Source organism: Drosophila rhopaloa, unplaced genomic scaffold (assembly GCF_018152115.1).
Source record: "Drosophila rhopaloa isolate 14029-0021.01 unplaced genomic scaffold, ASM1815211v1 contig_167, whole genome shotgun sequence".
NCBI classification, from domain to species: domain Eukaryota; kingdom Metazoa; phylum Arthropoda; class Insecta; order Diptera; family Drosophilidae; genus Drosophila; species Drosophila rhopaloa.
Genome location: NW_025335047.1, coordinates 32578 through 104666, shown reverse-complemented (window position 1 = coordinate 104666; position 72089 = coordinate 32578). Strand labels below are relative to the sequence as shown.

The following is a 72089-nucleotide window of genomic DNA, read 5'->3' as shown; positions in this document are numbered from 1 at the left end:
CTTTCTAGCAGGCAAAGAACTAGTCAACTGAAACAACCTGTGGAACATTTACACCAACCACTCCTGGAATCGTTAAATAAGAAACAACAAATTAAAGCAATTTGATCCGATCGCTTCTATGGCGGCTGTGAAGTAAAATTATTTACCACGTAAAAAAAAAAATTATAATACCCTCTGCAGGAAAATAAACGTTATTTTTTTATCTTTTTTATCTTTTTTTATCTTTTTTAGTCAAGTACCAGGAATAAATTAAAATGTCAAAATGAAAACAATTTCTATCAGTTCTTAAAATGCGAACTTGAAGACTGAACACAAATGCATTTTCCATTTTTCTGTATTTTAATGAACTGAATTAGCATAAAATACGAATGACAGATACTTTCCTTTTCCCCTTATCCATTACCCTGGAATGGGCCACTTAATTTGTCAAAAATAATGACAAGGTTTCAGCAGGCACTTTTGGGAGTTGAACAAAAAAACATCATCCAAAAAAGGTCAGCCAGAACTAGCTGCTTACTTTGAAGTTTTCGATGCTACTAGCCCATACTCATACACAATATTCGCCAGATATGGGTCATTTTTAATTTGAACTGAGTAGCCGAAGGGGTGTGTGAGCGGACTGGGAAATAACTTAAAAGTCATGATGGGTATTTAACGTACAACCCTTCCTGCAAGCACACGCACTACACATACGAGCTCGGTTGGGTCGACAAACCCTTATCAAAATATTTATATGACTTCACATATGCTAAACGCAGAAACTGTTTGAAAAGAACTCCCGTACTGCCCACTCTCGTATGTATGAAAAAATGCTTAATGGCCTGTAATCTGCTTAAAACTTGGACACGAGTTCAATTTGCCAAATGGGAGCTACCAACCGAACAGAAAGAAGGCAAGGGCCAGGGAAATTTGTAAGCTGCCCATCATATTATTCGGTTACATTGTGTGGAATGCCTGTTTTTTTAGTTCCTTTTTTTTAATGTATGATCTCTGCACGATGAAAAAGGGCTGAGCTTTTATATAATTTGACTTTTAATTAATGCCCACACACACATCCATCTCAATGTGTTTCGGTTCATCAAGAAATGCTTTTTCCCAGTCGCACTTCATATATTTGAAACAAAAAATTAAACCAGCCCAGAAAAAAGTAGCAAAAGGGTTTGCATCCTGACTCGGACCCAAAATTCAATTTGCGTTCTTTGTGCTTCGTTCCTGGGCGTGTGCCTTCCCCTGTTTCACAGAATGATTTCTTTCAGAAATTGAATATTTCATAAGCTTACTAACCTGGTTTAGAGGTGGAAACGTGGAAAAAGGGTTGAGGTGGGACCAAATTAATTACGTCCTCTTCAGCAATGAAATTCGAAAAACAAAATGGGAAACTGAGAAATAATTTCTTACACTAGATAGAGAATTTACAAGGAATGAGCTGTAGTTAACATAAGTTCTTATTTAATTCATTCGCTTGGAATTCGCTTTGATTAACTTTGCGTAAGTGCAAAATTCGTTCAATAAAATTATCTATAAATTATTTTAAAAGCTCAAAACCACGAATATTTTGTATAATATATTTACTGATAAATTAGATCAACTCCAAAGCGCAAACCGTATCCGTGCTACTTATTTTTGCCTGTTAAAAAATTGAACACAGTAATCCAAACCCATGTAATCAAAACCAAGCAACAGCAAGCAGCGGAATTAATTAGAGGTTCACACACATCGGTCAAAGGAGGGAATAGACAGTTAAAGGGCGTTGTGGCGAGTTACCACATTGCAGACATAATAACTTCAATGCGATCGGGGTACAACTGTTGAGGGCCACCGAAGTACATTCATTACTTAGCCACAAACGCTACCGCACCAGTTGCCAATATAGAGAATACGTCGACATTGATGGAATCTGTGGGTTCAGGCATTGCAGAGGAGTTGCAGTTAAGAAACTCGGGAATCTTAGAAAAATAATCCGGATAATAGTGTTTGCACAAGAAAGTGAAAGAAGCAACCGAATTATGAAACATGATAAATCTAATACTTAGCAGGAGCATAATTCGCTTAATTTAATATGATTTAATTCATGAAGAACGTTAGAGTCTTATCACAAATGTTATATGTTTAAGGTATAATCTTATGCATTACGCCCTTGCTACCCCCCTGCAATTAGAAACTTTCCCAAAAGTATTCATTAAATTTCAGGTCAATAATCGGGTTTTTATTGTTATAAAAATTAGATGACTATATATATCTGCCATAAAAAGCATATACGCATAGAAATAAAAAAATATATAATATTATATTCTTATAACAGCTGCAAGGGAATGTAAACTTTCTTCAATACTACAGAAGACAAGATTTCTCTTGTATTTATTAGAAAAAATATTTTCAAAGTTTAATATTGAAACGAAAACAGAGAACATGTTAGTCCACAGAAATTAAAGCGAAAACAAATTTTTGCAAATCTTGGCCAAGGACTTGACCAGCAGCAATATAAGAACCAACTAAATTAAAACATAATTTCGAAACCAAAGCATTCGTAACGCCGTTCCTCCTGCCGCACTTCTCGAACTTCAATAAGCCTAAGCGACAAAAATTCAAACAAGAAAGGAAAGCAAACTTCGGGCGGAGCCGAAGTTGATATACCCTTGCAGAATATTCTGTAAATTATATTCTCCAAAATTATTTATATGATGCATTCTTAATACTCATAAAAAATCCCAACTTCCCAACTTTAAAAACACCAAAATTATGGCATTTCCAATCGTTCAGTTATATGGCAGCTACAAGATATAGTCGGCCGATCCTTATGAAATTTGGTAGGTCGGATTGATTGGCGAAAAATTAAACCCATAGATAATCCCAACTTTCTAACTTTACAAACACCAAAGTTATGGCATTTCCGATCAATCAGTTATATTGCGGCTATAGGATATAGTCGCCCAATCCTTATGAAATTTAGTAGGTCAGACTGATTGGCCAAAAATAAAACCCATAGAAAATTACAACTTCCTAACTTCAAAAACACCAAAGTTATGGCATTTCCGATCGTTCAGTTATATGACAGCTATACGATATAGTGGCCCGATCCGGCTCGTTCCGACTTATATACTACCTGCAATAGAAAGACAACTTTTGGGAAAGTTTCAAGCAGATAGCTTTAAAACTGAGGGACTAGTTTGCGTAGAAACGGACGGACGGACAGACGGACGGACAGACGGACAGACGGGCATGGCTAGATCGACTCTCCTGGTGATGCTGATCAAGAATATATATACTTTATAGGGTCGGAAATGTCTCCTTCACTGCGTTGCAAACTTTTGACTGAAATTATAATACCCTCTGCAAGGGTATAAAAATATATAACAAACCAAACAACCATTTTTTCTTGTTTGGTGGCATGCAAATCAACCGACACACACACAAAACAACGTGAGTATTGCTAAAGCAAAAATTTAACAAGAAGTGAGGCATATAGTATGGTCGGTGAGGAACAGTAAACCAGAGGAAAGAAAACCAAAGCCTGCAGAATGCTGGTAGCAATATTTCTAATCTAATTTCAGCAAAGTTGGGGGAGAAAAAAATTAAAAGAAAATACTCGCAAACAAAGCGGGCGAGCCAAATGCAAAATGAGAAAAAGAAAATGAAAAAGGTAAATACCCAGGGAAAGAATGACGAAAACACAACAATGCAGCAGAGGCACAAGCCACAAATGTTGGAAAACTTTAAAGACGTGCGCAGAACGGGAAAAAGACAGGACCCAGGATTGGAAGGAGAAAGTCGAATGTCGCTAAATGAAATTAGAAACGCATAAAAGAATAAAAAAAGATGCCAAGGGAGGTTAAATTTATGAAAAACACTGAAAACAGAGAAATTTAAGCACCTTAAAGCATATAAATTCGCAATTTGTATTTATATTATAAGCCTTTACTTTATATACAAATTTTTTTAAATTGATATTAAATTCCAAATTCCTTATCCTTAATCCTGGACTTCGTGTCTGCGTATATACTATTGATAATGTGGTATGTTTTTAAATACACATAATTTTTTTCCTTTTATACCCAATTTGAAATTTGAATAGTGATTTTTTAATATAATAATAATACTTTTTTTAGTAGACCGAATGGAAATTCTCATTACACTTTTTTCTGACTGCTGGGATAAGCTAAGGGAGGCAAATGTTGACATGAGGCATTTGACTGCCCTGCAGGCTTTGATTCAAACGAAACGAGCTAAAGAATCTTGCTCTGGAAAAGGTGTAATAAGAAATTCCCGCCCTTGCAAAACAAAAAGAAATGCACAGCAACATAAAATAATAAACATAATTTACCTGCCTTTGTCGTCGCATTTTATTATTAACAGGCAAATGCGTTGAATTTCATTAAAAGTTATGTTTTGCTCCGGCATTGTTTGCCCTGCTGCACGCACAATCAAAGTTCTTAACGTCTGCTAGATGCCCTTAGGCGACAGAAACTGAAATTAGCAACGGAGCCCTGGCCAAGGATAAATCTCTGTGGTGTGGGCGGAGGAGGCGGTAAGCGGAGTTCGTAAGCCATTTAGCTGCACTGACGTTTGCCGCCGGGGTGCCATGGGAACGGAACCAATCAAACCGAACTAAACCATGCCAAGAGGCTACCGACGGCTAACAAAGCCAACTAAATTAAATGCTAATCTGTTTTCCGCTGACTCACTGTTCCCCTTATCCCCTCTTCCCCTCGCCCTCCCCCTCTCACCTGCTGCCCCACCCACCTGAGCAGCCGCACTTGCAGCTCCACTGAAATCCTTTGACGCTTTGCATGGCCACAAAGCCGGGCAACATGTTTGACAGGTGACAGCTGTATAGCGCAGCAGGAGGCTGCTGTGGGCGGTGGAGTGGGTGTGGCAGCGGGTGGCACCATCGGTGTTCAATGCAATAAAAGCAGCATTTCTTGACTTTGAATTATCTTAAAAATTGCACTCTCATTTCTCTATAAGCCTCTTAATAGAACGTCATTTATTTATTTTATTTTACCCTTGCAGAAGGTATTATACAATTGGTCAGAAGTGTGTAACGCAGTGAAGGAGAAAGAATTTATATTCTTGATCTGCATGACTAGACGAGTTGATATAGCCATGTCCGTCGGTCCGTCTGTTTCTATACCGTTTACAAGCTCAGTTTCAAAGCTAGAGATTTAAAACGTTTGCAATCATATTTTTTTATGTAACTTCGGCGATCGGACGTCTATATCCCATATCTGCTGTAGGAATAATCAGGTTGCTCATATCCTAACTCGGAATTAAAGTTACATGCCTTTTAAAGTTTGTTCCACAAAGATTATTTATTAATTTTTTGATAAGCATTTTTTTTAAATATTAATTATAAATTGCTGATTTTCTCTTAGCAGGCCTATATCCGTCCGAGATATTTTGACAGTGAGACCGCCCCAAATTAGCCAACGTAATAAGCGAATATTTGTATTTATTTTTTAAGCGAATATTTGTATTTATTTTTTAAAAATCTGCAAGCTATTTTTCAGCCAAGATTTATTTCTACACTCGGGCCACCTTGGGCCCCAAACAAAGTATAAAATTAAAATTAAAAATTCAATAAATCCTTCACGCACCCTTACGTACATACGCACTTGGAATTTTCAACGAAACTTAAGCATTAAAATGCAACAATTTGTTTTACTTGTTGGCACTCACAGGACCATCCCCACTTAAATCGACTCGAAACTGAAGCTCACCCAGGATGCAGTAGTGGTACGAGAGACCGGTAGCAGTGGAGCTACTGTGGAGGGAATCAAAAAACATTTTACGAGCGCATTTCAACTGTAACAAATGTCCCAGGGACATTGACAGAGGGGCGGTGTGGGAGTCGCCGGTGCTGGCCAACTCAAAAGCTGACCTCATGCACGGCATCCAAAGCCAACAACAATCGAAGGCGAAACCTACGCGGGGGAATGGATTGGGAGGATTGATAGGGGAAAACGCTGGCAGAGAGTTTGGCTGACACTGCACAACCAAAAATACCAAAATGTATCTGCTTCGGGATTTATTTTTAGAGCCGAGTTTCAAGGGTCGGTTGCAACTTTAATTGAAATCTTGGGCTCGACTCTAGCTAAAGTACACAAATTACTGGTTAAAGACAAGGAGACAACTTAAAAGCTAGCTTATTTTAAAACCTTAATATAGAAATCAATTAGTTGAATATATTTAAATGTAACTAACAATAAAGTAAGAACCCGAAATTGGCACTATTTACTTAATTTGACTAACTTCATATTTTGACTAATAATTATGTAAAGCTCTAATGTCTTGTTTATCGACTATATCCCAGCAATGAATTATGTTTTCAAAAATTTTGTTCTGTAGACATTTTTAATAAGACAAAAAACAATGCATTTACAAAAATATTTCTATATTTTGGAAAAAAAAATGAGGATAAGGATAAATATTGAAAATTGTATTTTAGACTTAGGCATTGATTTATTTTTGAGTGCATTAAAGGAGATTGTAATGGCGGAAGAGGGGGTGGTCTGTCGCTGAATTTTGTTGAGTATTTGGGTACACCGGGGCATCCCGCACTGAGCTACACTAACACAATGGACGAGCAGCGCGACAGGGACGAGCGGTGCCTGTGTGCGTGTCTGTATATTTAGTATGGCTCTGGGTGCAATTACCAATGAACGTAACAGGTGATCAATTGTTATAAAACTCCCAGGGTGCTTTTGCTTTTCATTATTTCCATTTCACCGACGGTGACTCGTTGCATGTGTGTGTGAATGGGTGGGTTACCTCAGGCCTTTGAGTCCCCGTCGAGGTTTGTGTCCTGTGTGAGGAGCCCTGCAATTTTAGTGTCGTCGCCAAAGCGTGGAATTATGTACATGACGCGTATACTTGATTTCGCTATTTCCGTTTTTGCCGATTCCCCTTTCTTTGGGCATGTCCATCGAGCAGGCGATTAAGCGTGACCAATGGCTCCGCTACTTAGCTACACTGAATGTTTATGGAACTGCACTCCTCACGGCAAAAAGTAAGGGCTAACATTTAATCACGCCAAAGCTTGAAGCAAAAAAAGAGGTCCACAATAAAAAGAGGAAGTCAAGTCCCCACTTGGCTCTTGTGTGCCAATGCTGACAGCTGCATAAATTGCAAGCCATCGGCAGGACATCGAGTTGCTGTTCGTGGAAGAAAAATAGGAGCAGGGACTAGCGCTTGGGCACCCTACCTTATCGCATCTGTTAGTCACGGAAGATTGACTACTGAAAGGGGCCCTAGTTGCCGGCATTCAATCCGATCTATAACCAGTAAAATACTTGAATTCCGTTTTTATATTAACTGACAATTAGTTTTACCTTTTATTTAGTTTAATGGAAGATTTCTTTAATACAAGAAAGAAACACTAAAACTAGTAATAAAGGAATGTTAACTTAAAAAGAAAATGACAAATGTATATATAAATAACTTTCGGGTTATGGGCTAAAATCCGAAAAAAAGTTTCCAGATAAAATTGAAAGTAAAGGCAAATTTATAATCCATATTTTCTGTGTAGAAGTCCCTACTCGTTGCTGCATTAACTGAAATTGTGAAAAGAGTACACACAAATTCCAGATTTGGCTGGTGGTCAGCAAACCAAACTCTATGGTACTCAACTAAACACATTATACGCATTACACATAAGTGGAAGGTAGACATACCGCTAATTGAATTACAGTCACTTCAAAGTTTTAAACAGCTGCAATGAAAAGCTGCGGCACAAGTTCGATTCCATCAATTTTCCGCCCTGCCCAGCCACTTAAGAGGCAGCACAATAACTACGCTTTAAAACGCTAGCACATCTAATTACTTCAAACAGGTAAGCAGCCAGGTGTTTTCGGGAGTGGCTCTTCCAGGAACCCAACTCATTAGCAGGACGAGTTGGCCAACAAAAACAACCCACCCGCCGAAATCAGTCAGAAGGGATATGTCAGGCCAGATCTCCCCAAGAGAGAGTACGAGTGCGAGTGTGCGGCTGCACTAATGTGTCATGTTAAATTAACACTTTAATTTATTCCGCGTTTGCCAAGCTGCAAAGTGCATATTTAATCAGTTTGTATTTGCGTTTCCTTCGTCCCACGTTTTTTGGGCTGCGGCTACGGACGAGGGGCGGGTTGAAAAGTGGTGGGGGCGAGCGGGGTGGCAATGGGCGATGACTGTCTGCCTAACGCTTTGTATTTGTATGTACAACCGAGACCTTAACACCACCATGCCGTCGCTACTGAGAGCTTTTTTGTAAGCCAGTTTAATTCATGCTTGTATTTTTAATTGCTGCGTTTAACACACAAAGAGAATTTTAAAATATGCAAACACATTGCCAAATAATAGAAAGTAATAACCGAACACCAGAACAAATGCTCCGTTAATTGTACTAGCGATTGTGTGCTATTCACACAAAACATGCCATAATTTAAATATTAGTTGCATATTAGCAGCACATGATCCTTTAAAACTATGTATTGTTATAAGTAAGGAGGATAGTTCAACATTTTAGAGACCTAACCTCTTAAATGAAAACGATTATTTGATATTTTCAAAAAGTTTGACTAATAAAATTGTAATATATTTTTCATTTAGCAGTTAATTTATTTGTTTTCTTATTAATCCAACATTTTGAACTGTTAACAGCTGAAATTGGTTGATCATTTTAAATGTGTAATAGTTCAGTGCAGTAAAATACCTTAAGGCCAACTAGTTTATAGCATACTTTTGCGGGCAAATTTTGTTAATTAAAATGCAAACAGCCCTACTGCAGTTAAGAGTAGATTGTTGTCATAATACTCCAGCCGTGTTGTCAGTGTATCACCGGCTTTTATTTCCACCAATAATTTTTCCTCTGTCCCTTCTGTGTGTTAGTGCAACATGTCTCCATAGTCCATTCAAGTGGACAATGCAGTCCATTTAAAGACCGCGCCGACCAAAAGGCAATCCATGTGCGGGGTCAAAAAGGACAGAATGTCACAGCCATTATGGTCAAAAAGGCAGTCGCTGTGAGCTGGCGGCAGCAGCCTTTCAGCAAGCAACCTAATTCAATAGCTGTACTATATATTTAACCTTTCGGTCTCCTTAAAGCGAAAGCAGCACGTTACACATGTTCCCTGTCCTTACATTTATAAGCCTTCCTTAATTCAGCTCCTTGTCTTGCACGGCGGATAAGGGAATTATAACCAGGAAAAGAGAAAGTAGGACCTGAACAAGCAGCCATAAAGACTGCTCAAACCAAAGACTCAAGTAAGTGGAGGGTGATTTGGTGAGGGCATATGTAAAGAGAAAATCGTATTTGTGTGTGTACAAAAATAGTCTTTTTAGTTCTCAACGAAGGAGTACTAATCACAATTTTATCACAATTTTGAAAACTTTTTAACTAAAGTTTAAATTTTCTCATTGCTTTGGTCCCATCGACCCAACGCACCTTTCGTTTAGTCTTGTTTCATTCTCTAAGCAACACACCCACGGCTCGGCGGCAGCAATTCGGTTGTAAAAACACAGCTGCGTCAGCTGAGACCGGCCCCGAAACGAAGAGAGGCAAATTTCAGTTTCAGGTCGGGACTTTTCACATTTCTTGCGCCCCCCAAACCCTAAACCACAAATCAACCTCCAAGCACTTTGGGCCATCAAACTGGACCTAACCGGTCCCACGTCCTGCAAGGGATGGCGGACGACTGGGGTCGAGCCTAACCCACCAACTTTCAATTAAGTCGCACACACTCTACAGAGCAGGCATTGGCGATGGCGATGGCAATCACCTGAGGTGGCTACGAAGTAATTTACGCAGTTGAATTAATTTTGCCGTCGAAAAGAGTTGTGGTGTAGTCCTAGTCCGAAAAACGGAATATCCCCGTTTTTCAACCTTGCATATCAATCACAAATATCGCCGAGAAACCTCTCCACAACCTTAATTAGAAAGTAAATCGTGGCCATTAATTAAATGTTTGAATAAACTTTTCCATTTTATTCTTTTTCGCATTTCAAGGTTATTAATCAAAGCCGCTTGCAGCTGAGATTGCTTTTGGGTGGAGACAAGTATATTAAACACCTTAAGCAAGTGGAGAACTAGAAGCAAGGGTTGTGAGCATCATTTACTAGCAATCAGTACGCCTCAACGCCTGTCACATTGAAGCCCAGTCATAACTCAATTCGGTGTGCAATTTCATGCACCTGCGACAGCACGTAGTGGCACAACAACAATATAATATTAGCTCCGGCACCCACTTAACGGCATTGTAATGCTTTCTGCATAGTCAAGTTGCCCTCGGTAGACGCAATTTTCTAATCCACAAGCTGACTACTTTACAAAAAAATAAAAAAACGCTTCGACTATGAGATACCTCATCGACCTTGTTTTTAATAATAAGAAAAACACCTCTTGAAGAGGTGAAAACTAAAAAATTCTATAAAATATTTATAAATTCTAAGCGCTTTAGTTTTCTTAATTTCTGCTGAACCATTCAACTCCTAAGAAGATTTAATATCATTTAAAGGGAACAACAATACATTTTGAACGGTAAAAAGGAGCAATATTTCAGACCATCATAGCAGATTGTCAGTATATGATTATGGTACGCTAGAAAGGATTAACCCATTTTAAAACAAAGAAATGAGATAAGCTGGAATTATCAAGAAAGTTATCGTAACTTTTTCGACAATTTTAATTTATAACTATTTAGACTAGAAAATTCGGTTCTCCTTTGATTTGTAAAATATGCTCGACACTGAAATAAAAAGAATCCCTTCTTATATTACTCATTTTCTATACAAATAATTAGATTATTATTAGATGGGCTCCGATTGCGGCGCATGGTTTTAGGCCGCTTTCCTTCGCTCACAAACCAATTGCCATAAATTCTTACGCATGATTTCGCTCGATTTGATTTTAATTTTATATGCTCACATACATAGCATTCAATATTGAATTGGTTGGGTCATTTTTCTTATTTCCTGTGTGGCAGATAATTGAAATGGATATATTTGATTGCTATCTCTGTGGGAGCTCCACTTGAGCGTGCGTCTTTTGTGAGCTATGACTTTTTATGACGAAGCAACAATATGTTTTAATGGAAAATTGTATGCTTTTCCATAAAAAGAGATAGAATTCTGCCCAGCAAATAAAAGTGGGCCTCCCACTCACGCTAAAATAATACCAAATATTTATGCAGTTCAACAAACACCCTCTAAGCAGTATTGCGATTAATATGTTATATAATACTTGTAATTTTCAAATAATTAAGCGCCCTCAAAATTGTTATTAAAACTATGCTTAAAACCAATACCAGGAGGATGTATGTATGTATGCCTTAGACTCGTTAACCGAAAATTCACATATTTAATTGAGCCTTGCCAAAAATTTAAAATTTAATCATGCGCAGTGCTTTGGAGAATTTTAGGTGGGCCTGCACCATGTGCTAGTAGGTTGTAAACTTAATATCTGCACGGAATTATGCATTCAGAGATGTGATATCACATTATCAACAAATTAGCCTTGTTTTAACTGAGTATTCGCTCACATTTGCACTGCAAGAATACATACAAAATAACATATATATTACTTTTAATAATATTATGAATAATTTCTAGGCACTAGCTTCTTTTCCATAGAAAAATAAAGTGGTATTATGTTGTGATTGTAAGCCAACCATTGTAATTGTGATTGTAATTGTAAGCCAACCATTTTTATATTCCCTAAGTTGATTTAATTTACACATACTATAAAAAATGCTTTCAAAGTCGTCTTTTAAAAATAATTTTTCTGATTCTAAATATATTTCTTGCCCACTTTAATCATAAGTAACGTTAAAAATATGTTGTAAAATTCTTATGTTTTTGGTGTGAAAGAAAGTAAATTAGATTGTATATGACACCTCAACCGGAATTCTCTTTAGGACTATATGCCATTAGCTCTAATGTACAGTAACTCCACTGATTGGACTTTATCGTGGTTTATTAATAATGAAAATTTTAAGCTGCACAAAAGTGCAGCAGAAGCTGAAAGCAGGCTCTCACGTACGATAATTAACATAATTGGGGCAGTTAAGACTGGTACGCATTTGTTGGCAATTTATCGGCTCTTGCCCACTTACACAATTGGTGTTAAAAATAATGCATTTAACTCGTAGCCTCTATGAGTGTAGCTCAAAAAATGAGCATGTGAAAAATGGCGAAGCTTAAATGCTAACGGGACTGCCGGACCATGGCCATCGACGACAATTACAATTGTGGGCGCACAAATGGCGCGCAATTGCACTTGGCCATGTGCCAGGATCCGGGCAAATGGCCGGCATTAAAATTTAGAAAATCCTTTCCCCTATGTAAATGGCCAGCCCACGTAGCTCTGGCCAACTGGCCACAGCGTAACAGGTTAAACGCTGTTCCACGTTAATTGCGTCGCTTAATTGCACTACATCTGCAACTGTTGCATGTGTATGTTGGAATTTTTATGCAATAACAATAAGACTACATAACAATGAAGGCAACTTTTTTTGTTCTCCCCCTGACTCTTTAGTTTTTTGAAAAATTACTAGACACAGTGAGAACAGCAAAGACCCATTTGCACTGGCTGCCACAAAATGCGGCCAAATGAACAGCACACAGTCACGGAATTGCTCTGTAATAGTTTGCCGGCCATATGCCTCCTGGTAACTTCGTTTTCCGTTGCACTAGCCAAAAAACGAAAATATTTCAGCACATGTTTTTTTGTTCAGCCTTTAAACCGAGAAATATGATTGTGAACTATCGAATAGTGTAGAATGCCCTAACTCTAAATAAATTTCATCTGATTAACTATACCTTAAAAATTGCTTTTGCTTTGTAGTTTAAGCCTCTGGACATTTTCCGCCAGTGCACCATTTCGGCATATTCACAATAGCTACTCTAATTGCCATACATTTTCGGTTTTTCAATGGTTAGGCCAGGGACAAAACCTCCCGAACCGGATCACGGCCATATAGTGTCTTGTTTGTGGCCACTGGTCAGGGACGTCAGAGGGGCCGGAGCTGCCATCACATTCTCAATGCACACTTCCCGACATTGTTTCTGAGGGGCGGGGGCTATGAGTTGTGTGCTCAATTGTGCATGCAGAAAACGAACGTTTAAGTTAATTTTTGGCTACGCAAATTGCACAACTTTGTCAAGTGATTAATTTCAGTGACAATTTCTGTGGCTGTGGTCCCGACACATACGTTCGGAGCCAGCACTGCCCTTGCATTTATCCTTGGGCTTTTTATAGTAGTTGAAACAGTGTTGTGGTCGCCTTACGGTTTGGCTGAATAAAAATGGCACAGTAAAAATGACAGAAATGGGAACATAAATGTATGGCTAAGCTATCAATTAGAAAAAGGTTCTTTAAGGTTTATTACATTGATTTTAAAAGTATAGACAAAAATATTATTAAGGTATAAATAGTTGTTTGAATTTAAATAAAATTGACCTTCGCTAAAAAGGTAAGTTGTATTAAAAACACTATTGGATAGGTTACAATACCTTTTAAGCGTAAGGCTCTTGAACCGCAAAATCTTTTATTTTTGTAAAATTTCACTAGTTTTCAAAAACAATCAGAGCTAATTAAATATTCCCCAGGTTAAGAGGACCCCACAAGCTTATACCTGCAGCCGACTGAAACCAAAAGGCAAAATTGCATTTTGGTGCAATGGTCCACCGCCCCTCCACTCACACACTACATTAGGAAGGTTCGCTTGCCGACGATGTCCAGGGGGCTGACATTTTGTCTAATTTAAATTAATATTATGCCAAGCTGCAGCAGTGGCCGCCTCAGGCATATCTGCTTTGTCCTCTGGTCCTTTTTGGGCCCAGACAGCCATTGGCCATTGTTCGCCGGCCACGCAAATTGAAATTGAAACTGCAACCGGATGTAATTGGGCTTGCATATGTACGTTCTGGTCGGTTCGGTTCGGTTCGCTTAGGTCGCTCTGTCCATCTGTTGATAATATCATTGATAGCTTTTGCCACAATTTGTAACCGCAATAAGTTGTTCCTGGTCACAGTTGGAGCGGCAAAAAAGGACTGCTTGCGTATGTGTGTGGTGAATGGCAACTGGAAATTGGAAATTTTAAGCTGCCTTTATCTGCTGAATGGCTTGTTGATTATTACCGAAGCTGGCAAATGGATTTGCAGTTGCTTCATTTGTGGAAATTAATGAACCAATTCACCTGGCTGGCATTGTTTCTAGGTGAGTTGGTGTGTAAGTAACCTATTTGAGTTGAAATTGGCTTCCAAGGACAGTAGACACCCTGAAATAGGAAACACATAAGATAACAATTTTGCGAGACTGACTAGGGGAAAATTGACTGACTCATAAACCTTATTTAGTTTAGCGGTATTCAATAATAAAATTCCCTATTTGCCTCGCCACCCTTTCACTATAGTATTTTCACTTGAGGCAATGCTCCTATCTCAAACACTAACACCAAAGCGAAAAACAAAGTTTAGTCAAGTCTAATTGGTATGGATTTAGAAGGCTGTTACCAAAAAAAACTGTTCAGCTATACCAAACAACAGCAATAAAACAAAAGCCCGGCCAGGAATAGCGAGTTGGTAAACTAAAACGTGTCGCAATTGTTGTGACTCGGAACTGTTTACAATTGTTTAACTTTGGTCAATAATATCACCTGTGCCGGCTGGCCCAGAACTACACAAAACTGTATACAGCCAAGAAAAAGCAAAACGGATAAACCCAGGAGCCAGAAAAAGTCGAGCAAAGTGGCAAGTGGCACTGTAATGCAACAAGTACAAAACAACACGTATTAACCATTTACTAAGTATTTTCCATGACTTTGTGCCATTGTTTTTTCTGTTTCTGGCGGTTTTTATTCTTTTAGAGGTTTACTCGAGTATTAAATAAGTCGAAGCAAAAAAAGGGGAAGGCAGTGTCCGGACCAAACATGCTCAGCTGCCTGGGAACAATTGTCAACAGTTCGCATTGTTTTGTTTACAACATGAAACTTTTGTGCTTAACTTTGGCTTTGCCAACAGCATTTTCCCATCCAGCTGAGCTATGTGAATGGGGCTACTTTGGCAAGCAAACATTATTTACTTTACACTAACTCCACAATTAGGCTCAATGAAGCCAACGAAATATAGCAATTTGCAATTTTTTGGACAGCTTTCTGCAAACCATAACCTAGCAATAGCTAATATCTGTGGTCATCAAAATTACGAAAAATGTAAAAATCTCAGTAGCTATTACACTTTCAAATCAGGGTCACCTTTAACTTAAGGGCTCTAGAAGCACGGTTTTTATCAAAAATTCAGGTTTTCTTTCGGCTTTTCCTTCGTCACAATTGGAAAACCTTAATAGGTTTGTCATCGGCATAACTTTGCCATGTGCAGCAATTAAAATTATTGCAAACGCACATCTCCAAGCTTTAATTAAGTCAAACGCGGTTACAATGTCTGCCAAACCTTGCGTTGCCCCACCAATAATACTTTCCGCGTCTGCTCTACGTATGGCAAAATTTTGAAAACGATAACTGACAGTTGGGCGGAGGCTAATAGACGCAAGGAGGTGGAGATTGTCATTAAAATGTTTCCGTTGCCACCAAACAACAACAGTGGCGCCCATTGTCAGTCGCCACTGCTAATCAGTGATGATGCCGAAAGGTATTCATATGCAAAACAGAAGGACGACGGTCCCATTATTCATTGCAAATGGCAAACGGAAGGGATGTCGTTCACGTTCGGGTAAGGCCCCAAACTTTGGCGGCGCTTAAGGTAAAATATAATCAAAAGCCGTGAAAACATTTTTACACGTCATTAAACTCAAATTCAACAAACCATGGCAGCGTATGTTACAGCTTCCCATGGATCGCACACACACATTTATATGGAATTAGAAGCCTTGCTGCGGATCTCACAGATACACTCCCACAAGGAGACTTCTCACAAGCTTGCAGAAGATTGATGTGCCTCGGTTGCTTAAATAAATTAAGGCTCCAGCCAAATTCTCGGGAAGTATTTTCAGGCTTTCCAACCTTGGTCCTGCAGCTAGTTTTAGGCGAAAACTGAAAATTAATGTGTAATGATTGCAGTAATCACACACTTCTTCAACGTTTATGAATAACGACTTTATGACAAGTTTCGCGGCAGTTTACATACAATGTGTATTTGTATATATAAATTAAGTTTAGTTGCATATAACAAACTAATTAAATTCACATTCAACTTTTCGAGGAAATCAATAAAACTTGATTTCCAGTTTAAAGAACAATTCCCGGGGGTCCGGCCCTTGATCCATAAGTCTTTGAATTATTAATTTTTAAGCTTTCGCCCACCACATAAAGAGTGACCCCAGGCTTTTGAATCGGCCTGTGGGTCAGTGAAGCACAAGTAATAGGGTGGTGCGAGGGTGGTGCGAGGGTGGTGCGAGGGTGGTGCGAGGGTGGTGCGAGGGTGGTGCGAGGGTGGTGCCCCACTCCTCTGGCTCATATGTGCTTGCACGCTTGAGTGCGCATTGGCAGACCCAAGTAGCCGAAGGGAAACATTATTAAAAAGTCCGAGAGAGAAACCTCAGCGAAAAGATAACAGCATATTGATTCAACATCAAATGCATTATGCATTAATTTTTAAAATCAGTTTGCTTCTTCTCGTCGCGGAAGTCTCAGCTTTCAACGGTTTTAACTTAAAAAATGACACAAAGCTGATTATTTTTGCTACACAGACAGGCAATTTGTCCAACTGCCAAAAACAGAATGTTATAAAAAACCGAACTCATACAATGCAAAATAAAACCCAAAAAATTCAAAATCAGACCAAAATGTTTGCTTCAGGCTTTCTGACAATCGGAGTAAAGAGAAAGGTCGTTAACTGACAGTTTTCCCCTCTGTTTGCATTACTTACTTTAGGTATTTCCTTGGTTGTGATATGAAATTAATAACTAGATTCTTATCTATTGATATTAACGAATACAAATTTGCAAATACATTTTACATATTAAATTAGAGCTCTGATTTCTTTGTGTTTTAACAGAATTGACTAAAATGTTTTTCAAATTAATTAGGGAGAGCCAAATTAATTTACATACCAAAAATGTTTGATGCTGGGCACTGGCATACATTAGCTAATTACAAAGTGACTATATCAGTTTGTTAGCCTGTTTAATTGTTTGCCCAAGGCCTTGTCCTTTCCTTGATTGTTTTCCTGCGGTGAAATATTATTTTGTGCACACACAGCAGACAATATAATTTATTAAATGCTGGTAGCGGATATTTTTAGCAACACAACTAAAATTTTTAAAATTTCGTTACCATAAAATAATTATCTCCACAAAAATTAAAAAAAATCTGACGATACTATTAACTTCTGAAATAATTTTGTAATAATTTAATCGACAGCAGTGACGCCATATTTTTTATATTAATGCAAGCATTAATTTAATTTGGCGAATCATATTTTTTGTGTATAGTGTAGCGTGAAGCTTACCAATTTCCAATTCGATGTGAAACACTTAATAAGGGCACGGCACCCGGTTTTTTAAACTGCGACTGACGTACCTAATTAGCCAGAAAATGCATTTCATAATTCGGGCCAAACAAAAAGATCGGTGGTAGCGGTGAAAAAGATAAGAAAAAAGAGCTGTCTGCGCACTTGTTTGTTAATGCAATTGTGATGCATCACTTAATTTATATACATTGTGCCGGCATATGCAAATATTTTTTGGGAACTGCCGCAGCTGGCCGACGGCATTGTCAGGAAAATGTGTTTATCGCTGCCATATTATTGGTTTAAGTGTTCTTTTTTTAGTTTTTAATTGCCCATATTAGCAAGGCAAATTTTGTGCTAATAACCGGTCAACAAGTTTTTCTTCCAATAATGGAGTTTCTGCCAATAAACACGCTGCGGACACATAGAAGCCCATTCAAACCCATACATGCAGAAGTCCGAAACAGATTTCCGCTTCCGTTTTGCATTATACGCTCTACTCTTGACGAGGTCGTCACCTCTCATAAATTATTGCAAACTGTTTGCATTTAATTGCATGGCTTAGTTGTTGTCCTGGCCCATTGTTGTAGTATTCTCGGTAGCTGAATGCAGTTGGTCTAATTAACTGCAACTCATCAGCTCGTTTATCCGATGGCCAAACAGTCGCCTGGGTTATATACGGTTTGAGAAATGGGTCAGTTGATGGCGTCTAATGGTGATGACTCGGTCCGAGAAATGGTTTATAATGGTGATAAGTTTGTCTGAGAATCGTCCAAAAGCACGATTAAAGCAAAATATTTTAAAAAACTAAAACTCAAAAACAAGGGAGTAATTCAGTTTCCAAAAAAGCAATTTGTTCTTACATTAAACAAATTAAATATACATTAAATAAATTAAATATCTGCCATTTGAATGGTATCAATTGGCAACATTAACCAAACAAGATCAGAATAATTTGTATGGTAAACAATTAAGAAGTGTCGAACAATAAACAAACATACCTATTTTATTAAACAATCCCAACTCATAGACTTACAATTATACAGCAGGCCAGTCAACGGGTGTTTCTAATCAAAAAGACTGACACTGATTTGGAAAATAAACTTCTCCTTTCGACCTAGTACTACAATGAGTGCCCCAAACTCCGATTGTGACCAGCGCAGCGAGACAGAGCATGTGTACGGTTGGATTACCGATCTTTGCTGCAAGGAAAAGCGCCTTTCGGCTATGTTGGAGCTCTGCGACAGACGCAGTCACATCGAGAGCCTGGGTCCCTTGCTGTGGCACTCCTTTGGAGCTGTAAGTGGCTTGCTGCAAGAGGTTGTGTCCATCTATCCGGCTATCCTAGCCAACGAGCTGAGCGGACAGCAGTCGCAGCGGATTCTCGCTGCCATCGGATTGTTCCAGGCTATGACCTCCCACCCCGTTATTGGCATTCAACTGCCAATTCATGTGTTATTTGATGCCATTGCTGAAAATGACCCCACAAACCAAATCCGTTGAGCACGTTCGCCTCTCAGTTCTGGGCGTCGTCTGCGGTCTACTGAAGTCGGATCACCCGGAGATCGTGGGCTACTTTCTGGGCACCGAATTGATTCCACTCATCCTGCGTCAGCTGGAACTGGGCTCCAGCATGAGCAAGGTGCTCTGTGCATTTATCCTGTACCGCATCTTGGAACACGAAGTAGGCCTAAAGTTTGCTAGTCGTAGATTGGCACGTCGGCTGCATCTGGTTCACACTTTGGCCAGGGTTGTGCACCAACTGACGCTGGAACCAGAGCCAAGGGTTCTCAAGCACGTGGTTCGGGTCTATTCGCGTCTGGCTGACCATCCCCAAAGTCTAGAGCTGATATTCAAGCACCTGCCGGCGCAGCTCCGGAACGGCTATTTCTGCCAGAAGAGTTTGCCGGGCTTTGAGAGTGCCTCACTGGAGCTGGCTGAACTGAACCGAAAACTGGTCAGCAGCGAGGCCGATAAGGACACAGGTAAGAGCCCCATAACCACCATCAACGCTAATTTACACCTCTTTTTTAGCTTATAATGAGTAAAGCCCTGCCGGGATACAATCGACGTTTCATTTTACACCTTGGCAATTTAACTCCTCCTAAACTCAATTCAGAAATATATGCACACGGCCAACAACCCAGATTCTTTATCGGGCGCCAAAAGTTGAACTTGCAAATTCATTTTTTTTTCGGTTTCTTGGGTATGATGATTTTAATGGGGTTGCTGGGAGAGCCTCAAGTTTGCGTAATGCAATAAACAGCTCGTAAATATTTTGATACCAATTTTCCGGGGTAATTGACTCGAAGGTACTTTGAGTGTCAAACAATAAATTCAATTACCAATCCATAGCCCCAAGAATAACAGCTCTTCCCATTCGGCATAACCCTTCGCAGCACACCCACACACATGACAGTTGGGCTTCCCATACACGTGCAATGGCTCGACTTTTGACATGGATACACCTAAAAATCTTAGAAGGAACAAAAGGCTGAAACAAAAAAGAAGTTGAGATACTGATGGTGCTGTAAACCAAATAAAGCGAAAAATCAACGAACAAGACGATAGGCACTTTGTGAGAGCAACACAAGTGGAAACAAACAAAAAATTAGGCATTTTGGAATAATAGTACAGCGCTTTAACACCATAAAACAATTTAATGTAAAATCAAATGATTTCGGAATATAAACGAAATACATTAAAATTGGTCTAATGGGATACCCGAATAAACAGGTATAATTATATTTTGAAAAGTGTGAGTATTTGAATATTTCATTCGATGGTTCGTTAGCAGGTCCCCAATGATAATCTAATAATCTTAGCTAACCGGCCGGAAATAGCTCAGTGTTCACCGAGGGTATCAACAACAGGGCAGCAACCGCTAGTACTGCGGGCAACTACAATGACAGTCAAACAATGCAAAATCAATTTGAATTTGTATCTCACACGCGGCGCAGTGGAAAAGAAAATGTCAAGGAAAACCCTTTTGGGTGAGAAAATTAGTAAAACAACCGCAATCTCTTACCAAATTGTTTCGAGGGTTGCCATTGCCTTTTTTCCACTCTGCATTAGCTTTGCCACGCAACTCAATCATAAGTAAATATCTGCGTCGCACACAAGCACGTCGAAATAAATAAAAAAGGAAGGAGAAAAGCGAATCCTATTATGCCCCCGGGTAAAATATAAACGAAATGTAGAGCAGCGGGCAAGTGGGAGTGCTGCAGAGGGAGTCAAGTAGCGGGTTGGCAGGCGAGACACGTTCTAATAGATTTTCCAGCCTTTCGCCTTTTGTGCTGGGCGGCCGTAAGTTTACACATGTTGCTATTGCTTGGCTTCCGGTCACACACCGATGAAAAGAAGGAATCCCGCACATACAGACATGTATTGAGGAAAATGTAAATGTGATCTATTTTATGATCTTTCTATATTTTTCCTTTACTTTTATTTTGTTACTTTTATTACTTTTGTCAATAAGCCTAGTTAAATATAAAATCCAAGTTTTCGAACTTGAATCCATCGGGGCGTTGTTAATAAATAAATTACATTTATATTTTTGTTCCAGTGTGCTAAACACAGTAGACACACAAACAAGGCTTAAGATCTGCCACAATTTAAGCTCGTAAATCCTTTATTCAATTTTTTTCCGCGATAAGCGCGTCAGAGCTTCAGAATCCGAAAAAGGATTTTAAGGCACAAATCGGCATTGATTAGGTAGCCGGAGAGGCAGTAGCCGTACGGCATATAAACCTGGCGCATATGTATATGCCCATCAATCTATGCAAATTGCTGGCAATTGACTGGCAAGCAAACCCGAAAATTATGCCATCGGCGCTCCACTGACAACAATGAACAATGAACAGGGCACCGACTGGCAATCGCAATCCCAGTCGAAGCTGCTGCCATTGACAGGAGGAAAACCTGGCGAGGATAGCCAGCGGGTGGTGGATAAAACGAAATGCAGGATGAGGGCCGGAGCCGGAAGCTGGCACACAACTAATTGGACATCCGTTGGCCCCGCCGATTATCGACTTTGAACCAGGACAAGGTAAAGGTAACTCAAGTATTCTTTCCTGCTGCTACGATTTCTTTCACTGTTCCGCAGTAAGTTTTGCCCCACGTTATTAACACCAGATTGAGTTAAATGGCGAGGTCTGAGAAAAGAGAAAATGGGCTAAAAGGTCGCCATGACTGCCAGTTGACGGTGAGTCGCTCTATATCGCTGATAGCTTCATGTCCTTTGGGACACAAAAGAGCCTGGAACGCTCAAATTGCCGGAGTCGTTTGGCTTGATTTAATTGAACCCGATTACCCAGCTGGTCACTTCATACCACCTGGGCAACCTCATTAGAACGATCCATGTCCGTTTTCACGTCCGCTCGCCAGAGGAGGTTTGTAATGGCAGCTCTTCAACAGTAAAGACATCTCTTCAAATCAACAGCAAGAACAACGCCTTGGAAGAAAATAAAAATAATATGTTTATCGTGCCGCTACTAACTACGAAACCAACTTTAAAGGCTTTGTTGCTAGATTTGTATGTGCTTTGCCATTTCTAATACGTCCTATGTCAGCGTTTAATTCGCCTGTGCTAAACTTTCATAGAGACGAATTTTTCGGGGTCCACAACAAAGATTTCTCGAGATCAATGGGCTTGTCAGGGCTTCCACGTCGAAAGTTTTCCAACGGAAACCACTTCAAACGCCGCCTTTATAGTGGTGTAGCACTGCTTGTTTGTCACCTGACTGTGGCCCAATGCCCCACCCCTTTGGTGATTCATTAGCCACCCGCATTTGCCCGTTGGCCGCCTTTGTGTTGAGCACTCTTAAGCTAAATTAAGTTTTGATAATTCCTAATAATCTATTCAAGCAACTTTTCAAAAATGTTTGTTCACTTGATTGTCGCTCTGAGTGGTTCAAATGGGTGGGTTTCTGGTTGCTTGGCGCGGGGGCAAGGGATTCAAATGAATATGAGGTGAGCTTTTGTTGTCCTCTCTGGCCGCTTCCCTTCAGCGAGAATTGAATTTTGAAATTTTCTTAGATTTGAATTGTTAGATAGCTGGCGACTTATTAGATCGGAATACACAAAACCACACGCAAAAGTTTTGCGGTGCCTCCGCTAGTATGCACTGTCCAAAAACGGTAAGTAAAATAACATACAACAAGAAAGGAAAGCTAACTTCGGGCGGAGCCGAAGTTGAAATACCCTTGCAGAATATTCTGCAAATTATATTCTCCAAAATTATTCATATGATGCATTCTTAATACTCATAAAAAATCCCAACTTCCTAACTTTAAAAACACCAAAGTTATGGCATTTCCAATCGTTCAGTTATATGGCAGCTATAGAATATAGTCGGCCGATCCTTATGAAATTTAGTATGTCGGATTGATTGGTCAAAAATAAAACCCATAGAAAATTCCAACTTCCTAACTTTACAAACACCAAAGTTATACCATTTCCGATCAATCAGATATATGGCAGCGATAGGATATAGTCGGCCGATCCCGGCCGTTCTGACATATATACTGCGTGCAAAGGAAAGAAGGGTGTGTGCAAAGTTTGAACTCGATAGCTTTAAAACTGAGAGACAAGTTTGCGTAGAAACAGACAGACGGACAGACGGACATGGCTATATCAACTCAGGAGGTGATCCTGATCAAGAATATATATACTTTATAGGGTCGGAGATGTCTCCTTCACTGCGTTGCACACTTATGACCAAAATTATAATACCCTCTGCAAGGGTATAAAAATTTGAATGCAGATTTTTAGAGAATCGAATCAGAAGTCTTTAGAGGTATGCCACTTTGGAATCGGCTTAAGTTTGGTAAATTTATGGACTCTCGAAGTTCAATTTTGGGTCAAAGTTAAACAAGTCAAGTTAGAAATAACTGACATTAAAAACACCAAAGTTATGGCATTTCCGATCAATCAGTTATATGGCAGCTATAGGATATAGTCGGCCGATCCTTATGAAATTTGGTAGGTCGGATTGATTGGCCAACAAGAAAGGAAAGCTAACTTCGGGCGGAGCCGAAGTTGATATACCCTTGCAGAATACTCTGTAAATTATATTCTCCAAAATTATTCATATGATGCATTCTTAATACTCATAAAAAATCCGAACTTCCTAACTTTAACAACAACAAAGTTATGGCATTTCCAATCGTTCAGTTATATGGCAGCTATAGGATATAGTCGGCCGATCCTTATGAAATTTGGTAGGTCGGATTGATTGGCCAAAAATAAAATCCATAGAAAATCCCAACTTCCTAACTTTACAAACACCAAAGTTATGGCATTTCCGATCAATCAGTTATATGGCAGCTATAGGATATAGTCGGCCGATCCTTATGAAATTTGGTAGGTCGGATTGATTGGCCAAAAATAAAATCCATAGAAAATCCCAACTTTCTAACTTTACAAACACCAAAGTTATGGCATTTCCGATCAATCAGTTATATGGCAGCTATAGGATATAGTCGGCCGATCCTTATGAAATTTGGTAGGTCGGATTGATTGGCCAAATATAAAACCCATAGAAAATCCCAACTTCCTAACTTTACAAACACGAAAGTTATGGCATTTCCGATCAATCAGTTATATGGCAGCTATAGGATATAGTCGGCCGATCCCGGCCGTTCCGACTTATATACTGCGTGCAAAGGAAAGAAGGGTGTGTGCAAAGTTTCAATCCGATAGCTTTAAAACTGAGAGACTAGTTCGCGTAGAAACAGACAGACGGACAGACAGACGGACAGACGGACAGACGGACAGACGGACAGACGGACAGACGGACAGACGGACATGGCTATATCAACTCAGGAGGTGATCCTGATCAAGAATATATATACTTTATAGGGTCGGAGATGTCTCCTTCACTGCGTTGCACACTTTTGACCAAAATTATAATACCCTCTGCAAGGGTATAAAAACATCCGAGGCGATGTTTATTTATTTATTAGTTTTTGACGTATCGACATATACAAATGAAAAACTATTAAATTCAGTTAAATATTTATAGATAAATATAAATATTTACTATCCTCTTTTTGAGAGATAACAATTGCAAAAGGAGTTTGATTTTCTACATTTTTTCAAGGATTTTATCTCACAGTGTAATTGGCTTTGAACAACTTCTGCCAGCAACTATTGTTGAAAAGTTTTCAATTGAGAATATTAATTTAGCCAATACACGTGGCCAGGGGAGCAGAGGGAAGGAAAAACAAACGATAAAAGTTTTGTGGTTGCACAGCTCGAAACCAAGCCGAAAAGAGGCGAAGACCGGTGCTAGGCCGTTCTAGGTATGGCAGGCCTCATCCTTGACTTGAGGGCGACAAGGTGTCGTCATAATGTGGTTTTTGAAGCGCACTTTATATTAGACCAGCTGAAATCTACTTAAAACACTCGTTGCTTCCACCTACTTTCCCCCAATCAGAGCATTCCACCACCGAAAACAGCCACTCAGCGGAGCTCACGCACTTTGGGCCAATTAGCCGTGTGTTTAAGTAAGTGGGCTTTGTACATGGTTTTGTTGTGGGAAAATTAAGAGAAGATCCGAAATCAGTGGTTGCAAATATTCTGAAAACGGTAATGCGGTCGGTTGTCGTTTGAATCTATCTGAAACGCAAAAAGAATATGTGAAATGCTAACAAGCAGACTGCCCTCAAGAAAATGTAACATGTTAAGAAATCAAATGTAATTTTTGATTTTGTTAAATGCCAATAAGATCCCTTTCTTTCAGGCCCAACATAAAAGTCCGCAAATACCTTTTTAACATCTGATTTAAAGGGTGACTTTGCGAAGAACTCGATTTGCACAATTGCATAAGGTTGCTTTCTGTGTGTATATAAGAGAAATGGAGTACGGATCTTGTTAAGCCGCCGGGCGCACGGCACAGTCTACAACCAGTGTTCACCTGCAGGGAATTAGCATGCAAAACCGAACCCCACCCGAAAACACACACCGTCTAAGAGTAGGGGTCAGGTTATGAACATTGCGCTCATCATCGATGTCCGCCGGCTAAAATGGCGGATGGCAGACGGCAGCTGTTCGAGTGCCCATCTCACCCACATCCACGCCTTTGGAGTTGTGTCCGAAAAATGTTTTCCCCGGCATTTGCATGGTAAAACGGCAGGATGGTGAGGTGGTCATCGTGAGCTCGGAGTGTTGTACTACACTCAAAGTCCATTCAATCACAAAAGCACTGACAAAAAACATCAACAAAGACGAAGAAAATATATTTAGGGTGACTAAATTTTAAAAAAACCTGACAGCTATTTGCTATTATATATATTGTTGCAACTTTTAAAAAAATGGTACTGCAAATTATTTCTTTAGTTCTAAAATTACAAAATTATCCCTTATGCCAAACCGGAAAATTTCAACAATGTCACTGGGAACATTTCTGTTACATTATTTATGAAAATCTCTCACTGTAAACGCACATTCTATTTAATCACAGACACATATACGGACGGGGGAGAGTCAAAGCAAGTTGGAAGTCTGGGACCAGAGCCAAAGCCAGAAACAGAAACTAAACCAACGCAGGACCTGGACCTGGAACTGAGACCGGGCAAGACGCCCAGCGGTAACAACTGTCCAATGCAGAAGCTGCTCGGCTTCCATTTGCTTTGTTCCATGCTAGGTACACATGTTTGTTACCTGCGTGGGATCGGAAGTTGGTAGCAGAGGCTGAAAGTGGGCGTCAGTGGAGCGAGCGCAGCTTGTTTCCGGTCCGCCAGGCCATGCAACACGAGAAAAGAAAGCAAACTGGCGCCTGCGGTACACTTTTGCATTTCAAGTGAAATGTCCGAACAAAGCTTCAATGCTTTTGGCACTCCATTTCTGCACCAAAACCAAATCAAAATGTTGAAACAAAGGCTTTCACAAAAAAAAAGTTATAACTTAAAAAAATTGCGCTTCCCGAAATACACTCGAAAATTTGACTATTTAAAAATATTATCGGAAAATCGGAAGGAACGAATTAAAATTGAGATTACTTACAAAGTTGGGATTTAACATAGCTTCAAACATTTTGTACTTAAAATTTGAAAAACAGTTTGATGTATCGCATTTTTAATTTTTTTATTCTCCATCGATGTCTCTTCTTGTCATTGGGTGATCAGCTGAACTAAAAGCGCAAGAGGAGGGTATTATAATTTCAGTCAAAAGTTTCCAACGCAGTGATTGGCACATTTTCGACCTTATATAGATATATATATATATTCCGTATATATATTCTTGATCAGCATCACCAGGCGAGTCAATTTAGCCATGTCCGTCCGACCTTCTGTCGGATTCTACGATATCAGAATTACGGTTTTCATTTTATAAAAATCTGACGACTTATGAAATACCTGCCAAATTTTTGTAAGAGGAGCAAGGATTGCCGAAATTTGCTTCTGCAAATTTCTCATTTTAACGTTGATCAATTTTCATGTCATTTTTTCTAAGTTTCCGATGACTTCTAAAACGGTGACCCACAATTCTAAAGTCCATAACTTTAAGAAATTTTATCCAATTTTAAAATGACATACCTCTGATTTGTGGTTTGATTTTTTTATAATCTGCCTTCAAATCCATTTCTTAACCAATTTTCAAGTTAGTCCTTTTTTTTCTTTTGCAGGTATTACTATTTCTCCTCCCATATGAACAATTTGCAAACGAAAAAGAGATAAAATTATAACATCGTTGGTGCCTAACATATAGCCATATACTCATATTTTTTACCAATTTCAGAAATACGATTTTACTTTTTTAAAATTCGAACGACTGTTATTTAACATAGATGTATTAATTGGGACGCAAATTTCGACAAACCGAAGATTATAAGCCCATGCAACTATTACAAAAATGAATTATTCTATATGTGTTGATTTTGTACAGCATTAAAAAGGAACCGGTGATCCGGAACAATTAGAAGAATGCATTAGTGTAACAAAACAATACCATTAAATTTTTATAAAGAACTATGGAGAAAAACCGACGATGAATAACACCTCTAAATAAATATAAACGTTTTTTGAATAGGATTATTCAGTTAAGTAGATATTTGATGAATGCGATAATAAAAGAGCTTAGATTTCACAGAAAAGATCTGCTATTTCTGATTTAGACAGAAATTATTTCCTATCACGGCACCTTTCTAAACGCCACCAAGCAAAGGCGAATCAATAAAATATTCCGAAAACACGGTAGACTCCAAAATTTTTTGTAATCCTTTTTTAAGCCCTCAATACGGCAAGCAAACCTAAACAATTAGATGAGTCACTCTGGTTAGACATAAGTTCCAATTATTGCGATTGGCTAGATATGCAATCGATCAATAGCGTACGAATCGGTCATCAGGCGCACACCAAAAGATAACAACTCGCCTATAAAAAGGTCTATTCCCTCTATCGTTAAATATTCACTATCAGTTCAGCAACCAGCCCACTTCTGCCGATCGAAATGGTTTCTTCCTCACAGCTGCTTCTCTTGGCCCTCCTGGGTCTGACCGCAGTTAGTGCCACTCCGGTAGTACAGCAGGCGGGCAGCGAGCAGTTTACCTCGGCGGTGTCCCACTTTCTGCAGGCCTTTAAGAGCATCATGCCCTGCGGCTATGGAGACGTTCCCGTGCTGGCCCCCATCGTAAGCCCATTTTACGAATTCAACGTCACCCGCGAAGACTTCACCGCTGTGGGCAACGTGACCAATATGCGCATTCAGGGGCTGGACAGCTTCCAGGTCCTGAGTGCCAGCGACTATGGCAAAACCGGCGAGGCCGCCTACGACCTGCTCTTCCCCAAGATTCAATTGCTAGGCTTTGCAGAGGTTGATGGATTCATCAACATGGGCGGCTTTAAGCTGCCCATACGCCAGAACGATGTGATCAACGAAGCTCTATTTGACCTGCGCATGGTAGGAAGCTACAGCTTCGCCAACAGCCTGACCAATTCGTCGGGTCTACGCATGGTGGACTTTAAGCAGACAATCTATCTGGCTGGCGTTGAACTAGACAACTGGAACACCCTGTGGAACATCTCCACCAACAATTTCTGGAATCGTTGGATAAAGACTCTGCTGCCACTTGCCCTCGAGGAGATTCAGCCCAACGTCACAAACTTCCTATACCAGAACTTCCTCGTTCCGAAGGTAAACGATCTGCTGGCCAACGTGAGCATGGTCGAGTTGGTAAACTTCATCCAGACCCAGGCTCAACTCTGGGCAAATGCCAATTGCAAGCCTTAAAAGTATATAGTTTATTTAAAAATTAAACGAAATCAAGCAAAGATATTTGGCAGTTTACTTACATATGTATATATACTTAACACATAAACAGAGTGGAGTGGTCTGATGCATGGCGAAATTCAGTGACAGCGTTAATTAAGCTAACGAGGCCTGAATGGCTCATGACTGCGGGGTTTTAGACTCAGTGTCCATAAATCTCAATTTAAATTCAACAAATTAGTCAAGGAAGGGTTTATCGGTCTTCGACTTCTTTGGCTGGGACTCACCTTTTCCAGCTTCCTTTGACTGAGCATGGCCCTTCGGTTGCTGCTGCTCTTGTAATCCGCTTAAGTAACTCAACAGGAACGGAAGCCGGAAATGAAAACCATACAGTTTACGTAGCAAGAGTGGGAGAACGGAAAGGTCGCCGCAAAAGACAGAAGGCGACTCGGTAACGGAGATGGACTGAATTGTTTTGAATTGGTTTGGGTTAGGCGAGCACCTTCCGCTGACTGTGCACTTGTCGCTGCCTTTCCACTGAAAACAAAAGTAAAGTCCACACTCTCAAACAGAAATCCAAATCCTCCATTAGTGTTATAAAGTGATCAGATAATTATGTTAACATATACCCATTTTTTGTTTTGCACGATTCGATGACCTTATGAAATAATTATTTTGTTGATGATGATGGAAGCTTACAGATTTTGTCGCGAGTGCTAGCATTCGTCTGTAAAACAAATGAAAGAGTAGGAAAGGAACCACGGGTTCTAAGCTGCACAGGAAATGAAGAGCTGCTGCTCGACTGTTGCACAGGCTAACTGACTGACATAGAACCAAGACATAACCACAGCGAATTCTCTTAAAAAGGGTTATGCTATTTCCCCCATTTAAGTGTCCATATTTCGGGATACTGTACATCCATTCGAGTTTCAGCCGAAGTTGTTTGTAAAAGAATTCTGGAGCGAACCCGGGTGAGAAAGTGAAATTTGCAAAGTGAAGCCAAACAACAAATGACTTTTCAACATTCTGGTTTCCGTCCGCTTAACTCAAGGCAACTTCCTTCCGCGCCGATTTCTGCTCCAGGCATCTGAATCGCCGCGCTGAACCAAAGTCCGTTGCGCATTAATTAAGTAAGTAGATATGCATGAATTATGATCCCCAACCATTCCTTCGTACGTATCCCAATTTTTTTAAGGCCAATGAAGTTTTTTCCTAAAATGTAAACGATTTTTATATTACTAAAAACAAGAAAGGAAAGCTTACTTCGGGCGGAGCCGAAGTTGAAATACCCTTGCAGAATATTCTGTAAATTATATTCTCCAAAATTATTCATATGATGCATTCTTGACACTCATAAAAATCCCAACTTCCTAACTTTACCAAAGTTATGGCATTTCCGATCGTTCAGTTATATGGCAGTTATAGGATATAGTCGACCGATCCTTAAGAAATTTGGTAGGTCGGATTGAAAATATAAAACCCATAGAAAATCCCAACTTCCTAACTTTACAAACACCAAAGTTATGGCATTTATGATCGTTCAGTTATATGACAGCTATATGATATAGTCGTCCGATCCCGGCCGTTCCGACTTATATACTGCGTGCAAAGGAAATAAGGGTGTGTGCAAAGTTTCAATTCGATATCTTTAAAACTGAGAGACTAGTTCGCGTAGAAACAGACAGACGGACGGACGGACAGACGGACATGCTTATATCAACTCAGGAGGTGATCCAGATATATATATACTTTCTAGGGTCGGAGATGTCTCCTTTAATGCGTTGTACACTTTTGACCAAAATTATAATACCCTCTGCAAGGGTATAAAAATTAAGCTATGTCGATTTTGCGCTGCATTTTTCCATCGTTTCTATAGCAGCTAAATGATAGTTGTCCGATTTTGACAAAACTATAAGCCTAATTCTGATAAACTAAATAGTTACTATATCTCAAAGGAATTGTTTGATAAATATGTACATAAACAGCAAAATACAATTTTTTCATTTTTAAATTTTCTGATTTTTCTATGATACTTAGGGACTAGTTTGCGTAGAAACGGACGGACAGACGGCAGACGGACATGACTTTTGACTGAAAATAAAATACCGTCTGCAAGGGTATAAAAAGGTGCCTCGGTTTAACACTGATTATTCATTATATTTTTTAACATTGAGTTGTCATCGTTTTTTATTATTGCATAATTATTTAGTAGTTCACATCAACATTAAAATGTTCATGCTAATACAGAGCCAATGTTTTTTAGTCGCATTTTTTCTAAAAAACTTGCAATCACACCTCGTTCCCATGCCTGGACATCAAAATTATTTAATAATTCATCAATTAATTATTTTCTAAATGGTGCAACAACATGGAAAATAAAAGAAAAAATAAAAGTATTGATGTTCATAATTATTTTTGCAATTTCGTAGCGAATTATTAATTATTGGTTTTGTTTGCATAATTCCCATATATGTAGAATTTTAATTAATTGATGGGCACGTTGGAGGTATGGGACTTGGTAACGATAAAAACGGACTTAAACAGATATTACAACATTTTTTCGATGGGGCTTATGTATGTATGTTTGTATGTTCAATGCATGTATTAGATTAAAGCTTTTCGAAAATAGTCTTTCGCAGACATTCACGTTCCCTTTCCCTCTCTCGTTCACACAACTCCGTGCCAGGCAACATTATCTTTATTCCTACTTATTTTCTTGCTTTTACCAGAACTTAATAACATGAAACAAACAACATTCAATCTTTTACGTTTCCTTTATTTTTTTGTTGCATTTTTTGCGTTTGATTAGTCATAGGTCGGTAGTAATAGATTTCATGTTCCGTTTTGTTCGCTCGATTGGCATGTGGGCTACGGTGGCTAACTTTTTATCAGCTAGTTGTATAACAGACATACATGCATTAGAATTAAACATTTATCAAATTGAATGCAACTCGGTACCAGACAAAAAGCTTTCAAAAATAATATTAATTCCTTTTAATCTTCCTTGTGCAGGGGACAAAAGGGTCTGCAGGTTCTTTCCACTCAACTCGCAATATAATTATATAAATATATAGATGCTATGTTTAAAAAGGTATTATAAAAACATTACAAATTAATTTTACTAAGACTTTTGTCTTCTAAGAGTGCAGTTCTCACATTGCAGTTGGACCCATTGAACACAATAATTACATTTTACAAAAGCTTATATGTTTACTCAACTAAGGCATTTATTTTAATAGATGTCCTAAGTTTTGGTGAACCTGATATAAACTTGATGACGCTGTTCTCCCACGATTTTTTTTTAATTTTGGATTAACAGGAAACATCAATTCACATCAACAAAAAATTGTCAAAACTGGCATTTTGTTAAACATAAAACGGTATAGCGTGCAGCACACTTATAGACTTTTAAAAACAAAATCAAAACTTATTTCTTTAATATTAATCATTGGCGGATATTGACTTTTTATTGGGAAGAAACCATTTTATTTAAGCAAGTACTAAGGATAAGTTTGTACTCTGCATTGAGTACTTTAGCTGATACCGATATTCTATAAAAGAACGATTTTAAAGTTTTAGACTTTTGTTGGAAAGAAAAATATTTACCCAAAGAATTGGTTTTTAGTTAAGTTTTTTTACTTTTTGGTATTTTTAATTGGTTTTTTGTTTATCACAAATTATTATATCAGAAATATATATATATATCTGACTAAAATTACGCTCTGCAAAATAATTGATGGGGCAATTTTTGTGTTCAGTCAGTTCAACTGCAAAACAAATCGTTTTCTATGAACATTTCGAGAATAAGCTAGTAATATTGTTGATGTTCCAAGGGACATGCATACACAGAATACTTTAGATTTAAATGCTTTTAACTCGCTTTTCGTATAAATCTTCTCGTACAATAATAATGCCATAATGTTCACATTTGAATATACATTTATAAATATTAATTGCTTTAACATATCTGCATTCTTTTTAGCATATTGTATCCATTTAACCACTTTGTCATCCACGCTTAGATAATTTAATTCTTTTATTTCATTTTCTTGCTTCTCTGACTTAATAAAAACTCTTTAACAAACCTATAAGATCGGTGTTAAGATATTAATATATATATGTGTTATAAAAATGCATTTTAAAATATGTTAATTTCTGGCAATGCCAACATTGTTTCAATTTTTTTTGTGCTCATGTTGCCGCTGCATGGGGCGATTTGGAAGCACTAAAATAAATTCAAGCTAAAATTCGCGTTTTAAAGCCTTAAAATACAATATATTAATTTATCCATTCAATAATGAAAGGAACCAAATTCAATAATAAAAGGAACCAAATAACGAGATGGTTGGTTTGGTTTCATATTGGAAATGTTATGAACGTATTTATATTCAGAAGTATATCTACGAACTTTCCTAGTCGTGTTAGATTTTTCGTTGACGAATTTCGATTCGGACATTGCCAATTATAGTAAGATCAGTGATCAGATTTTGTGTCGTTACGCAGGCGTCTTAGATATTTCTACAGACTTCGACGTTAACTACCAAAAATTCCTTTATCTCAAAGGGCGATTCACCTTAAAAAAAATTAATTTTTGTTTATTTATTTTTCCATATCTAAAGTACTTTTTGAAATAGATAAGATAAATCCTTTCTACTATCTAAACTACTATGAAACAACATTTTGATTACAAATCAGCCATTTACTGAGGCCATTAAACCACCCTTTTGTAAATTAACATTTTATTGTTTGGTTGCGTTTAAATTATAATAGTAGCCATTTCACCACGATTTTTTTAAGTGTTCGGCAAATGAACGAAAGGAGTGGTTGATTCAAATAATGTGTCTGTGACACCAATATTTCACTTTCAATTATAATTCTGAGCTTTAGTTACACTTACAAAAATATATGGAAATATTTTTTAAAATTATACAAGGAGTGCTTGCAGTTTATTACCAAATTGTTTGCTTTCTTCTTCTTATTTTTTACTTAAAATACTCTATACACTTTGGCGTGAACGTTGTATAGAGCTTTGTGCGTGTGTTTATTATTCCGTTGCAATCAACTAAAGGTATTATTGAAAAAAATGTTTAATTGGTTGCCTTTAAAGCTCCTAATATATTGCAAAACAATGAATTTTTGATAATGACGAAAAGGCCAACATAAGAGTCACGACTTTAAGTCAATCGATTTTTTTGGCGTGTTTAAATTGAGCATTTAAATTTGTGAGAAATAATGAAATAAAAAGGGGTAAATTTTTGGATAAAAATAAATATAATTTTTGTGCATTCTTTCAACTGTTGCAGGTGAGGCCGAAATACATTGCACGTGTAGTTTGCTTGTGCATGTGTGTAGATTTGGTTTGTTGGTTTGTTAAACAATTTCACATTTTAAAATTCGTACACTTTCAGCTTAATCCCTATAGATACTAGAACGTATGGCCTACAAATATCAAATAGCTTACATCAAACTATTTACCGTGGCTATTGGTATAAAACTTTACATTTAGCGGCTGCGCAAATTTGTTGTTACCTTTTCATATTATACAAATGTAGTGTGAATGTTTCCTGCAGACGGACAATCTAAAGTTCCGAAAACATAATGGGTCCTGTTTCATTTAGGCCTCGGTTTCGGCGCCTTTTAGACGCAGTCGGGCAAAGTCCTCGAAAATAATGTCATCATCCTGGGCCTCGTCGTCATCCAGCTGAATGAGATTGGTGGTGGTGGGCACGTCCTGACCGCCAGCCGCCGATCCTGACTCTCCACCGTCACCCAAGCTCACAAGCGGCTGACCACCGCCGGCCAAACTAGCCCGCGGAGATCGCTCTCCCAATAAAGGGTGCTCCTCCTCCTCAGGCTTAGGGTGCATTAGTGTGAACGGCAGCTCAGCCACGAGGTCACCATTTAGCAGCGGCGAACTAATCAGCAACTTTACCTTTACCTTGTAATGCACCATAATACCGAGACTTTCTCGCTGGGCAGGATTGGTAATGAGCGTACTGGACGCTAAATTGGTATCCTCATGCTTAAGCTGCCCGTCCAAAGCCAGGCCCCATTTATCCTTATTATTCGCCAAAAGGGGGCACAACTCGAAGACCTTCGACAGGGTGAATCCCGGCGCCACTTGGCACCCATCCTCTGATTCGATCTCGGCCACCACAGACTTATATTGGGCCGTCGAAAACAGGCAAATATCCGCAAACTGCCGGACACATACCTTGATCTTCTTTACCGTCCGATTTGAGTTATTGGCCACATGAACATTGACAGATATTTTTTCTCCGTGATGGTACAGCTCCTTGTCCAAACTAGCTTCCAAATGGATCTTGTTTGGCTTCATCATAAACTCCTTACTGACTTCGATCGATGGCTGCTCACCGGCTTTGGATGGGGCGTACATGACCTTGCGAATAGTGAGACGGACCGAGTTCCGCTTGTGGGGCTTGTCCTCAACGTTTTCACCTATCGAGGATAAACAATATAAGTAATTACTTTGCTTGAATTTGTTGGAATTATTCCATGAAGTATGCATATTTCGACCGGAAGTGTGTCATTTATTCGATTGTAAGAAAAGTGGGTCATTGACTTTAGGTAGCCCCGCAATGGCCGAATGAGTCAGTCACGAATGGGTTTAAATTCCAGGAACCGCCAAACGAGGACCTATTAACCAGAGATGTTTGACGTCATTATACGGGCGGTTTAATTCCAATCGCTTTGGCTGCTGTCAATTAATCGAAATGCTATTCATTCATAAGATCATAAATCGCGCTACGTCAAGATGAATCCCAAAAGCTAATTGTTTATGGCAAAAACATGGAAGCGAGGCACATTAAATAAACAAATCAGCAGACGCCAAAGTAAATAAAGTTCCTGCCAAATCGTCACAAGGGGAAAAGAGAGGAAAAATGCTGGGAAATCGTTTCTCGGAACTATAGAAATGTATATATATATACTTTAGAGTACAGTAAATGCCGGTTAATAAACATTTAAAAGTAGGTTTATGACTAAAACTGAATTGTGTATAAAAACAAAAATACTGGAATTTACAAATTGAATTTATACACACTTAATAAAAGACGATAAATTAAAAAAAAAAATTTAAGAGCACTTGCAACTCCAATTCTGCAAAAAAATTGATTAAATTTATTATCAAACAAAAGTCTCTAAAAATAAAAAATTAAATTTTTTTGGAGTATATATATGTTAAAAACAACGAAGATAAATATTTTTGTTTACCCCGATTGTTTTTATAGGAGCTTTTGTGAAATTTGCATTTAGGTATGTAAACTTTAAAACTGAGAGACTAGTTTACGTAGAAGCGGACAGACAGATAGCTAGATCGACACTCCTGGTGATGTTGATCTGAATATATAGACATCTCCGGTCTCCTTCATTGCGAGCTTTTGACTAAAATTATATTACCTTCTGGATACCCTTAATTAATGCTTTTCGAATATATGTATGAAAGACATGCTAGGAATTAATTAAGAAAAAAAAATTGTAATTACATATTTTAAAGATAAGTTTATAATTTGATATTAAGTACTGAATATAGACAAAATTGCATTAGTAAATTATAGACTGCCTTTTGCAATGCTTTAAAAGGAACTGTCAATACTCTTGACGCTATTTAGTTGTTAAATACTGTAAATAAGAGTTAAAAGTGTCTACAAGACATTAGCTGTAAGTGATTTTACCACTTTGTATGCAATAATAAGCGTGAAAATCTTAAATGAAATTCATAAATAAAAAAAATGCAAATTAATTTTTTTTATTGCTGATATTCACTGTACCAAAATAAGTAAAGTTGGCGCAATAAAATAAAAAAAAAATCTTTTTAATATAAAAAATACCACCCATACACCAAATGGGCATCGATGATTCTTCATTATACTTTTTATAACCGTACCCAAATTGGCCACCAGATAAGACAAACAAAATAAGAACAAAATTTCCAACGGGAGCCATAAAACTACCAAAAATTTATGAACAAAGAAAGGCAAACGAAATAGATAATTTTATTTATTCAACCCGGGAAATAAGTGGGTAGGAATACAAGTAGGTATTGTGCGATTGCAGATGCGCGTGCAAAACGCAAATATGCGCGTGTAACTACCGCAAAACGCAATGAACTGCACAATCCGGTTTTCTTGTTAATTTCCTTCTATAATTATTTCAAGGCAAGGAAAGCAAATTTTGGTTTTTATAAGAAGACAATAGATACCTTAAAAGGCTTTCCACAATCATTTTCGACATTCGGATACTAAACAATAAAACGTCGGTATATAAGTACAACTGACGCTTCTAATTAAAGCCAACAACAACAGTAGCTGTAATACGACTACACCAGAGTCATATTCCAATTAGAAGCTTCGAATTTCTATTAGGTAGGTCGCTGCGTCACCGAGCCCAATGACATTTTTGCGCAGCCCGACGTAGCTGGATTAAATTAATTAACCCTGCGTTTCCGACCGCGTGACACATGCGCTAAATTACACAAAACCGCACATATAACCAATTTACAGTCGAGCTTCCTTAACTTAAATGGCCCTGAGACAAAAAAATACTTTAGTTCGCTACCAATGGACATTCTATTAGCTTCATTTGCTTTTACAAAATAAATCTAAGAAGTATTCAATACAAATTTTAAGAAATATCAAGAATTTGACTATCTCAAAATGAAATAGGGATTTAACACACGTTCTTCTATTTATTAAATACTTGCTTTAATATTTAAACAAAGTTTGATCTAGTTAAATAACAAATAAAAACATTATTTGAATGCAATTGCAGTCGACCTAACCGAAGCTCGACTGTTCTATGATATGTACGGTGCGGAATGTATAAAATACGTACATTGCATGCCTTTATCGATTGTTGAAGTCGCTTCTCGATGATTTTGACATTGCCTGACCGCCCTACATGGACACACCCACAAGACCAAACCCGGACTCACCCACAAAGGCCTTCAGCTCGTAGTCCACGCCGCAGGACTTGCCCACATCCCCGGGAGCCGGCTGCAAAGACACGGAGGCGGGGCAGTAGGGCGGCACCTCAAAGTAGAATGGGTGGGCGTTGGGTCCCAGCTTTTTGATCAGCCGCTCCTGCAGCCGGGTCATCGGACGCTCCAGCTGCATGGGCGGGTAGATCTGCTCATGCGCCAGATACAGGTCCTTGCGAAACGTCAGTCCCAGGACATCCAGGTCCTCACGTCCGTATCGAAAGGCGGCTAGGACCTGACCAAATACCTTGCGGTCCTTCACGTACTCGGGATCGATGAAGACGACTCCGTCAATAGGATCCACATGCGTGACATGGTCGACGAAGTCCCGTTTGCCCAGGTAAACTGTGATCTTGCCGTTGGAGGAGCTCTTTTTGAAGACCCGCGTCGCTTGGCGCCGGGAGCTGGCATCTCCGCCAGCTTCATCCCCAGCTGCCCCGCCTCCAGTGCATCCGGCAGCTGACACATTTGTGCTGGTTTCATTGCTCCCGAGTGCTCCTGCTCCTCCGCCTCCTCCGTTCGTGCTCGCGCCCAGTGTGTTCATTGGCGGTTGTGTGCTGCTTCTGCTACTTCGCTGGTGTTCCTGCTTTTTGGTTCTCCGCACATACACCGCTCCTTGTTTTTTGGCACACGTCGCACTCCGTTTAGTAAATATATGTGTGCGTTGCGGGTGCTGTGCTGCAATTTAATTTTTTATGTGTATACTTAATCCGCCATTTACCAACACTATCTGCCAACCAAATTGAAAATTCACAGCCAAGCTAAATACTAAAATTGTTGCGCGCTTTTGGTATTTTTTATTTGTAAGTATTTTGTGGCTTTTTTTTGTAAGCCGGATGTAACATTTTGCTATGTTCTTCATAAAAGAATATAAAATAAACAATATCGAGTTATGCGCAAACTTCTCTTCAAAAACTTTATTAGCTATGAACTAATATTTGGGAGCATATGTTTAGTTGTCCCCAACAACAAAAAACAAAATTAAACAAGTTATTAGATTTCAACAAATTTTAATGTCAAAGAACATATATTCAAAGATTAAATCGAATTTCGTTCTTTCTGTTTCTCGTTAAATTCTTAATATTTAAACAATTTAACCTATTAGGGAATACCCCAATCGATTTCTAAAAAACGGAAAGTGTGTATCCAGAGAAATCGATTAATCGGTGCTGGCTTCATTTTGGTTTGCAGCTATACCGGTCACACTGTTCTGCCTCTCTCTTTCCACGTGCGTTTCAATCCAACGAAATCACGCGTTGTCCAATCTGTACTTGACTTTGTTCTATTTGTGCCCCTAATACTCGAAAGTCTGCTAAAATGGCTCAAAAGAAAGCCGTAGCCGCGAAGGCCAAAAAGGCCGTGAACGGAGTGGAGAAGCAGGTGGCCAAGCGTGGGGCGAAGGCGACTAAGGTGCAGGATGAGGAGGAGATCGTGGTCGCACAGTCGCCCGCTAAGAAGTCCAGGAAGCAGCCGGTGAAGGATGTGCCGCAGTCCAGCGAGGAGGAGTCCGACGCCGAGGAGCAGAATGGCGACCAAGCTGAGGATGACAGCGACTCTGAGGTGAGTACCAGAAAAACGTGTTCTATTTCCTAGTACATACATACATACATATATGTACTCACGTGGGTGGGTGCCTATTTTCATCCCATTTTATCTTAATTCTGTGCTAATCCTTACCGGGTATCGAAATAAGTACGTACCTACTTTAGCTTTTTCTATACCACGTTTTCTGAGGTATTGATAAGCGTTCATAAATAATAAAACACTTCGCATTTCGGCAAACAATAGATTAATACAACAAAAAAGTGCAAAGAAACTTTTTAATTTAATTTATAAGATGCAGTTAAACCAAGGTTTTCTTATTTTAGGCAGAAGAAGCAGAGGATTATATTGACGACGAGGCTGAGGAAGAAGACGAGGACGATAGCGATGATGATGTGGAGCCTGGTGAGGTTTCCAAGAGCGAAGCCGCGGAGGAGGATGAAGACTCCGACGATGATAACGAGTCACCTGTAGAGGAACCAGTGGCCAAGAAGGGCAAAGAAACTAAAACCCCTGGAAAATCGACCGCTGAAGAAACAGAGGAAAATGGCGGCATTCCAAAAATACGCGTTGGCAGAATTCCCCCAGGAACGCCTAAGAATCAGACCATCTACGCCACAAACTTACCAAATGGTACAGTAACATTTTCGTTATTATGGTGCCTAAATTATAACAAAAAATTTCACTTTAATTTTTTAATGTTGTACAGAATACAAACACAAAGAAGTGGTTGCCGTTTTTGCAAAGTTCGGACCTATCTCCGCACTGCATCGTGTTAAAACCAAGGAAGGCGTCAACTCAGTCATCATTGCCTTTGATTCTCCAGCTAGTGCCGAAGCCGCACTACAGGCCAAGCCGAAGGCGCTAACCCTTGAAGACAATGTGTTGAAAGTATCCCAGCTGAGAAACAAGGAATCCTTCTCCGAGCGCACCGTGGTGGTTGGCCTGATTGGACTAAAAGTCACCAAGGAGGACGTGAAGGCCAATTTCGAGAAGGTAGCTTCCGTAGAGTCGGTCACTTTGTCCGCCAACCGCACCAATCCGGTAGCCTTTGTACGTTTGGCTTCAGTCGATGACGTCCCCAAGGCCCTCAAACTGAACAGCACCGAGCTCTTCTCTCGCTTTATTACGGTGCGAGAGCTTTCGTACAAGGACAATCACCCGAATACCAATGAAACTACCCTAGTCGTCGAAAACTTGGGCAAACACGAGTCATTTAGCTCCGACGCCCTTGAGAAGATATTCAGAAAGTTCGGCGAGGTGGCCTTTGTGGACATAGTGTGCAGCAAGTCGGTATTGGCCTTTGTCACGTTCAAGCACTCGGAGGCAGCCACGAAGGCTCTAACCCAACTCCAGGGAAAGACTGTTAATAATGTGGAGCTAAAGCTGCAGCGCTTCGAACGTAATTCCGCGGCGAGGACCATTTTGGTGACGAACCTTTCCTCAGGTGGGTTGCTACACCAACAATTTTCACATACAAATACGATATATTTTTTATTTTGCCTGTAGATACTACTGAAGCCGACCTGCGAGATTTGTTCAAAGAAAGCGGCAAAATCGAGAGCATCCAGATGCTGGGTATCAAGGCTGTAGTGAAGTTCACTGACGACGACGGATTTTGCAAATCCTTCTTGGCCAACGAGCGTATTGTAAACAACCAGCCCATTTTTATTGAACCTAACTCACACTTAAGGTACAGATTGATGAAAAAACGTTCCGGTACCGGCCACTCTTATGCCCCCGCCAAGTTCCAAAAAAACGTGAACAATAACTTCGGCAAGAAGCCCTTTAACAAGCGTCCGGCACAGGAATTTAGTCGCAAACCGTTTGTGAAGAGAGCAAAGTTTTAGAGCTTGAAAACCTAAAATGCTCTAGTTTTAAGTTGTGCAGTAACATTAATACGGCCACAATCCCTTTAATCCCATGTCGCCTAATGCAATGGATTTAGTCGTTAAGAAATTCACATACAAATTTGTACTAGCCGTCTCTTATAGCGATTTTGGCTTGCATAAGCAACAAATCTAAAACTAAATAAAAGAGCCCACATTTGACTTAGCAGTGGAATTTTAATACAACCTAATTTTTATTTAAATTTAAAGTAATTTTGTCTTGTAATCCTGATAAAAGGAAGGGCGAGGGAAACCTGTCTGACTCGACAAAATATTCTTAAAGTTTTTTACACAATATATATGTACATAAGATCAAGAGCTCGTCAATGTAATGTAACTGTTATGTTAACAAATTGAGTTTTGATAAGATCGGATTGGTGATAGGAGCGGAAATATAAATACACTTTTTAGAGCTCGATCGCTTTGTATATGGCTTTGGAATCATAGGTCACGGAATCATGGAACCATCGATTAACCACTCCTGTCATGAGATATGGTTTCATAAACTCTTCTCTCAGCTCGAGTAGCTTCTAACAAAAACAAAACTAACAAGAAAGTAAAGCTAACTTCGGGCGAAGCCGAAGTTGATATACCCTTGCAGAATGTTCTGTAAAATATATTGGTTGGCCAAAAATAAAACACATAAAAAATTCCCAACTTCCTAACTTTAAAAACACCAAAGTTAAGGCCTTTTCTATCGTCCAGTTATATGGCAGATCCTTATGAAATTTGGTAGGTCGAATTGATTGGCCAAAAAAAAACGATAGAAAATCCAAACTTCCTAACCTTACAAACAAAAGTTATGGCATTTCTGATCAATCAGTTATATGGCGGCTACAGGATATAGTCGGCCGTTCTTATTATACACTGCGTCCAAAGGAACGAAGCGTGTGTGCTAAGTTTCAATTCGATATCTTAACAAGAAAGAAAGCTAACTTCGGGCGGAGCCGAAGTTGATATACCCTTGCAGAATATTCTGTAAATTATATTCTCCAAAACCGGATCGGTTATTCATATGATGCATTCTTAATACTCATAAAAATCCCAACTTCCTAACTTTAAAAACACCAAAGTTATGTCATTTCCAATCGTTCAGTTATATGGCAGCTATAGGATATAGTCGGCCGATCCTTATGAAATTTGGCAGGTCGGATTGATTGGCCAAAAATAAAACCCATAGATAATCCCAACTTCCTAACTTTACAAACACCAAAGTTATGGCATTTCCGATCAATCAGTTATATGGCGGCTATAGGATATAGTCAGTCGATCCTTATGAAATTTGGTAGGTCAGACTGATCGGCCAAAAATAAAACCCATAGAAAATCCCAACTTCCTAACTTTAAAAACATCACAGTTATGGCATTTCCGATCGTTCAGTTATATGGCAGCTATATGATATAGTCGCCCGATCCGGCTCGTTCCGACTTATATACTACCTGCAATAGAAAGACAACTTTTGGGAAAGTTTCAAGCAGATAGCTTTAAAACTGAGGGACTAGTTTGCGTAGAAACGGACGGACGGACAGACGGACAGACGGACGGACAGACGGACATGGCTAGATCGACTCTCCTGGTGATGCTGATCAAGAATATATATACTTTATAGGGTCGGAAATGTCTCCTTCACTGCGTTGCAAACTTTTGACTGAAATTATAATACCCTCTGCAAGGGTATAAAAACTGAAAGACTAGTTTGCGTAAAAACAGACAGACGGACATGCTTATATCAACTCAGGAGGCGATCCTGATCAAGAATATATGTATATACTTTATAGGGTCTAAGATGTCTCCTTCACTGCGTTGCACACTTTTGACCAAAATTATAATACCATCTGCAAGGGTATAAATATATTTGTCGGAGAGCAAGTACATGTTCTTCGTAGGTCAGTGTATGTTCGCTTATTATTTTGTACGTACATAAGTGCATTTCCTAGAACGTCGTTTAAAGTAGGCGGCGCATAGGCGGGAGATATTTTGGAACTTTGGATTGTAAATGCGCAGTTGAAGGGAAAGAAGCATAGTAGCAGAAATTGAGAGTCTGCTACTGTGTGAAGTCTGATCGTATTCCGCCAACTGAGTGAGAACAGAGGCAGGAGCAAAGAAGGGATTGGTAAAATTGATCTCTGCGTTCTTGGAGGTCAGTTCGATTTGCGGCATAGAGACGATTAGAACTTGCTGTGCTTTGAAAATTAAATAAAAATGAATGAAAACGAGCCCCCGAAATATTTAATATACATACATACATAGGTACAATTGCATCTGAAATATTGTACAAAATGTGTTCAACAATAGATAGCGGTCTCATAGCCATCGTATTCCGCTTTAAAAACATCATCAGACTTTGATGAATGACAGAGAGTGTATCGACCTACCAAATTTCAAAGGGATCGGCCGACTATATCCTATACCCGCCATATAAATGATTGATCGGAAATGCCATAACTTTGGTGATGTTAGGATGCTGGAATTTTTTTTAGGGTTTTTATCCTATAGTTGGAATTTCCTAGGGGATTTATTTTTGGCCAATTAATCTGACCTACAAAATTTCATAAAGATCGGCCGACTATATCCTATAGCTGCCATATAACCGGACGATTGGAAATGCTCGATTTTTTCAGCGGTAGATTTTTTTGATCAGATTGCATTTCAAAAAAGATATTGCTCAGCTCCGATTGAAAAATTGAGTTACTCGAGTCCATTATTGCACGAGCTATGATTCCGATAAGCCCTTAATTTGGATCGAATCGTAAAACCCTGGGAGCTGAGCTTTTTGTATCGAAAATTGTTGTGGCCTGATTTGCTCGAGCTGTTTTGTTATAGGTGATTTAAAGGCCTCTTCGAGTATACTCGTGTAGGGCTTTGAAACCTACATATACATTTCTGAATCTATGTACTCAGGTCCATAAGTGCTTTTAAGGGTAAATACAAAACGCATTTGGTGCGGGAACAAATTGAAAATTACTGGCACGTCCAGGCTTGTATGTAAGTGTATGGGGTTTAAGTGTTTTTAGGGTGCTTGTGCCGTCAGTGACTCATTACCCATGGCCAACGATGTCGCCGGTCAAGTGATTCATTCAGCGACGACGACGCCTCCATACGCAAACATTTAATTTCTCCTGTACGGCGCTCCCATGGCATCGTATCCTCCCTAAGCATTTTACTTCCTTCTACTGCTTGGTCACTCGCCAGTTTTATTTTTATGCAAATGAATAGTGGTGGATCATTAAAATAAGAGCTAAAATAAGCCCTTATTTAGTGACGCGTTTAAAGGGCTGTCATTGCTAGTGGCTTTAATGATTTTGACCAGAGGTTTCCCAGAAATTATTTAAAGACCCGACTCCTTTTAAAGAAAGTCAAGCGAGGTATTTAAGATTCGCCTTTTAATTGAATTGTATATTTAACATTTATTGGTAATTCATTTTTTTGTAGTATTTTATATTTTTTGTCTTGTTGTCTGATATATATATATACACATATATGTATATATATATGTATATATGAATGGTATAGAAAGATGTTTATTGATTTATATATGTATTTATTTTTCTTGTATATTTCTTGTAGATGTCCTTTAGGTTAGTACTGTCCGCTTTCACTTACATTAATAATAAATTAATTTTTAAGACTTGTTCATGCACTTGCGTAAATATGTTTATATAAAACATAAATTTTCCTTTTCAATGCAAAGTAAGTATAAGCCAATTGAAAAAGAGCAGAACACCAAAAGCATCCACAGTACCAACGGCAGTGTCCGCTATGAATCACCTAATCAGTCTGTTAATGAAGTTAATGATTGGGAACGAGTTTAAGACAAACTAATTGCGCCCGTGAAGTTTTTTTTTGTGTTTTATTTCTGAGGGTTGCCGCTGCTTTTTTTGTGGCTATATAAGTCTATCTGTCTCATATTTCAATAGATATAATATAATTATCATAATATATATAGCTTAGTAAGAAAATCACTTAAAATAAGGCAAATTAAAGTGAAGGGCACTGGGGCGAAATTTGGGCAAAACCTAGCTAGACAACTAGAGCAATAGGTACCCATTTAACGTTTGGGAAGTATATTTCATTTATAGGCAAACCTTAAACCCAGCAAGTTAGTCTCTAAAATTATTAGTTTGGTGTTTACTTCCTCAAAATCAGACAAAATAGGTTTTTCCTACAATAAATTCGAGTCGTTGAAGCTTAGGTATCATTTCCTTCTAATAAATATATCGTTTTAATTTAATTAATAAATTTAATGCTAAAATAAAAAATAAATAAATGTATATAATCAAAAATGAAACAAATGAAAAGTATTTTTTAAAGAATTTTTTGTTTGTTTTGTTTTAATTGGAAATTTCGTTAAAAACATACATAATATGTATTACATATGAATAGAGAGAGGGTATGGGAGTGTTTAAGTTACATTCAATGCTTTTGTTTCTGTTGTTTTTTGTTTCGTGTGGTATAATGAACAAAATTATAAAATAATAATACATATTGACGTTGCTCACAAAAATTATAAGCATAACGGATTTTAAGATGTGATTAAAAACGAAACATTTTTCTTTCAAAATTTAAATATAACACTGGGTTCCGTTTATAAAAAATAATGAAAAGGTTTTTTCATTTTCAGTAATAGTTTTTTTTAAATGAAGCAACATATAAATCTCAAACTAGTTACTGTGTCTCTAAGAATGTGGTACTGGGAGAAACAGTAAAAGCACATACATCATGTTGTATAATATTCAGATTCTTATTAGTTTTTTTACTGGTTAGCAATCTACGGTTTTTAGGTGCGCAACTTACTTTTCTTTTTGTTGGATTATTTTTTATTTATCTTATGTTTTCGTTAGATACGTGTTTGGACGCCGAAAATAGCTACAGTTAAACTTCGATTATCAATTGTTTTTCTTTTTGTTGCTACACGAAAATGTTTAAATATAAATTTAGATTTTTCCCTTTTCTCATATTTGCTTAATTTTTAATTTCAATTTGATCTTTAATATGACAATTGTTTTCTGTCGATTTCAACGACGCCGCTTCGCTGCATTTGACGAAGCGCTGAAGCTATTCAATACAAATTTTTTTTAGCACATGAGCAACAAAAATAACAGAGCGTTAATAAATAAAACATCTTAATTCTTAAATAAAACGGAGCACACTATAATATTTATCATTCGTTTTCTTGACAAAATAGCACAAAAAATTTTGCTCGGGACCCACTTTAATAAAATAAATCAATAAATTCAAATATTTAGCAAGAAATAGAAGATGTAATCGAATATAAATAAATTCAATGAGTAGTAATTCATAATTTGGTTAGCAGTACGATTTAAATTTCATCTGTATGATGCTGCATTCGTTGCTTTTTCTTTCGTTTTAATTTTGTTTGTTCGCGCTATATACTTTTACCTTATATGTTTTATAATTGTAGTAAAGTAGTTTCAGCTTTGTGGTCTGGAATCTGGGATGTTCTCTAAAAGTCCAAAAGGGACACTTCTCCGAGTTGGGGATAGACAACTTGGTCCTGATCCGGCTGCTCTTGAATAGGAGGCTGGGTTTCCTGCACATCGTGTAAGCCGTTTTCCTTATTTGCTTTTTCAGCATTGATTCCGCCATTGGTTGTTAAAGTAGCTTCAGCTGGTGGTGCAACTCTTGGTGCCCGGATTGGAGAGTCTCCCTTTAGTGCTGTAGACTTGCGCGCTTTTAATCCAGCTGGCAATACCTTAGTGGTGGCGCTTTCTTTGGGTTTTGGTGTCAGCGGCTTGGCAGCAGTTTTTACCGGCGTTGTCTTTATAGGCGATGACTTCCTTAAATTCGCCGCCGTTGGCGCAGTGGAGCTACCAGGAACCAGCAGCCGGCGAGTTGTGCTATTGCTATTGGTTGAGCTGGCCGAGTGGGTAAACCTTGGAGCGGGACGAGCTGTGAAAGTTTTAGTGGTCGTTGTTGTTGTAGTGGTTGCGGTGGTGGAGCTGGTGCTCCTTCCCAATCCATTACTGGCCGGCTTGCTAGGACTGCGAGCTGAGAGAGAAGTGACGTTTGTGCTGGGCGCCTTGCGTACAGAGGTTGTAGCGGAAATGTTGCTGTGTGGCGACAAAGCATTTGGCTTGGCTGGAGCTGCAGAAGTGACGGCCGAGCGTGGTTTGGTTGCAGCCGACCCGGACCCGGAGGCATTTGCAGCTGGTCTGCGAGCTGTTCCACTGACTCCAGCCGCCGGTCCTGTTCCAACTGTGGGTGGTTTACGAGCTGCGGTGCTGGCCAAAAGGCGAGCTGTTGTCCTAGCTCCGCTCCCAGATCCATTTGCTGATGCAGTTCCATTTGCAATTGTCTTGCTGGCTGTGGTCCTTGCTCCCAAAGGTGCCTTGGTCACAGGAGCAGTGGCTGGTCGTGTGCTACTTAACTTAGTTGCTGCATTGCTGCTTAGTGGTTTTCGGGTGGTTGCTGTTGGCGTAGCCGCAAGCGAAGATTTGGTAGATGCACTTGTAGTTTTGGTTGCAACGGGGGCGGTGCGTGGACGTGCAGCGGCGGGCTTGGTTGCCCCGGCAGCACAAACCGTAGTGGAGCTCGTTGTGGTCTTCTTGATTGCATTAGGTGCAGATCGTTTAGCTTTTAGAGATGGGTTGGTTGCAGCGGCAACTGCAACAGCAGCTCCAGCAACGGTCGCAACGACAGCCAATGGAGCAGCAACGTTCCCCTCCTTCTTTGCTTCTGGAACAGCTTCCACCAATGACTCTCTGATCGGAAGCACAGCTTTTTCAATCTGAGAAATAATCGGTATCTCTACAGCAGCGGTTACTGGTGACTCCTCAGGAGCAATAGACAGCTCTGGTCCCTCTGAAGCAACAGATAGCTCTGGTCCCTCGGGAGCAGCAATCTGCTCTTTTATTGGAACAAATTTGTTAACAAATATATTCTCTTCAGCGGGCTGATCTTTTTGTGGAACGGAGTTTTCCCAAGCCGTCAGCAGTTGCTCCTTGCAAAGGAGATCTGGTAGCTCTTCTTGCTTGACACTCTTACTAGCACCCTTATGATCCGAATCGAAGCACTCTGAAGCAAGTACTTTCTCCATATCAATGAGAGGCGGCAACCGGGGTTCGTAAACTTCTTCCTGAAAAATGTAAAAGTTGGTTAGGTGAAAAACTACTAATTGGAAAAGTTAAAACATTAATACTTCTAAGCAGCGCACTTTTGAAAGAACTAGTAAACATATCTTTAACAGGTGTTTGGAAAGCCAATACGACGATGTTTGAGAAAGGTTGTACATAACTTTTTCTAAAAACTGATATCTAAACTGATGGCTTGGTTTTTGAATTTCCCTTTTTTGGAAAATCCATAATCGTCACCCTGCTATTTCATGCTCTCAACTCTTGCAATTACTCGGTTCAGGTCGCCTGCGCATTCCCAGGGGTTGACACGAATGCATACAAATAATAATAATAATGATGATATTAGCGGCTAATCGACTGCAGAACTTGTGAAAAGGGAACAACCAGGGCAACAAAGAAGTTAGCTGAACTTATTTGAACTTACTTTTATGCCACCAATAGCAACTAAGCCGAGGGTATTATAATATTATACTTTCATTCAAATGAAGGTCACATTTCCGAGCCTTTAAAGTATATTTATTTGATTTACTTATATTAAGCTAGCTTAAGTCTAGAAATTTGAGAAAATCGAAAAAAAAATTTTTTTTCTAATTCGATAGTTTTTATATTCACAAATATCTCCCTAAAAGGATTTTTCAAAACTCAAATTATTTTCAAAGCTATAGCCGTTTTAGTGACGTGGCAACTAGACCGGTTGAGGGAACGACTGGAGCTTTAAACGCGTTTTTCTCGAAACTACTTTTTTTGATGCGGTCGCCACTCTAACTCAAGTTCTAATCAGTCGATTTACTTGAAATTTGGCATGAATATTCTTTAAATATATCGCTATCGCATAAACCAACAAAAAATACAAATTTTAAATTTATAATATTTTAAAAAATTCGACAAAGTGGAAAAATTAGTGAAAAAAATCGACTTTTTTCTTTGAGTAGCCGCCATTTTATGAAAAAAAAGATATTTTTTTTTTGGTGGTTCATGCCATAGCGACATTCGTACTCATTAAGAATCTATCATTGTTTTATTTTTCAGATAACTACAAGCATAGATATCATGGCGACGCGGACACGGCCTCTTTTTTTTTTCCTCTTCTTCAAAAAGGAATAACTCAATAAAAACTAATTTTTTTTTTTTGAAATTTATTTTATGTACTCCTTTAAGTTTAATAAACAAATGATAAAAAAACGGATGGTAAAAATTTTTTTTTTTTGTGTTTTTTTATTAATTGTTAAAAAAAGGTCGAAATTCGAGCCTCTAGACTAGAAGACCCCCTTAAGGTACACAACTAGAAACTAACTAGTTATTAAAAGCATTAGCAACTATGACCTTCCGCGCATCTAGAATGAAGAAATTAAATGATTTTAGTTAGGTTTTCTTTGGAAGGTTCCGTTTGTCCGGTTATAAGCAAACTAGCCCCGTAGTTTTAATGCTCCGATACATTTTTAAAGATTTTAGAATTAGTTTTACTTTCATAAAAATTAAACGACTATATGATAAAGCTGCCATAGAAACGATCGAAAAATGTATCGACTAGGTTTATTGTTTTTAAGCATTGAAATCTAAATAAAGAATATTTCATTATTGAAAAAGCTGCAATGGTATATAAACTTCGGCATGTCGAAGTTTTCTTCCGAACTTGTATTGGATTCCTTTTGGTCAAAAGTGGCCATTTAAATCAGAATTTTTGAAAATATTAGAGACTCTTACGGACTGAAAAGTAACTGGAATAACAGTCACAACAAAGATGGAAAAATTGAATGAGAAAAGCAGTGGATTGGAAGAAAAAGTTTCAATGACTTTTAGTTAGTTTTAGTCTCTGCCACCACAAGTATGGGTAAAATGGGAGGAATGAATGGCGAACAGGGACGGAATGTGAGTGTAGCGTTAAAATTTTCCGGAACTTTCTTCTATCACGCAAAGACAAACTCGAAGCACCAAAAGCAGTGCGCTCTAAAACACTAAAATGTCATTGACCAGTAAATGCCACCAGCCGGTCCCATTAGCAATCAGTCGATGCCCGTTCCCAGGTCCACTCTCTTAGTTTCCCCTACAATTTCTCAATTCCTTGTTGCTAGTTGCCCACTTTTACCCCACTTGCTCAATAGCTGACCAGCTGACTTCCATTTGTTGCACTTAGGGAAAAATAGTTAATTTTTTGATAACCTTAACTTACTTCAAGAGGCATTTTATTTTCAATCAGGATTATTTGTTTGTTTATATATTTATTTTTTCTATTGATTTAGTTAAAAGTTTTTAGCCAAAGAAAAAATATGTACAGGGAATTTATTTAGGCCTTATTTAATTTGCAATCGAGTAAAATCAACATAGCCAGTGCAAAATATAAGTAGAGAATTCGCAACATATATCGGATATGTTTCTAAACTTAATAGCCAGTAAGGTTGAAACTTAGAACATGCTTTCGTATATAATGCACAAAGGTCCCAAAAAAAAACTTGTTTTTCAAAATGTGTGTATCATTCTACTCCCAATACTATGTTCTTTGTAAAATAAAGTGATACGCAAATCCAAACCAAGTTTGATCTAAAGAATTCGTTTTGGAGATTTTTTGTTTTTAAATTAGTTTTGCAATCAAGTACATTAAAAATTCCGTTTTGGCCTACACTGCGGACTCTTGACTTGGACTGTTGCTCAAGCGTAATGGGGTTAAAAGTGAGCTGAAACGAATAAGACCAAAAAAGCATAAAACATAAAAACTAAGCTTGGTCTTTTGGGAGCTCTTTTGGCATAGTTCAAATATATTTAATTTACTTACAATGACTCATCGCCTGGATTATCGTTAAATTTGCAAATCAAGTATGACCGATAATGAGGTAGTATGCATTTTAAAATATTCCATATATAGGTACCTCGCAAACTCCTTCCCCACGTCCAACTATCGTTGTGCGAACCTTAATAGCCATGATTATTGTTTGGAATTTTATTAGTTCCAAACTCTAGTTGGTAGCTCAGGAAGAAATCGGCCGGTGAATTTATTGTTTGCATTTGTGATGTTTTTGTATTTCTAAAATAAACTATGTATATAACAAACACAAGCGCATATATATGTGGGGTTTAAAACTAAATCTACCGAAATATAAATGGAATTATATTTAAGCAGCTTTAAATTTCCCCTTCTGCCGGCGGAAAAAAGTTTCGCAATGAGTCACTCTATCATTGACTTGCTCACCAACTTGTTTGCAGTGTTTGAGGATGTGTGTGTAAAAAAAACCACAAAAAGAACGCAACGATGACATCAACAATTTCTATTTGACGGCCACAACCCATGCCTATTTTTGAGTTTCTTAATTGCAAAAAGTGCGCAGAAAATAAAGAAAGTGCACGAAAGTTGACGTCAACTTTTTCATAGAGGCTGAAATGCGGGCGTTTAAGTGAGCAGGCAGGACGGAATTATTGTTAAATACATAAACAGAAATATCAAGTTCAACAGATGGCGTACATATGCATGAAAAGCAGAAGATGACGAAGCGAACCGAAAAAAGAAGGAACTACAGTCTTTATTCTAGATTACAATCAAGCTACAGTAACTATAGTATTTATTCTAGATTACAATCAAGCTACAGTAACACATTCTATTCGCAGCCAAAATATTGAATATATCGTTAAAATTAATAAGGCTTTAACCTTCTGTTTTAAAAGTTTGAATTTTAACTTAAAACAAAATTTGGAAGGACACAGGAAAACAAATGGCAACCTTCAACTGTTTTTCGCTAAACGTACGCACAAAACTACGAACAAAATAACAATACTGCCAAATAACAATCGAACAAGTACCTTTTTTTTCCTTATTTAATATTATTATAATTTAATTTAAAGTTGCAATGCCAGGAGACAAATAAAGATAAATTAATTTTGTATAAATCTTGTACTACACGTACATTTTATTTATAGGATTATAGTCACAAGTGCTCGTTGCTCTTTCGGGCTGCCGGCTTTGTAATATCTATTTTTAAACTAGCGAAAAATGTTGATACATTTTAAGGCAATGAAGGAGTACAAATGCTATACAAAATGCTATTTTATTAATGCTAATTAAATGAATATAATATTAATGCACATTAAACACCAATCATTTTTTAATTCAGCAGTTTATTATGTTTTGCAATTTAATAAATCGATCTAACGGCTTTATCAAACAAATGTTTTTGGCCGGCGGAGAGAAAGCGACAAGGTACATACAACCGCAACAGAACACAATATATTGCCGTCATACGATGATAGATTCTAAGCTGCGGGTATTCATAAATTTATTTTAATTACTCTTTTTGAAGACAAGATTTCAAGACACAACACCAGGACGATTGAGATTTTATGAACTTTGCAAACCATTGTGGAAGCCACTCATTTATAATCAGGCAAATGAGCCTTAGTCAAGTGTAAATGAGCGTGGCTTCCATAATACAATTTATAAATAAGCCATATTTTATGGAACTCCAATTCAGAGTAGTCCAGAGCATACTGAGAGTCAATGAATTATAGTACCGGTGGCATAAATAAATAAAAATTAACAAAGCCCATACAAAAAAAAAAAAATTTTAAAAAAAGAACAAAAAATACTAGACACAGCGCAAATTGTGTAGGAAAACCGGCAAACGCCCGTCGCAACATTTTCGCAAGCCAGACAAAAAACAATTCAAGAAAAAAGTAAAGCAAAGAAGGGGATCTGAGTAATGGAGACGAGGAGGAGATCGGGGAATAGAATGTGGTACAGGCGAGACAGTAAAGATAGCAGCAACCGAACATTTTTTTAAAACCACGTTGCGCATCATAATGAGTATATGCAGTGGTGATGATCTTGGTTCCGAGCTGTGTGAAACAGACTGAGCCAAAAACAATGACTCGTGGAGCCCCATAAGATAAAAACCATATAAGCAAATATACTTTTTTGGAAAAGCCTTTTCTGCAGCTTAAAACTAAATAATACTTCTGTAACTTAAATTTGTAGAAAGTCGATACAGGCGCTGGCTGATTTTCCTCACTGCAGTTATTTTTGGGTGGCCACAAAATTGCAGGATTAAACCAAAGGGGAAATTAAATAATTTGTAATAAAAACTGAAAATAAATAAAAACACATTGAGGTAGCCCGGTAGCATGAAACGGATTCAACAGAATTGAACCTGCATTTTCTTTGCTCTTTCTCCTTTTATGTTTGGTTATCTAGCTTCTGTGAAAGTATACAACGAGCACAAGAATAAATCGAAAATGTACAATTACAATAAGAAGTGGATAAAGAAAAATACATAGAGAAGGCAGTCGCACTGTAGTCGAATAAACACATTAGAACGAAGGCGCAGCCATGAAATTGACTGCCTTACTTGGCCAACTCGGACCTGAAGTCCGACCATAAACCGAAACACTCCAAAGCAAAGAGCCCCCTATTAACAATAAAAAACAGTAAGCTGCACGATGAATAAAAAAGGGGGAAAAGAAAAAATTGGACTCCAACTAGCAAATTCATACTGGTGCAAAATATGAGAAACAAAAAGAATGAATATCAAGAAGACGGCAATGTTTAATAGCGCAAATGGTAATAAAACACCTGGCCAAGTTTGTTGGCCAGAACACGAACATTGGTTTGGCAATTGGTAAAAAAGCGGCGAACAGCTCGCAGTAAAGCGGACAAGAGCAACGCTCCCTTTCTTTTCCACTTCTTATTTTATGAGTTCTTAAGCATTGCCCCCGAGTTTATACAACAATTAAGGCAAGACAAAAAGCCTTGTGGTTAATGGTCACTGCTTCTTTACTTCGTTAGACTACGAAGTTGAAATTATCTCTGGGCAATTTTAAAAGTAATAGCTTTGCCAGATAAATAATAATATAATAAATAAAATAAAATTTTAACCAAACGCAGTCATTTTTATATTCAACTGTTTACACATAGTTATCTTTCTAGGAAATTTGTTTGCAAAATTACCCTTACCATTCCATTTCTAACCTTAAATGCTTTCAAACTATTTATTTTTGTAGACTTTCCGAACTTATTTGGATCGTTCCTATGGCAGCTATATAGTTGTCGGATTTTTTGTACATATTAAAAAACGACGAAGTCTTTTTTCATTTATTTTTCGATTGTTAGTGACGGAGCTATATGATATATTACGAAGTTTCTACAACAAATAATACTATTTAAAGTCCATTGGAATATTACAAAACGTCAGCAAAGTGTGTAAATTTATAGAGGCAAGTGTTTGTAACAATATAATTATAACTTCTATGAACATTTATCAAGTTTAATGGCGTGCCTCGAGGTTTGGTTCTTTATTGTCCCCAGAAATGTTAAGTCTTGTTAGACATTCATTTAATCAACATTGCCCTAAATGACAAATATGTTTAGTACTTCTAAATGGCTTGTGTTTAAATCAACAATATTTTATTTTCAGTTTTCGGTGGATAACTTCCACGGCCTGGGTTCGTGCCGACAACATAGCACTTTGACTTCCTTGACTTGACTTTTTTTTATGCCAGGAGGAGAGCCGACGTAGGCCCTCAGTTGCCATTACTCGCTGTCCAGGTCCCTAAACGTACAGCATCCATCACTATCCAAGCGCTGCAGGGGCCAAAATGCTGCCACAGAACATGCAGCGAATCTTGTCTCACTCTTTTTTATAAAGTATATATATTCTTGATCAGCATCACCAGAAGAGTTGATCTAGCCATGTCAGTATGTCCGCCTGTTTCTACGCAAACTTGTCCCTCAGTTTTAAAGCTATCTTCCTGAAACTTTCCCAAAAGTTGGCTTTCTATTGATGGTAGAATATAAGTCGGAACGAGCCGGATCGGGCGACTATATCATATAGTTCCCATAGGAACAATCGTAAAACAAATTAAAAAAGTATAACTTTGTTGTTTTTAAAAAATTTTGTTTTGTTCTATGGGATTTTGTAATGTTTAAATACTATAGAATTAGGGTTTTAATTAAATTTAAATCGTTCATCCATATCATATATTCCAACAATTAAAAAAAATAAATATGAAAAAAAAATTATTTGGCTGTTTTTTTATATATCAAAATATTCCTTTGAAATATAGTAATTATTTACTATATCAAAATTACGCTTTTAGTTTTGTCGATGGCAAAATGCAGTGCAAAATCAAAATCGAAATGTAATAACTGGAAGGGTATATAAAGGACAGCATTCCTTCTTGCTTTAATAAATATTTTGTTTACGCGAATTTCCGAATGTGGAAGTTGAGAAATGTCTCTCAGATTTATATTGTTTTTTTATTTCATGTGAAGGATTATTGTATATCAACGAGTAAACAGATTTATGGACTCTGTAGTGACCAATATTACTTTAAATACATTTACTAGATTTACTTTTAAAATAAGAGACTTTGGCATTTAGGAGTTGCCAAGGTTTTTACCGGTTCTGTACGACTTCAACATTTATGTTTAGAAAAAGCAATGGAAATTTAGGAAAGGCACTGACAGTAAGAGTCGGCATGAAATCTAAATTCTGCCATCAACAAGCTGAAACCATTTTCTTTAAAACTCGAAATGTAAAATATGGTCAAATTAATCGTCCAGAGTTCTCAGTTTGCCTGAGTTGGCCCTGTTTTGTGTTTCTCCTTCTCTGTTTGGGTCTCTGTTTGCCAGGCTGCATTGGTAAGCGAGTTTGAAGTGCTCCGCAGACGGCGCCTTTTTGCCGATCAACTCTACTCCAAGTCAGCCCACACAGACCAAAATCAGCAGCAGCACCACAGCAAGTTATATTGCACAAACATATTTTGTTTCGGCCTTTTGGTTCCTCATCGGCTGTTGAGAAACCGTAAAATTAAACAAGTTTTTACAGATACAGAGCCAAAAGTGTACAGACTTCAAACGCATACAAATACGGCCACAAAAATAACACTGCAAGAATGCCTAACTTTTTGTTTACTAATAATTTTATAAATTTCCCTATTAGAAAAAGAGATTAGAAACTTGTAACTTTCTTCACCATTTTCGATTACTGAAATCCAACTAAATTTGCCTAGGACTGGCAAATTCAAATTTGGTTTGAACGAATCGCCTTTTGAAGCAGATCCATATTATTACTGATAGGATCGGAAAGGAATCTATACACCCAACCAGTAAACAGAGCCAAAAGTGTACAGACTTCAAACGCATACAAATACGGCCACAAAAATAACACTGCAAGAATGCCAAACTTTTTGTTTACTAATAATTTTATAAATTTCCTTATTAGAAAGAGATTAGAAACTTGTAACTTTCTTCACCATTTTCGATTACTGAAAAATATTTTCAAAATCCATATAAATGGGCTATCTAATTTACGAGCAAAACATAATAATTCATAGAGTGGGAAGGCTATTTTAATTAAGTTAATAACCTTAATGGGTTTTCAGACTTATTTATGACGTAAGCGATAGTATGATTGACAAAAACTAGAGCCACCAATGTATCCTATCCGTCATGGTATACGATTTGCTATGCGAAAGAAAAACAACCATATTTCTGAAATGGTTAAATAAAAATACTATATCTCAAAGTATCTCACATATGTAAAGAAACAGCAAAATTATTTTATTGTTGCAATGGGGACTATTTGTCGATAGCTGATATTTGATCTGGCAAGTTCCGACAGAAAGAATACTTTTTGTAAACTTTCATCCAAATAGCTTTAAAACTGAGGGACTATTTTGCGTAGAAACGTACAGTCGGACGGACATAGGTAGACCGATGCTGATCACCTGGTAATGCTAATCAACAATATATATAAATTATTGGGTCGGAAAATTGCTGTTCACTGCGAACTTTTGACTGAAATTATTCTGCAAGCGTATAAAAACTATAGACGATGTTATAAGAAGTGATTCAATCAAAATTTGAACAAGAAAGGAAAGCTAACTTTGGGCGGAGCCGAAGTTGATATACCCTTGCAGAATACTCTGTAAATTATATTCTCCAAAATTATTCATATGATGCATTTATAATACTCATAAAAAATCCCAACTTCCTAACTTTAAAAACACCAAAGTTATGACATTTCCAATCGTTCAGTTATATGGCAGCTATAGGATATAATCGGCCGATCCTTATGAAATTTGGTAGGTTGGCTGGCCAAATATAACACCCATAGAAAATGCCGACTTCCTAACTTTACAAACACCAAAGTTATGGCATTTCCGATCAATCAGTTATATGGCAGCTATAGGATATAGTCGGCCGATCCTTATGAAATTCGGCATGTCGGATTGATTAGCCAAATACAAAACCCATAGAAAATCCCAACTTCCTAACTTTACAAACACCAAAGTTATGGCATTTCCGATCTTTCAGTTATATGGCAGCTATAGGATATAGTCGGCCGATCCCGGCCGTTCCGACTTATATACTGCGTGCAAAGGAAAGAAGGGTGTGTGCAAAGTTTCAATTCGATATCTTTAAAACTGAGAGACTAGTTCGCGTAGAAACAGACAGACGGACAGACAGACGGACAGACGGACAGACGGACAGACGGACATGGCTATATCAACTCAGGAGGTGATCCTGATCAAGAATATATATACTTTATAGGGTCGGAGATGTCTCCTTCACTGCGTTGCACACTTTTGACCAAAATTATAATACCCTCTGCAAGGGTATAACAAGAATATTTTTTGTTGGTTAATAACGATTAACAAGAATTTCATTTCAATCAATCCTGTACTGATGAAAATATCTTAACATAAAATAACAAGGAGTAACAAATGTTTAATAATGTGGTCTGACAGTTATCATTTCACTCTATCTAAAACAATAACATCAGGAATGTTATATGTAAATTATATAAATTTTAATTAAACCAAAAGGGTTTAATTAAATGACAAGCGTATTGTGTTATATTTGCACTGGCGAAAGTTGCTTCCACAATATAAACCTTATATGCAATTATAATTATTACAATTATTTCTTGTGGATTGCAAACGCGACGACAAAAACCTGAGTCATTACTTAGACGCGTGAACAAATTTAACTCGTGTTATTAAATAATGTTTTCGGTCGCCTGATTAGAGGAAGGCGCATTTGATAAGTGTTGAGTTAATAAAGCTTTGAGTGATCAGAAGTCAAGGTGCAATAAATGCTAGCTAGATTGCAATAGATGCTTTTGGCACTACCCCTTTGGCGAAATATTTATACCCTTGCAGAGGGTATTATAATTTTGGTCAAAAGTGTGCAACGCAGTGAAGGGGACATCTCCGACCCTATAAAGTATATATATTCTTGATCAGGATCACCTCCTGAGTTGATATAGCCATGTCCGTCTGTCCGTCTGTCTGTTTCTACGCAAACTAGTCTCTCAGTTTTAAAGATATCGAATTGAAACTTTGCACTCACCCTTCTTTCCTTTGCACGCAGTATATATGTCGGAACGGCCGGGATCGGCCGACTATATCCTATAGCTGCCATATAACTGATTGATCGGAAATGCCATAACTTTGGTGTTTGCAAAGCTAGGAAGTTGGGATTTCCTATGGGTTTTATTTTTGGCCAATCAATCCGACCTATCAAATTTCATAAGGATTGGCCGACTATATCCTATAGCTGCCATAAAACTGAACGATTGAAATTAATTTAATTAATTTCAGACAGTGTTTTTTGAAACGAAATAAGTACATTGAGAAAATTTTTTTCTTGTTATTACTATTCATAATATATATTAACATTAAAATAGGGTCGAAAATTTCTGCTTCACTGCACCCTTTTGACTGAAATTAAAACTTATCAAATCATTTAGCATAACAAGACACACGACGAAGTTATTGTCGCAGAAGTTTTAGAAACGGCAGGACACACTAACTAAAAAAATCAAAAAAAAATTATAACTTTGTTGTTTTTAATATTTTGTTGTTCTTTGGGGTTTTGTAATTTTTAAATATTATTTAATTACGGTTTTAATTAAATTAAAATCGGACAACAATATCATATAGCTGCCATAAAAACTATGGCAAAATGCAGCGCAAAGTCGACTTAACTTCATTGTTTCTAGTAATATAGGCATAGAAATTGAGCTATAGTCGATTTGTAATAACTACAAGGGTATATAAACTTCGGCATCCCGAAGTTTGCTTCCTTTCTTGTTTTTGACTAATTTTCTGTTTCTTATTTATATACGTACATATAAGCAATAATTATTTTTTAGAGCCACATCAAGGCCCGGAAGCTTTAATTTATTTTAAGAAACTTATATTTTCGGATCAGTTTATAAAGCTAAAAAAAAATGTACGAAAGTTTTACACAAACCAACCTCGATTGGAAATGGTGATAGGATTTAGTTAAGAACAATGCACAACAGGCACAAAATTCATAAAAATCACATAAATGTGCAGGTTAAACACCATATACATACATATGTATGTATATGACCCAATTAAGTGAGCGAGCAGAGTTAACTCTGTCCACTCTCTCCTAATTCTTTTTTCAACTATGTATCTATCTCTGGTCGTCTGTGCAGTTGCTATCGTTGTTGTAATTATGAAAGCGTGTCTGTGTGTGTGCATTGGAGCTGGAATTTGCAGCGAAGCGAAAAGATTGCCAGCTCTTGCAGCAGTTGGCAACGCCATTTACTGTTATTGTTGTTTCTGCTGGTCATGCAGATTGCAGATGAAAAACAAAAGAGAACGAGAAAAAGAGAGAACTGCAGAGAAGGCTAAGATTCATTGGAGTACATACAGAAATGCATTAGGCACAACTTACAGAAATCCCAATAAGAACGGAAATCACGAAGAAATCTAAATAATTTTATGTGACTACTTCTTGAACGAGAAGAAATTCGAAGCACCAAAAACGCAAACTAGGATATAAAAAACGCAGGAAACAAACAAATCGCAGTCCTTACAAGAGTATGAAAAATGAATTTTAACAGTTTGTTATAACTATGAAGACAACATAATTCTTAATTCTCCTGGCAATAGCATGTCCTGTATGGTGAAAAACTTAGTGATGACGTCCCTCAACTGGACCACACCCGAATGCAACGAACAAAGGAAGAGCACAGCAGGATAAATATTCAATACATTTCTCAATGCGATCAAGGGGATTATATACATTATATATATATATATGCAACCGAAAAAACTGAGGGCCTAGTTTGCGTAAAAATGGACAGGCGGACATGGCTAGATCGACTCGTCTAGCTATGCTAATCAAGTAAATATATTCTTTATACGGTCGGAAATGTGCCTTTCACTACGTTGCAAATTAAAAGATTATACCCTCTGAACTTAATTGGGCGTTGGCATCTTAGTGCACAAAAATAGAGTATATAAATGTTCAAAGGTAGAAATAAAATATTTACCAATATTTATATTTTTACGGAAGGAAACTAATCAAGAACATTTATTATAATAATATAACTTCTCATGAGAGATAAATTAAAAAAATAATAGAAAAACTCAATGCCCAAAAATAAATATTTTTTAAATCCTAAAAATAACAGGCCCAACTGCACAGCAGTAAACATAGTGAAAGAAACCCTAAAATATAATTATTCTTATAATAATTTAACTTCCACGAGAATTACTTTTGAGCCGAAAAATTATGCAGTCTACTCATTAATAAACAATTTTTTTTCGAATCAACTCAAAGCTTCAGAAAGAGAGTAGAGTCAAAAATGTAGGGAGTGGCGGGGATGAAAGCAAATGCAGTATAGTATAGGAGTATACCAACAAATTTAATGATTTTTACGCCGGTGTCCAGGTGAAAGGCAAAGGCAAAAGCAAGTGAAAATAATAAATTATGTGAGGCACAACTTATAATAATTAAAAATCACTATTTGGAACTAGAACTTGCAAAAAACGAGTGTATAATAAGCACTATATGGTACTTTTATGAAATCATTTTGCTTTCAATTTAGTTTACCTGTGGAAAAGATTCGAAGATATTTGATTCCTGTTTCCACCTAGTCTCCTGAAGCGCCACCTCCGGGTCCTCTACCAACTCCTTGGTGTCCTCGACCAGATGCTTTTCTTCAGTAGAAGCAGAAGGCGAAGGTGTGATGTCCACAATGTCAGCCTGCTGGGATTCCAGCTCCAATTTTGCCAAAGGCGAGTTTGATTCGGGACTAAACACTGGTGCACTGGTGTCCAGCAGAAAGCTCTGGTCGGCAAATTTTTCGGAGTCCTCCACTGGGAGCTGCTCCAGCTCTTGCTGCTCGTTCTTTTGGGCTTCTATGCAAATATGCTCCAAATAAAAAGAAGCCTGCATGGGATCTTGGTCAGAGTTGTTGAACAATGGCAGCCGATGCTGCTCGGGCTGGAACTGGAGCTCCTCAGTAGAAGGCGACTGTGAGACATGCTCCTTTTCCTCCACATTGAGCAGCTCTTTTTCGTCACCCGTCTGAGTGGGCAAGGGTTGCACGGAATTTAGGATGTCTTCGATGGAGGCGTTGTGCTCCGCATAAAGCGATTGCTTCATGATGTCGCCGCCGGCGGGCAGCTGATCTAGGGACAAGTCCATATCGACACAGGTTTCTGGACCGTGGTCTAGGAGATCCGCCAAGGCAGCTGGCTCAGCGGTTCCTACACCGTTTAACAACTGCATCTCTAGGTTTCCTGCGTTAAATATATCCGATTCCTGCTCCAGTTCGTGGGGTCTCTTATCCGCCTCAATGTCGAATTCCCGCTCATCGGGCACTGCAATCGCATCCATGTTTTCCCTGACGGAGCCTTTGCGGGGACTCTCCGCCACCAGATCGTCCAAGGGACCAACACCCAAGAGCTGGCGGGGAGGCAATCCGAGTTGTGGCTCTTCCACGGCGGAAAGAGGAGAGGAAGGCTGGGAGCCAAAGCTGGGCACAAAGGCAACAGCATTGGGATTCAGCTGGGAGTGACTTTCCTCCTGTTCCTGGACATAATCACAGTTTTCCTTGTTGTCGAAGCCCTTCAGCAGTTCTTGGACAGCTGGCTGGGGTACCAGGACGACCTCATCCTGCTCCAAGGGTGTCGGATTATTCTCACTGAGACTGCTGGTTCCGTAGGTGGTGGCCACAGAGCTGGGCTCGTCCTCGTCCTCCTGATCTTGAGACTGCAGCTGCTGCTGTTGTTGCTGCTCCCCTAACAGGTTTGCTTCCTGGGATCGCTGCGGATCCTGGGCCGCCACTTCTCCCGTGGAAGTGGTGGTGTTCGAGTTCGTGGACAAGTCCCCATCGTTCTTGATCACTTCAACATCCTCCTCCTCAAAAGCCAGACTGCGACTAGCGGCAGCATTGTTTCCCAGGATTAGACCCTCAGTCTGCGGACCGAGGCCGAACCCGTTGCCATTTTTCTGAGGAAGCTGCTGCTGTTGCAGCTTCTCGCTCTGCTGCACCTCGTTTATGTACTTCCACTCCTCGGCCTCGTCCCCATCGCCGTCCCGCTGATCCGATTTAGAGGACTCGATACCAGGAGCGGAAAGTTCCTCGCCGGCAGAGTCGGTCACATGAAGATGCTGCTCACCGGCACCCCCGGAAATTTGCAAGCTCTCGGATAATCGGTTCTGCAAGTAGTTGTCGAGCTGAGCGTTGTCCTCGTGGTGCTCCATTCTTACGAATTCGTCTGCAATTATTTGTTCGGCCAACAGAAGCAGCTATTGCTGTGAGTGAGATGATTCAGCTTGCTCGTGATTCACACGCCACTACGTTTTATTTCTTGATTTCTCGCTTTTGGCGTTGCCTTTCTTGCAGATTCTTGCACTCACACAGCCACACTCACTCTCGCACGCACAGGCGATAAGAAAGAGAGACGCAAAGGAAGTGTCGAGAGAACGAATTTTTGCTTGTCCTTCTTCCACTTCCTTCGAAGCACTTCGAGCTTCAACGACTTGTCGAAATTGTAATATATTTGGCTATCAGTCTTTCTACGCTCACAGTCCGCAGGGTTTTATTTTCCGTACTTTTCCGCTTGTGTTCTTTTTCAGATGCTTTTGCTACTTTTGAATTGTTTGCCGACCGCTTCGCTGAGCACACACCATCCACCAAAAAAATCGAAACCAGTGTGACCGACCACGTAGAGGTCGGAAAACACCGATGCTAACACCGATGGTTTAATAACATCGGTAGTATCGATGTTTGGCAGGGCATCATCGATGTTTTTCCAGGTCAGACGAAATGTCAGTCGAACTTTTAAAAACAAAAAATATTACTCCAGCTCTGGCGCTCTGGCGCTCTGGCACTGATGTGACTTCAGTTCCTAGGAACTCTTTTAGTTTCCACTCGAGTTCTCACGCTTTGTTAATTTAAATACAAATTAAGGAAATAAAAAACATAAAAACATGAACAGAAACTTGTCAATCTCAAATGCATGTTATATTTTATCTATCTTTGAATACTATTTTTTTTAATGGTTAGATATTTAATTTTATGATACATTTATACAAAGGCTTTTTAGGAATTTCTTTAAGTGATGATTAATTTTATACGGAACTTTAAACATTATCAATTATAATTAAATGTTGTTTCTTTTATTATGTGCCGTGACTTAATATTCTAAATGAAATAGAAAAACGATAAATAAATAAATATTTGGCTAAAAAATATCGAATTTGTGGAAACCAGATATTTTCTCAATTCTACTTTAAGAGAATCTCAAATACAAATATTCCCCGATAACTGGAGATCGAACCGTCAAGACACCATTTATCTTTTAATGTACGTTTTCACCAAGCCTATCTTGCCGTTTTGTTTATAATGCTTATACATTTTGACATTTTTGTATCTTGAGCGTTCGACAGAATAAATTCGATCACATATACATAACTGTTCAATGACTGATAATGGATGATCACATATTACTGATCCATGACTGATTATGTATGATCAGTGATCATGTGTTACCGCAACCTATCTATATATATATATATATATATATGTATATATCTGCTGAATATGGAGTATGTACTCGCTAACGGGAATATGTTTTTCGTTAATGTAAGACATAGCAATGTTTCACTACCGCGCGAGTGGAGTTTTTCACCTACCGCACAGCCAGTGATTATTTTATTTCTAGGAGCAAGTCGTTTGTAGACAACATCATGCAGGCCTTTTTGCAGTCTTTTAGGTGAATATCTTTACCAAACCCTTCTTATCCTTAACTTTAATCTATTTTGAATTATCCTTTCATAGGAACAGAGTGCGAGAGGGTTTTTTTCTGCCCTAATATTTGAAATATTAACAAATGTAAATGTATTATTAAAACACTTTTTAACTGGTTAAACCAGTCATGATTAGAAATTTGTATTTTGAAAACGCAATTTCAACAAACAAAAGTTCGACCTACCAAATTTCATAAGGATCGGCCGACTATATCCTATAGCTGTCATATAACTGAACCATCGGAAATTCCGTAACTTTGGTGTTTGTAAAGTTAGGTAGTTTGGATTTCCTTTGGGTTTTAGTTTTGGCCAATCAATCCGACCTACCAAATGTCATAAAGATCGGACGACTATATCCTATAGCTGCCATACAACTGATTGATCGGAAATGCCATAACTTTTTTGTTCGTGAAGTTAGGCAGCTGGGATTTTCTATGGGTTTTATATTTGGCCAATCAATCCGACCTACCAAATGTCATAAGGATCGGCCGACTATGCCCCTGATCTTTGGTAATAGGGAATGGGTCTTCTTCAAATAGTAATAAAAAAGTTATGGGCTTAGAAGTGCAGGTTTTAGGTGACTTTTCAGCAAAGCCATTTTTCGAAAATTTGGAAAGGGGTAACATCATTAAAATATCGAAAAATCGACCCCAAAATACAAACCAAATTGAAAACACAGATTTTTAGAGAATTTAATTCCACAATCATTTGGAAGGATGCCATTAGTAACTCGGATGTCTGTTAGAAAAGTTATGGGCTTAGAAGTGCAGGTTTTAGGTGACTTTTCCGAAAAGCCATTTTTTGAAAAATTGGAAAGGGGTAACATCATTAAAATATCGAAATTCGACCCCAAAATACAAGCCAAATTGAAAACACAGATTTTTAGAGAATTAAACCACAATCATTTGGAAGGATGCCATTAGTAACTCGGATGTCTGTTAGAAAAGTTATGGGCTTAGAAGTGCAGGTTTTAGGTGACTTTTCAGCAAAGCCATTTTTCGAAAATTTGGAAAGGGGTAACATCATTAAAATATCGAAAACACAGATTTTTAGAGAATTTAACCACAATCATTTAGAAGTATGCCGTTAGTAAATCGGATGTCTGTAAGAAAAGTTATGGGCTTAGAAGTGCAGGTTTTAGGTGACTTTTCAGCAAAGCCATTTTTCGAAAATTTGGAAAGGGGTAACATCATTAAAATGACGAAAAATCGACCCCAAAAATACGAACCAAATTGAAAACACAGATTTTTAGAGAATTTAACCACTATCATTTGGAGGTATGAAGGTGTTTTTTAAAAAAGTTATGGGCTTAGAAGTGCAGGTTTTAGGTGACTTTTCAGCAAAGCCATTTTTCAAAAATTTGGACAGGGGTAACATCATTAAAATTACGAAAAATCGACTCCACAAAATACGAACCAAATTGAAAACACAGATTTTTAGAGAATTTAAACTCAATGATTTAGAAGTATGCCGTTAGTAAATCGGATGTCTGTAAGAAAAGTTATGGGCCTAGAAGTGCGGGTTTTAGGTGACTTTTCAGCAAAGCCATTTTTCGAAAATTTGGACAGGGGTAACATCATTAAAATGGCTAAAAATTGACCCCAAAAATACGAACCAAATTGAAAACACAGATTTTTAGAGAATTTAACCACAATCATTTAGAAGTATGCCGTTAGTAAATCGGATGTCTGTAAGAAAAGTTATGGGCTTAAAAGTGCAGGTTTTAGGTGATTTTTCAGCAAAGCCATTTTTCAAAAATTTGGACAGGGGTAACATCATTAAAATGACGAAAAATCGACCCCAAAAATAAGAACCAAATTGAAAACACAGATTTTTAGAGAATTTAACCACAATCATTTAGAAGTATGCCATTAGTAACTCGGATGAGTGTTAGAAAAGTTATGGGCTTAAAAGTGCCGGTTTTAGGTGACTTTTCAGCAAAGCCATTTTTCGAAAATGTGGAGAGGGGAAACATCATTAAAATGGCTAAAAATTGACCCCAAAAATACGAACCAAATTGAAAACACAGATTTTTAGAGAATTTAACCACAATCATTTAGAAGTATGCCGTTAGTAAATCGGATGTCTGTAAGAAAAGTTATGGGCTTAAAAGTGCAGGTTTTAGGTGACTTTTCAGCAAAGCCATTTTTCAAAAATTTGGACAGGGGTAACATCATTAAAATGACGAAAAATCGACCCCAAAAATAAGAACCAAATTGAAAACACAGATTTTTAGAGAATTTAACCACAATCATTTAGAAGTATGCCATTAGTAACTCGGATGTCTGTTAGAAAAGTTATGGGCTTAAAAGTGCCGGTTTTAGGTGACTTTTCAGCAAAGCCATTTTTCGAAAATGTGGAGAGGGGTAACATCATTAAAATGGCTAAAAATTGACCCCAAAAATACGAACCAAATTGAAAACACAGATTTTTAGAGAATTTAACCACAATCATTTAGAAGTATGCCGTTAGTAAATCGGATGTCTGTAAGAAAAGTTATGGGCTTAAAAGTGCAGGTTTTAGGTGATTTTTCAGCAAAGCCATTTTTCAAAAATTTGGACAGGGGTAACATCATTAAAATGACGAAAAATCGACCCCAAAAATACTAACCAAATTGAAAACACAGATTTTTAGAGAATTTAACCACTATCATTTGGAAGTATGCCATTAGTAACTCAGATGTCTGTTAGAAAAGTTATGGGCTTAGAAGTGCAGGTTTTAGGTGACTTTTCAGCAAAGCCATTTTTCGAAAATTTCGAAAGGGTAACATCATTAAAATGGCTAAAAATTGACCCCAAAAATACGATTCAAATTGAAATAACAGATTTTTAGAGAATTTAACCACAATCATTTAGAAGTATGCCGTTAGTAAATCGGATGTCTGTAAGAAAAGTTATGGGCTTAAAAGTGCAGGTTTTAGGTGATTTTTCAGCAAAGCCATTTTTCAAAAATTTGGACAGTGGTAACATCATTAAAATGGCTAAAAATTGACCCCAAAAATACAAACCAAATTGAAAACACAGATTTTTAGAGAATTTAAACTCAATCATTTAGAAGTATGCAGTTAGTAAATCGGATGTCTGTAAGAAAAGTTATGGGCTTAGAAGTGCAGGTTTTAGGTGACTTTTCAGCAAAGCCATTTTTCAAAAATTTGGACAGGGGTAACATCATTGAAAAGACGAAAAATCGACCCCAAAAATACTAACCAAATTGAAAACACAGATTTTTAGAGAATTTAACCACTATCATTTGGAAGTATGCCATTAGTAACTCAGATGTCTGTTAGAAAAGTTATGGGCTTAGAAGTGCAGGTTTTAGGTGACTTTTCAGCAAAGCCATTTTTCGAAAATTTGGAAAGGGTAACATCATTAAAATGGCTAAAAATTGACCCCAAAAATACGAACCAAATTGAAATAACAGATTTTTAGAGAATTTAACCACAATCATTTAGAAGTATGCCATTAGTAAATCGGATGTCTGTTAGAAAAGTTATGGGCTTAAAAGTGCAGGTTTTAGGTGACTTTTCAGCAAAGCCATTTTTCAAAAATTTGGACAGGGGTAACATCATTAAAATGACGAAAAATCGACCCCAAAAATAAGAACCAAATTGAAAACACAGATTTTTAGAGAATTTAACCACAATCATTTAGAAGTATGCCATTAGTAACTCGGATGTCTGTTAGAAAAGTTATGGGCTTAGAAGTGCCGGTTTTAGGTGACTTTTCAGCAAAGCCATTTTTCGAAAATGTGGAAAGGGGTAACATCATTAAAATGACGAAAAATCGACCCCAAAAATACAAACAAAGTTGCAAATACAGATTTTTAGAGAATTAAACCACAATCATTTGGAAGTATGCCATTAGTAAATCGGATGTCTGTTAGAAAAGTTATGGGCTTAGAAGTGCCGGTTTTAGGTGACTTTTGAGCAAAGCCATTTTTCGAAAATGTGGAAAGGGCTAACATCATTAAAATGACGAAAAATCGACCCCAAAAATACGAACCAAATTGAAAACACAGATTTTTAGAGAATTTAACCACAATCATTTAGAAGTATGCCATTAGTAACTCGGATGTCTGTTAGAAAAGTTATGGGCCTAGAAGTGCAGGTTTTAGGTGACTTTTCAGCAAAGCCATTTTTCGAAAATTTGGAAAGGGCTAACATCATTAAAATGACGAAAAATCGACCCCAAAAATACGAACCAAATTGAAATAACAGATTTTTAGAGAATTTAACCACAATCATTTAGAAGTATGCCATTAGTAAATCGGATATCTGTAAGAAAAGTTATGGGCTTAAAAGTGCAGGTTTTAGGTGACTTTTCAGCAAAGCCATTTTTCAAAAATTTGGACAGGGGTAACATCATTAAAATGACGAAAAATCGACCCCAAAAATACGAACCAAATTGAAAACACAGATTTTTAGAGAATTTAACCACAATCATTTAGAAGTATGCCATTAGTAACTCGGATGTCTGTTAGAAAAGTTATGGGCTTAGAAGTGCAGGTTTTAGGTGACTTTTCAGCAAAGCCATTTTTCGAAAATTTGGAAAGGGGTAACATCATTAAAATGACGAAAAATCGACCCCAAAAATACGAACCAAATTGAAAACACAGATTTTTAGAGAATTTAACCACAATCATTTGGAAGTATGCCATTAGTAAATCGGATGTCTGTAAGAAAAGTTATGGGCTTAGAAGTGCTGGTTTTAGGTGACTTTTCAGCAAAGCCATTTTTCGAAAAATTTGGACAGGGGTAACATCATTAAAATGACGAAAAATCGACCCCAAAAATACGAACCAAATTGAAAACACAGATTTTTAGAGAATTTAACCACAATCATTTAGAAGTATGCCATTAGTAACTCGGATGTCTGTTAGAAAAGTTATGGGCCTAGAAGTGCAGGTTTTAGGTGACTTTTCAGCAAAGCCATTTTTCGAAAATTTGGACAGGGGTAACATCATTAAAATGACGAAAAATCGACCCCAAAAATACAAACCAAATTGAAAACACAGATTTTTAGAGAATTTAAACCACAATCATTTAGAAGTATGCCATTAGTAAATCGGATGTCTGTTAGAAAAGTTATGGGCCTAGAAGTGCAGGTTTTAGGTGACTTTTCAGCAAAGCCATTTTTCGAACATTTGGAAAGGAACATCATTAAAATGACGAAAAATCGACCCCAAAAATACAAACCAAATTGAAAACACAGATTTTTAGAGAATTTAACCACAATCATTTAGAAGTATGCCATTAGTAAATCGGATGTCTGTTAGAAAAGTTATGGGCTTAAAAGTGCAGGTTTTAGGTGACTTTTCAGCAAAGCCATTTTTCAAAAATTTGGACAGGGGTAACATCATTAAAATGACGAAAAATCGACCCCAAAAATACAAACCAAATTGAAAACACAGATTTTTAGAGAATTTAACCACAATCATTTAGAAGTATGCCATTAGTAAATCGGATGTCTGTTAGAAAAGTTATGGGCTTAAAAGTGCAGGTTTTAGGTGACTTTTCAGCAAAGCCATTTTTCAAAAATTTGGACAGGGGTAACATCATTAAAATGACGAAAAATCGACCCCAAAAATACGAACCAAATTGAAAACACAGATTTTTAGAGAATTTAACCACAATCATTTAGAAGTATGCCATTAGTAAATCGGATGTCTGTTAGAAAAGTTATGGGCTTAAAAGTGCCGGTTTTAGGTGACTTTTCAGCAAAGCCATTTTTCGAAAATGTGGAGAGGGGTAACATCATTAAAATGACGAAAAATCGACCCCAAAAATACAAACCAAATTGAAAACACAGATTTTTAGAGAATTTAACCACAATCATTTAGAAGTATGCCATTAGTAAATCGGATGTCTGTTAGAAAAGTTATGGGCTTAAAAGTGCAGGTTTTAGGTGACTTTTCAGCAAAGCCATTTTTCAAAAATTTGGACAGGGGTAACATCATTAAAATGACGAAAAATCGACCCCAAAAATACAAACCAAATTGAAAACACAGATTTTTAGAGAATTTAACCACAATCATTTAGAAGTATGCCATTAGTAAATCGGATGTCTGTTAGAAAAGTTATGGGCTTAGAAGTGCAGGTTTTAGGTGACTTTTCAGCAAAGCCATTTTTCGAAAATTTGGAAAGGGGTAACATCATTAAAATGACGAAAAATCGACCCCAAAAATACAAACCAAATTGAAAACACAGATTTTTAGAGAATTTAACCACAATCATTTGGAAGTATGCCATTAGTAAATCGGATGTCTGTTAGAAAAGTTATGGGCTTAGAAGTGCTGGTTTTAGGTGACTTTTCAGCAAAGCCATTTTTCAAAAATTTGGACAGGGGTAACATCATTAAAATGACGAAAAATCGACCCCAAAAATACGAACCAAATTGAAAACACAGATTTTTAGAGAATTTAACCACAATCATTTAGAAGTATGCCATTAGTAAATCGGATGTCTGTTAGAAAAGTTATGGGCTTAGAAGTGCAGGTTTTAGGTGACTTTTCAGCAAAGCCATTTTTCGAAAATTTGGACAGGGGTAACATCATTAAAATGACGAAAAATCGACCCCAAAAATACAAACCAAATTGAAAACACAGATTTTTAGAGAATTTAACCACAATCATTTAGAAGTATGCCATTAGTAAATCGGATGTCTGTTAGAAAAGTTATGGGCTTAGAAGTGCAGGTTTTAGGTGACTTTTCAGCAAAGCCATTTTTCAAAAATTTGGGAAACATCATTAAAATGACGAAAAATCGACCCCAAAAATACAAACCAAATTGAAAACACAGATTTTTAGAGAATTTAACCACAATCATTTGGAAGTATGCCATTAGTAAATCGGATGTCTGTTAGAAAAGTTATGGGCTTAGAAGTGCCGGTTTTAGGTGACTTTTCAGCAAAGCCATTTTTCGAAAATGTGGAGAGGGGAAACATCATTAAAATGACGAAAAATCGACCCCAAAAATACGAAACCAAATTGAAAACACAGATTTTTAGAGAATTTAACCACAATCATTTAGAAGTATGCCATTAGTAAATCGGATGTCTGTTAGAAAAGTTATGGGCTTAGAAGTGCAGGTTTTAGGTGACTTTTCAGCAAAGCCATTTTTCAAAAATTTGGACAGGGGTAACATCATTAAAATGACGAAAAATCGACCCCAAAAATACAAAACCAAATTGAAAACACAGATTTTTAGAGAATTTAACCACAATCATTTAGAAGTATGCCATTAGTAAATCGGATGTCTGTTAGAAAAGTTATGGGCTTAGAAGTGCCGGTTTTAGGTGACTTTTCAGCAAAGCCATTTTTCGAAAATGTGGAGAGGGGTAACATCATTAAAATGACGAAAAATCGACCCCAAAAATACGAACCAAATTGAAAACACAGATTTTTAGAGAATTTAACCACAATCATTTGGAAGTATGCCATTAGTAAATCGGATGTCTGTTAGAAAAGTTATGGGCTTAGAAGTGCCGGTTTTAGGTGACTTTTCAGCAAAGCCATTTTTCGAAAATGTGGAGAGGGGAAACATCATTAAAATGACGAAAAATCGACCCCAAAAATACAAACCAAATTGAAAACACAGATTTTTAGAGAATTTAACCACAATCATTTAGAAGTATGCCATTAGTAACTCGGATGTCTGTTAGAAAAGTTATGGGCTTAGAAGTGCCGGTTTTAGGTGACTTTTCAGCAAAGCCATTTTTCGAAAATGTGGAGAGGGGTAACATCATTAAAATGACGAAAAATCGACCCCAAAAATACAAACAAAATTGAAAACACAGATTTTTAGAGAATTTAACCACAATCATTTAGAAGTATGCCATTAGTAAATCGGATGT

At 37.8% G+C, this 72089-nt stretch overlaps 5 protein-coding genes across 5 annotated transcripts; 3 read left to right on the top strand and 2 right to left on the bottom strand.

Moving 5' to 3' along the window:
* Window positions 1-18517: 18517 nt before the first annotated feature.
* On the top strand, window positions 18518-19894 carry LOC108040585 (CCR4-NOT transcription complex subunit 9). Its single transcript, XM_017118090.1, is given in 4 exon segments — window positions 18518-18878; window positions 18880-19424; window positions 19474-19736; window positions 19795-19894. Coding segments are annotated over 3 exon segments (870 nt in total). The 5' UTR covers window positions 18518-18567; the 3' UTR covers window positions 19488-19736; window positions 19795-19894.
* A 7997-nt stretch (window positions 19895-27891) lies between these two features.
* LOC108040584 lies at window positions 27892-28671 on the top strand. The gene has a single exon (XM_017118089.1). The coding sequence runs from the start codon at window positions 27892-27894 to the stop codon at window positions 28669-28671; it is 780 nt and encodes a 259-aa protein (XP_016973578.1).
* A 2734-nt stretch (window positions 28672-31405) lies between these two features.
* On the bottom strand, window positions 31406-38406 carry LOC108040588 (beta-arrestin-1). Its single transcript, XM_017118093.2, has 2 exons — window positions 37604-38406; window positions 31406-35109 (listed from the first exon to the last, which is right to left on the bottom strand). The coding sequence occupies exons 1-2, from the start codon at window positions 38190-38192 to the stop codon at window positions 34265-34267; spliced, it is 1434 nt and encodes a 477-aa protein (XP_016973582.1). The 5' UTR covers window positions 38193-38406; the 3' UTR covers window positions 31406-34264.
* A 431-nt stretch (window positions 38407-38837) lies between these two features.
* On the top strand, window positions 38838-41265 carry LOC108040587 (DNA-binding protein modulo). Its single transcript, XM_017118092.2, has 4 exons — window positions 38838-39208; window positions 39517-39823; window positions 39900-40637; window positions 40700-41265. The coding sequence occupies exons 1-4, from the start codon at window positions 38966-38968 to the stop codon at window positions 41038-41040; spliced, it is 1629 nt and encodes a 542-aa protein (XP_016973581.1). The 5' UTR covers window positions 38838-38965; the 3' UTR covers window positions 41041-41265.
* Window positions 41266-45378: 4113 nt separating this feature from the next.
* On the bottom strand, window positions 45379-63151 carry LOC108040586 (205 kDa microtubule-associated protein). The gene is made up of 2 exons (XM_017118091.2): window positions 61033-63151; window positions 45379-48175 (listed from the first exon to the last, which is right to left on the bottom strand). Exons 1-2 carry the CDS (start codon window positions 62689-62691, stop codon window positions 46544-46546), a joined length of 3291 nt encoding a protein of 1096 aa, XP_016973580.1. The 5' UTR covers window positions 62692-63151; the 3' UTR covers window positions 45379-46543.
* Window positions 63152-72089: the final 8938 nt, after the last annotated feature.

Excerpts from the sequence above, each read along its gene's own strand:
- LOC108040584 (XM_017118089.1), top strand. The coding sequence starts at position 27,892 with ATGGTTTCTTCCTCACAGCTGCTTCTCTTGGCCCTCCTGGGTCTGACC.
- LOC108040588 (XM_017118093.2), bottom strand. The coding sequence starts at position 38,192 with ATGAACACACTGGGCGCGAGCACGAACGGAGGAGGCGGAGGAGCAGGA. Across the intron at positions 35,110-37,603 it reads CGAGCTGAAGGCCTTTGTGG|GTGAAAACGTTGAGGACAAG; the intron begins GTGAGTCCGGGT and ends TATCCTCGATAG.
- LOC108040587 (XM_017118092.2), top strand. The coding sequence starts at position 38,966 with ATGGCTCAAAAGAAAGCCGTAGCCGCGAAGGCCAAAAAGGCCGTGAAC. Across the intron at positions 39,209-39,516 it reads AGGATGACAGCGACTCTGAG|GCAGAAGAAGCAGAGGATTA; the intron begins GTGAGTACCAGA and ends TTCTTATTTTAG. Across the intron at positions 40,638-40,699 it reads GGTGACGAACCTTTCCTCAG|ATACTACTGAAGCCGACCTG; the intron begins GTGGGTTGCTAC and ends TTTTGCCTGTAG.
- LOC108040586 (XM_017118091.2), bottom strand. The coding sequence starts at position 62,691 with ATGGAGCACCACGAGGACAACGCTCAGCTCGACAACTACTTGCAGAAC. Across the intron at positions 48,176-61,032 it reads TCTTCGAATCTTTTCCACAG|GAAGAAGTTTACGAACCCCG; the intron begins GTAAACTAAATT and ends TACATTTTTCAG.